This window comes from Miscanthus floridulus, chromosome 9, assembly GCF_019320115.1.
Source record: "Miscanthus floridulus cultivar M001 chromosome 9, ASM1932011v1, whole genome shotgun sequence".
Classification (NCBI taxonomy): Eukaryota; Viridiplantae; Streptophyta; class Magnoliopsida; order Poales; family Poaceae; genus Miscanthus; species Miscanthus floridulus.
In genome coordinates, this window is record NC_089588.1 from 138,451,634 (window position 1) to 138,523,420 (window position 71,787).

The window sequence follows — 71,787 nt, forward strand, 5'->3', positions numbered from 1 at the left end:
CACAAAATCTGGACAGATTTCGTGTCCTCCATTTTCTTTGCTCCACACGTTGAGGTGTGTGTTTGGCACTCTCTAATCTTTCTCATAGTAGCAGCAACTTTTCTCTAGCCGAGGATGGAGGCTATAGTCTTCCTGTCATGCTTCTTAGGTAACAATTTCTGCCGTTGATCTAGACACCAACTTGACGATGCACAAGCATTGGACTTGTGGGCTGTTTTCGCAGGGCACAAAACATTATTCCACATGTAGGGCATTTCTACATTGACAAGGAACCATTCCTATATATCCTTCGGCACTTCATCCAATAGAGTCCGGACACATGTGTAATTGGCACCTTGGGGCATAAAGATGCTGACTAAAATCAGGGACGTGCTTTCGCTAGCTCCTACCTAGCCGATACAACATCTTGTACTATATACGTGATTGTCCATGATGGAATTGACTTGATAGCACATTTGGAGAAGAAGTAGCACTTGCATTGCAGGGCTAGGTTTGCTGTTTCCTTGATCAACATTGTTCTGTGAGATCTGGCCTTCATAGTTACCAAATAGTCGTTACCTAACTGAAGACTAACTTTCCTACTGGTAACAAATCAGTTGTCCCTCAACACTAAAAATGTTCCAAATCTTCACTCTTGATAATAAAAATTGTGGTCGAAGCCTACAGATGGTCGCCATTGAAGTCAGCAGAAAGGGGTCACACCAAAGAAGGTCGGTTGATCACCTTGCACATAAAGGTCAAGACTTGGACAGGAAACTCATGAGCACTAGGTGACCTACTACAGCACATAATATCCTAGTCCATTTACCTTCCGACTGATAACTTGTTCAACCTTAAGTGTGGTGCACCTTTCTGATCCAATGAAAATGACATAAGTTGCTCACTAGATGATCGACGTCATTACAGGGACAGTCACGTCGAGTAGAGTCACTTGTCTACCCTCTTGCAATCTGTTTATGTTCCTGTTAGTGACCTGTTCTTCAAAGGTTAACCGTTGGACTACTCCAGAAGGAAGTCCTATTGCATCTAGTTCGACATATAGATCTCTTGACATGATAAGGAGAGATAACCAAGGAAGAGCTCAAGTGAGAATAACATATTGGTGTAGTTCTGTAATGGATCATGACTAGAAACCTCGATACCAGCGCGTGCCGAGTAGCACAACCTTGTGTGCGCGCCCACAGGAGGCTCTCGGTTTCGTCGCGGCACCATAGATCGCTAATCGTGGCACCATTACTGAACATATAACCTACAAGAAATCTCACATGGCACAAATTGGGTTGCATAGGAGCAAGCACTATGCGAAGGAGGGATAGCAAACAAAGGTAGTCACAAGGTTAGGAGTCAACAAGCAGGGGATCCGAAAATCAAAACACAACGCAAGAGAGCATAGCTTAATTGCCAAAGACAACTGAGCAGGGGACTTCTTGCCAAATTTCCATATACGTCTTGTGTCCACCAAGTGATTACCAAAACTTGGACGTGGTTCTAGGATAGCGCTCTTCAACACTCGTATGCTTACCGAGGACAAAAGGGGTGATAACTATGGCACTAATTAGATAACAAGCATACATACCCACCACTTGGCTAAACTAGAGGACATTATAGGTTAAGCATGTAACCACAATTATTTCTAGCAAGGCTAAGCACACACTTTTCTCAAGCACTTCCTATTCAAGCAACATGGAACAAGGCATTCTTGTTTAACTCCACACAAGGAAGATAGTGCAATACATCGATCACAAGTTACTTAGAACAAAGGAAGGAAAGCATATTTATGCACAAGCACAATCATGATGCATGCTCATCCTATTCGTCCTCACGAAATTGCCAGCCTAAGGTGGCAATCACGTTCTATGTCGGTAGCATAACACGTACTCTCTCGATATATAGCTAGTCGTCAGCTACATTCAATCTACGCATTCGTGGTTAGCGTACCTGCAGGCAAATTCATTTCAACCCATCCCCACAAGAGATAAATAAGCGCACAATGAAAACAGTAAACTAAGATACTCTCCATATATACATCCCCAGATGTATATACTTCGATATCCATAGCTACCCGGCAGATATACCCACAATTAAGTACCTTCATATATACATGTGTGTAACATGTAAATATTCCAGTAACCACAGCTAACTCTCCCCTAGACCGACAGTTGGACGGTCATACTCTCACAACTCACACTTACCTGGGCATAGAGGCAATTGATCCATACATTACCATTCAAACGAATGGCATCCATACAATAGCACGCCGTATGGACGACGAAAGTAAAATTTTCAATAAAGTACATCCCCCAAAGTTAGTACTTAGATAGCCACCTAATAGTCCTTAACTGGGCATAAAGGAAGATGTCGCTAGCATAGTTTTGCGAATAAGTTTTGACAAATTTGCTTGTAGCTGAAGTTTTAGTTAAAATAGACCTTTTAAAACCAAAACTTAGCTTTTAAAACTATGTACCTGACAGTATTTTGCTTAATCTCGCTCTGATACCAGTTGTGACAGAACCGCCCAATTTATACAAGATCAAGTACGGTTGTCCACGCTAACACGTTGACACACCCATACTTTCACTCATATAAACTCGGTAGTCCGCCGAGTGTCCCGAAAGACCTCAGTAAATCAACATCACAACCAAGATCGCGTGATTAAACAAATACACATCACATACATCGAGTTGCAGCGGAAATAATATTACAAAGGGGTTAACAAATAATAGTACAAGTTTGGGTTTCAAAACCGCTTAGTGAAAACAACATAGCTTTCAAATGATTACATTAATATAAGTTCCAAATATAGTGCTAGCATAAGTGACATCATCCGACAAAAGCATATAGATGAGAAGTAAGTATAGAATCACCGAGCCCACCGGTGGTTAGCCACCATCATCAACAGGTCGAGAACATCACCTGCAACAAGGTGGGATAAACCCTGAGTACTCGAATGTACTCAGCCAGACTTACCCGTCGTAAACCAGAAATAAAATGACACCAAGGGTTATGCAAGGCTTTCTTTAGTGGGCTAGCTGACTTGTTTGCGAAAAGCATAAGCTATCATGGAGAAACCATTTTAAGTACTTTGCATCATCTTTATTATGGCCTATCCATCTAGGTAAGCACCTGTACTATAGCAATCACTTGATTAACCAATAACATCCAGTTACCAATTTAGATTTAGCATATCCCATATCATCCAGATAACCATCATTGTTCCATAATAATTACTACGATGAAGTAACTCGAGTCAAGTGCTCACTATCCAGGAGCGATGGCGATTCGAATCGATTCCTAACCAGCTGGTGATTTATTCCTTACACAAACCTCACTCACCCGCTAAAGTGAGATATTGATCACCGAGTCAACTTTCTAGGAATCTCGAGTTTGCCAGGAACCACATGTACCCAGGGGCCGACCGACTGCACTTTGGTCTTATCATCTCGCCCCCGTGTCCTACCACACCTGCTCCGGCACAGTGCGCTGCGGGCAATCTACTCGGCCTGAAAAATCTCCCAGCTTCGCGGTCGGAAGGTACTTTATCCGGCCAGCTAAATGTAAGGCATGCGTTCAACATGACTCGAGGCCCAACAACGGTCGGTCCTTAATCGACACAGACGGAAACTAACAGCACCCCAGAACCCTGTCTGGTTGCCTCCAACTTTTCCGTCCGGTCTCCAATTATCCATCACACATGGTTAATTCCAGGATATCATTCTTTTCATGGCTAAATTCTTTCAGTAACCACCTATAAATGTAGGTGATCGGATATCACCGATCGCTACCGGTCTAAGCAAGGCTAAGCAGTTATTCGATCCTGACCTAATAGGGTAAAAAGGTAATAAGGTAGGCAAGGATAGTAATAAATGCATCAACGGTTTCAATCAACTCCTACAACTTAATGCAACAATATATAACTCATATATAGAAAGAATTGCTTTTATAAATTAGGAGACTTATAATGCTCCGGGGCTTGCCTGGGATTCGCCACAAGTCAGTTCAGTTAGCCTGCACCATCCTGGTAACATCTCCGGTTCTAGCATTCGCTTAGTCCTTCCATCTTCGGGACAGATCCATCAAACACCGTCTTCGGGTTTGGCTCCAACATCATGTCCTTCACGTGGTTCATCTAGCGTACCTAGATGAGATGCAATATGCAAGTGTATGAATATGAAGAATAGTACCATGAGATGCATCACAAAATAGCAAGCAAGGACAAGCATAGTTTACACTCACACTTAAGTACTTTGCGAGGCTTAACTTAACCATCACACAATCTATCATGCTAAGATGGCAAAGAAGACGACAACACCAAGCATGACACAAGTTTTCTCAAGATCTCAGGTGCTCTAACTCAGTCATCACTCAAGGCATAAGTCACACTTAACAATATACAAGCAAACACTATAATTGGACTCTGCCAATTTCTGGACATGCAAACAGTAGCTACAAGATTTAGCTATAACTGGAGTTACACAAATCCAAATGACTTGCAAGAAGACATTATGAAAATCTTATGAAATTGTCTACAATTCATATTTAAACCTATCAGCATGATTCCAAAGTTAACTAGGTTAAACAGGCACATTTATCAAAGCTGGTCCAGCAATTCCAGAAAGCTACAATTTTTGAAGACCAACTTAGAACAGTCATAACTCACAAACTACTTGGCCACGTGCCATGAAAATTTAACACAAGCTAGTTAGGTGAGTTATCTACAACTTTCTTATTATCATCTTAAGATGATTCTACAGTTAGAAGGGTCAATTAATCCAATAATTGCATCGCTATCCAAAACATAGACAGAAACTGACATGCCACTTTAAACAACTATAAATGGAGTTATATAGGTCCAATAAATGTGGTTCTAGACTTTTTAGAAAGCTTGTCAAATTCTAAACAACTTTGTTGTAAACACCTAAAGCAAATTCTACTATTAAGAAGGCCCCACAATACCAACAAGGTAACCCTGTCAGAGTTTGGGCAGAAACAGCCACTGATATTTAAGTAAGTATAACTCAAGATCTACTTAACCAAAAATCATGATATTTAGCTTTTTGAAAAGCTTAATAAAAGTACTACAACTCATGTCTTATCACAAAGTCATGATTCATAACCTAACTAGGCCAATTAATTTAATCTTGCAGGCCTATTCAGAATAAGGGTAAGGCAATACAGACAATTTGTTATTTTTATAGATCTTAAACTATCAAGCCTAAAATACTGAAATTTTTACCAGACATCACTAATCACATCAGTAAGACTCCATAAAAATTTCACATTTATTTGAGTAAAATAACTGCAGTTATAAAAAGAACAAGACATGACTAGCATTGAGAACCTAACTGCCTAAATCAATTTTTACAGCTAAACCTTTAAACTAAAGCATGTAATATTATTGATCTAGTACATAGAGAATTTCACAAGGATTCCAAAAAGTCCTCATTTTCTATTTTACGATTTTTGTACGAATTACTACGAATTATCAAAGTGGAGCATTCAAATCTGCAAAAATCAGAAAGAAAAGGAATCTAAATCTTGCATCGAGGACCCTGAAGTTTCCACAAATAAAACCCGAACGAACGGATCCTTTACTGCACTATTCATCAGAGTCACTGTCTATTCACTTAACCCCCTCCCTTTTACCCTATTGTCGCACGAGGTCCTTCTTCTTCCTCTAGAGCAGAGCACGTCGGGCTCCAGCCCGTGCCGACGGCGGTGGAGGACGTCTGCGGCAAGGGAGAGGCGCTGTGGAGGCGCGGTGGTAGGGCGCACCTGTAGAAGGTCTTACCGTGGCCGGTGACGGCCCATGGCCTCCTGGCCACGTGCGTGGGTGGCCTAGCGGTGGCCGCGCCGGCAGTAGCGACGAGCCAGCGGCGAACGGCGGTGGAGAAGGGTTGCGCAGTTGGGGAGTCGGTCGCGGAGCCGTAGGCATACTCGGTGGTGGCGCTGGAGGGCAGCAGGAGAAGGAGCAGCGGCGGCAGTGGAGTTCGTCCACGACGGCCATGGCTGCCGCGCGCTGGCACGCGCGCAGGCGCGCGGTTGGAGCGAGAGAGGCGATGGGGAGCCAGAGGGAGTGAGCGGGAGTGGAAGGGGGAGCCTCAGGCGCTCAGTTATGGCGGAACAGGGACGCAGGGGCGAGGATGCACGCGGCAGCAAAGCTCGGCAATGGTGGGGCGCGCTCTGGTGCATGGCCGCCACGAAGTCATTTCATCGAGTACGTGGCACGCGTTGCTGTGCCCGACTTGGAGTCCGTTTTTGGCATATTCGGTGCAGATTCAGACCTTGGCGCCTATAGAAAAGTTGCTGTCCTCAGAATGCTCTTCGACTTTGATTAAGGGTGCTCGGCCATTAGGCTGTTGGATTAGCATATAATTAGTACTAAACTTGATAGTGTCAGTGATTTGACAGTGACAAGCAAACATCCAAAATTGATGATCGAAATGAAATGCAACTGGTGCCATCTTCTTGTATGTTCTTCCCCATCATGTAAGCTCCAACTTTTACATTTGGATCAACTGAAGTTGCTTAGCAAAATTTGGAGAACGCGGAATGTCATCGTCGAGGCCCAAGATTTCAGACTTAGGTCTACAAACAGCGGTAGTTTCAATCTTGTAACCTCTGTTTGCATCATCTACAAACTGAACTAGGGCATACTCCAAAAACAAACTATGTTGTACTCAAAACAAAGAACAACTTTTATTAAAGGATCAAGGTCTGGATCAGCTCAGTTTGCAAGATATAAAGCTCCAAAGTAGGGTACCCGCAGTCCAACCTCAGTTAGGACTTAGCCAAATTCCTAGGCTCCAAAACAGCACTGTATTGAATCTTGTGAGTTCCATTTGACTAGGTTAGAGGCCAAAATAACTCTTGACCTTTAAACAAAGTTTGTTCTACATGATATGGACTACAACTTTCATTTAAGGTCCAACCTCAAAACTGGTATAGAACCTACTGTTCTACTTTGACCAAAGTAGGATCACGATGAAGCTTAAATTATCCTTTTTGATCCATTGGAGCGTTTTCGTGGCATTTGCCCAACATGAACCTTTCATGACTTTTGTTGTAGAGTTCATCTAGAGTCATTTGGGCATGGTTGCAAAATTTGGTTGATGATCGAGAATTCCCTTCACTTTATAAAATAATCCAAGCAACGACATAACTCGTCATTTCATGTGACTTCTTGATTCCAAACTTCACAAAACTTTTCCATGGATCAATATAGGTGGTTATTGATGTGAGACACATGAAGATATTCCAATAACACCACCCAAGCATATATCTTGAAAAGGGGTCTATAGGCGAGCAAAGGTGCAATCTCCAAGTTTAGGTTGGGGCTCGTTTCTATAGGTTTGACCTTGACATCTTCATCATCACTTAATATACCATGTTTTAGCTCAAACCCATTGCTTAACTGGTGGCAAACACCTGGGGTGTTACACAAGCTTTCTCATAGTCCTCGTTGGAGCCCCTCACAAGGAATCCCTCGCAAGGGCCAAGCTCTCGGTCGGATAACTTCGTGGATAGTCTCGGGCCTTCCCCACGCGCAAGTGGGTCTCCGACGTGCCTTTTGGCAAGCCTCTCCCGGATGCTTCCCGCCGTCTTCACTATCAAGCTTCCGACCGAAACGCCGCGGGCCTTGTTCCCTATGGTACACGGTGGCGGCCACACCACAAACGCGGTTGGTGTGATCTCATAAGACTATAAGCCCCTCCGATATACAACAATGGTGCACGCAAGCACTGGGTATTAAGAGGTATGCAAACCTCACTAAACACTAGGCCTAAACCTAGAGCAAGCGCATAAGCGATGGTCTAATCAACCTAAGCACTTTGTAAAAGCACCTATGCTAATCACCTAATGAAACACTAGGCACTATGCAAGTGGAGATCACTAAAATGATGTATCAACACCCTTGATATATTTTCTCAACTCCACACCTCTCAAATGGCTGGTTGGGGTTGTATTTATATGCCCCACTGAGAAAGTAGCCGTTGGGGACAAAGTCCTGCTTTTCTGCTACTGACCGGACGCTGATCATGTCCTGACCGGATGCGTCCGGTCGTCCCAACCGTTAGAGCTGCGATCAACTAATCGGACGCTGCCAGCATCCGATCACTTACCACCGGACGCGTCCGGTCATAATTTCACCGCTCTGGAACCTCTCTGTACTCGATCGGACGCTGCAGTCCTACGTCCGGTCGATTTGCCACCAGCATTCGGTCTAGCATCCGGTCGCTACTACTGATGCCTGTTGCCGAGCCTCTTGATCGGAGCATCCGGTTGCTTTCCGCCAACGTCCGGTCCAACGTCCGGTCAACTCTGTGAGCTCGTTTCTTCGCGATCTTGCGTATGGCTTGGTTTCTATCTTCGTGCTTGGACTTTGCTTGATATATTAGGTCTTCTCTTGTGCTCCTAGGGTCTTGCTTATGGTGTTGATCATCGGATCATCACGTCGCCTTCGTCCAAGTCACGTCTTGCACCCTATTGGACAACAAAACAATCACTTGTAAATTCATTAGTCCAATTTGGTTGTGTTGGTCATCAAACACCAAAATCCAAAGTAAATGGGCCTAGGGTCCATTTTCCTTATAGTTAGCACTCTTTTCACCATGCCACTCGATCCTAGCACGTATGCAAAGTTAGATCGCTCAAGTGGCACTAGATGACCAATATACAAACACGTTTGCCCCTCTTAATAGTACGACCATCTATCCTAAATCTGGTCATCAACTTCTCTACACGCCTATGATCGGTGAAATAAAATGCCATAGGTTATACATTTACCTTGCGCATTCCATTCCACTAAGGGGTGTTTAATTAATAGAAGAACAATGCATAGAAACCCATAAAACCCTTCCCACTTGATGAGACAATTATTACAAACATCGTAATGACCCCAACCCATCAACTAGATAACGATCACACTACACCACCGCCGCAAACAAAGGAAGTCGTGGACGTCGCAAGCCATGTCCTATGTCCAAGCCACCGTTTACCTCTCACACCAAATGGACGAATTCATTTCAGCCATCCTACATCACAACAAAGGCATATAGAAACATGTTTTAGTAGGCGTAGAAACCTTACAGCGGCAAAACAAGAATATAAACATATTTAGCAGGCACAGACGATAAAAGAAAGGCATAGAAAAATGTTTTAATAGGATAAAAAACCTTACAGGGTAAGAAAGGCATAGAAACATCTTTTAGCAGGCACAGAAACATACTTAAATTAATGTTTGCTACATTAATGCAAAAATCATGACAAAAAAACTAGAAAAAAATTATAGCTTGCTAGATGTGACCAACAGATCATACAATGAAAGTACACGAAAACAAACTGCAAGAGTCATTATTGATAATTGTATAGAAATATGTAACACCAAAGTATAGAAATGTCATCTAGTGATGTATAGAAGTCTTCCAAGAATACATGGATAATTATTAATACAATGTATAGAAATGTGCTCCGACATTAAATATAAATGTGCTTCGATAATGTATAAAATTGTGTTCCAACAATGTATAAAGTGTTCTCCATCATTGGATACAAATTCCAGATGATTTCTTGCTTACACTGTTGGCTTAAGAAGCATAGAAATAAAAAAAAATCAAAGTACATGAAAACAAACTGCGAGAATTATTATTTATCTAGTATTTTTAGAAACCTGCACTGACCATCATAAATAAATATTTTATTCAGTCAAATTGTCAAATCATAATTGCTATGCATAAAAACTTATGTATGCAAGCACATAAACAATTTGTCTCTAAATGGACACATCAATATTGCATATAAAACCATGCTTGCTTGCATTGCTAGCTCTTCATTTGCCGCAACCCCATGTTCCTTCAAAGCTGCGACCAAATCGATTTAAAATATGACATAGCAACTATGGCTTAAAAAGCAACTACTTCCTCTCAACTGCATAAATTCTTGTTCATGCAAAAAACAATGGTTGCTTGCTTACACGGTTGGTTCAAGATGCATAGAAATAAAAAATAAAATGCACATAAACCTTGCTGTGACCCAGGCGAGAGGCGAGGTTGGATCCGCAAGGGGAAGGGGCCATTTTCGCCATCGGTGAGGGAGAGGGGAGGGGCGCCGTGGCAAGCGGAGCCACGGGGTGGAAGGCAGGGGCCGTCGTGGTTACTGTAGATGACGCCGAGAGGGCAGTACATGGCCACCAGGAGATCTTCAGCAATTAGTGACGCCGTGTCACTTGCCGCCAACAATAATGTATAGAAATATGCTTCGATAATGTATAGAAATGTGCTCCAATAATGCATAGAAATTTGTTCCAACAATGTATAAAAAGAAGCATGAATAACTAACGATATGCAGTGAAAGATTGCAGCAAGACGATGGCCTTCTTGCCCTGGATGTGACGCCTTGCTGTGGCGGGCCAAAACTTTGCACCTTGGCTATGAATCCCACGTATTGCACTCAAATCTTAGCAACTAGCAGACGGGCTACGCATTTCAACAAACACCTTCATTCAAACTATCAAAATCAAGTGTCGAACACCCGCAGGGCATAAAAATCAATTTCTGGATACCTGCTAGTATCTCCATCCCATTGGTCGGAGTAGCCTGCTAGTCACTCGAGCTAGAGAAGCTCGACGGCAATGAGCACCTGCAGCTTCACCTTTGATGGCAACTATTGCTACCGCCTACCGACCAGATCTGAGGGGGCTCGGCCTCCTGCCTGCTGCCGATGGGATCTAAGGAGGGCCTACTGGGCGACGAGCATCGGAGTCAGAGGAGGGCCTACTGGGCGACCTGTACGTGTTGGGGTCAGTGGAGGGCCTACTGGGCAATGTGCGCCAGAAGCCCGGAACCGGAGGGCGAGTTACCGGACACCGAGCTTGCACTCCGACGCAGGCCGCATGGGCCAAGCTTCCTGCTGCGACGCCTCACACCTCCTCGCACCTCCTGCAGCAGAGCCGCACCGCCGCCGCTACCCAAGACCCGTCGTGGCACGTGTATCTGGCTGCGTCGATGCCGGGGGCCACGCATCTGGCGTCATGGTGGGGAGGCGCCGCCGTGAGCCGTGGTGGGGAGGGGCGCCGGGATGCAGCGCGGCCACGCGAGGTGCCCGGACCCCATCTACATGTAGATGCGGGAGACGAGGGGCGAGTCGAAGTGGACGACCTCCCGTATGGGATTTTCGTTGCGCCAGGCCTGCTTCAGCACCGGACCTCCCCTTCCTGAGCCACAGTTGGCCCTGAAGCAAGCGCCAAGGGGATTAGCCGGATCCTGTTGATATGTGGTCTGGCTACGGAATAAAATTATTTTGTAGCGGAATGTAGTAGTTATACTATGTAGTGTGCCCGTGCGATGCTACGGGACAACTAAACTTTTATACTAAAAACACACGGATCGCACGTTAAGATAACAATACTGTAAGACATTAAACTGACATTTAATCCAAAAAAGCAAAGTTTATGAAATTAACAGTCACTAAGAGCATGGCACCGTAGGCTTACAAACTCTAATATATAGACCTTTGCGTGATACAGCTAAAATAATATTTTATATCGGTAAGAAGTCTCCGATATTACAAATTAAATGAAGCAATCAAATATGTCAGACAAACATTACTCAATCCACATATTTTGAACCTGTTTGACCAATGAAAATGCACAAAATGACTATTATATTAAACTAAATTCATGTCCATCATCTATTCAAAGTGCATGTCACAAGCGTGTAAATAATTTCAATATTATTTAGTTCTCTAAATCTATGAGACGCGACACGGTGTCCTTAGCAAATTCTTGAACTCGACAACATCTAGCTTCATCAACAAGCAGACGATTGTGTAGGCCTATAAACAAATAAAAAACTTTTGGGTCAGTGTTGTAGTCAATAAATTAAATCAATGAATTACCCCAAAAGAATCTCACTTTGAAAATCATGCGCCTGATTACAAATAGGACTGAATACCAATTCGTTGAAATCGTCAGTAGTGGTCACTCCGCCTATCATGCACGAGCAAAAAAATGTAATAACTGATACTTTATTTAGTCAATACATATGAGGACATCGGTGATACAATAAGTGACGGCATATGTATGTATACTTGACGGTTATTATGATGCAGTGGTACCTACAAGTTACAAAATTGATTAGCATCAAACAATAAAAAATTGATAGCATGGAGCAATGATAAAATTTTCATTGTAAGTACCTTTCATTCATCAGCACCACATATCTGTACGGTCGCATCCGCACGTCATCCCTTCCTCGAATATTAGACGCATGCACAACTATACCAATGACATCTACAAACATAAACGATAGTTATTGATGGAATAGGAGCATGAACAGTTAACTATGTATTTTTAAATATAGGCGTATGAGGTATACCTGCAAAAAAGTACTCAGCTTGAGCGTATACATCATTGAATTCCATAAAGGTACGAGGACACTGACAAATCCATAGCTCTCTATCATCGTGCATTTAGAAGTTCGATTGACAATCCAATTTCCCAATTCTCACTGAGCAGTCCGGTTTATGTTGGCTGCTTTCAGTTCTCTATACACATGACTTGGAATCTTGTCATGCACCAGATACAACACAGGGTTCAATTATCAAAGATTGAGCAATCAGATAAGTCTGAAGATTGAGCTCACTCTTTACTCTGTCTATGAGGTCATGACATGACATGCATATGAGGTTATGGCGATGAAAATCATCTATGTTATTGTGCTTACGGCCCACTCAAAAGTGAAAAGTTAAACAATCTCAATACCAGTAGGGATGGAGCTTCATTGGACCAGAGTTGACCATAGCCCCTCCTGGATTTAAACAAGCACAAATAAAAGATGAGGCGAAGCTTTTGGCTGGCCATACGCAAATAACCAATTTCTCAATGTATCAGTCTAAGAAATAGAGTGTATTCTTATCTTTTACTCCTAACGAATCTATCATAAATAGGGCAGCAAGTTCACTATATCCACAACAATCATACCACGAACTTGCAGAACTATCAGCTGATCTCATACCACGAACTTGTTCGCACAACCAGCAACTTCACTGATGATAACTTGCTAGGGCAAAATAAATTTCAGTTGCATGGAGGTTTTTTCAGTATTTTAGACAGCTTTCTCTGCATATATATAGTTAAGCATCAAAAACACCTCAATAAAAATTGTACATGCAGGACCATTAATCCAAAGTATGTATTACTTCTTACAATGGAAAATATGCTGTCAAGCATTTATAGTTGCCAAGATAAGCTTATCCACTGCGAGGAACAAAATGCAGGCAGTATGTGCATGTGCAGATTGGGTGGGGGTGATGTCAGATTAGATGAGGCCTAAAGGAAGAATATGAAGATTTTAACTTAATTACCTTGTGTCTCAGGTTTGGTCACTCAACAGGCATCTAGGAGGGCACTCAACACTCAACAGGCACCTGGCAGAGATGCAACCTCATTAGTTTTTCTTCTAGAACGACTTATGGACACAAGAAGCATTTTTTGCAGACTCAGAGCAGCAATAACACTGCATTAGAGAAGTTAATAAGCTGATCACAATGGCAAATTTTTTTAAAAAAATGCTACCATTATAGATACCTATGTCTAATTAAACTTTTAACCTTACATCAAGACATACCGTCTAAGATTGGTAGGTTAGATGTTCACCAATAATCCAATATATTGTTATAATAAAGTCTAAGCTAGGCTTGCTGGGAAGCTTATCATGGGATATTATAGTTATCTTCATCCATATGCATTGTCGTGTACAATTTAAATTTATCTCCAAATTGCAATAATCTCTGCGGGAGATGAGAAGTGACCAGAGATTTACCATCCAGTTTATATTGTCAGATCGTGCAGTCCATATCAGTCTATATTAAACTTCTCTAAGAAAAATTAGTATGCAGGCAAGTCATAAAGGATACAATATCAATGAACTCCTTGTAATAAATAATGATGCAATAACAGGAAGAGTTAAACTGTAAAAGCCCATTGCAGATACTGTAAATATTCTTTTAAGTTGAGTTTTCTTTCTGCCATAAGAGGGACTTGGTATTCCAACTTTGGACGGTCTTGTTAATGGTAAAAATGGGTAAGCCAATATAAGGTGCTATGACTTTTTGGATATGATTTATGACTGTTAAGGAACCATATGCATTATGCCGTAATGTTTAAACCCAAAACATCATACAAAATTTTCAACGATGAGTAGCACATTCGTATTGGCATTAATACATTGTAATGGCTCCATCCCCACGCAAGTAGCATGGCCTGCCATGAAACAAAAAATGAAAAAAGTTAGATTCCATGTACATTGTCTAGCAATTATATCGTTCTCAAAATTTATCAATTCCAGCAGGCCAAACCAGCAGCTGATCATCTCGTGCAGCTCCGATATCTTAGTAAATAGGAGAAGGGAAAGGGCATCCCAGTTCCCAGAAGAGGGGGATTCACCTGGTCAAGATCTAATATGGAGAAGAGGTTGGTGGCGGTGCCTTCTAGCTTGTCGTGCGCACCGAAGAAAGCAGGACATGGCAAGCAAGTAGGACAAGGCAGTAACACTGAGATGTCACCCTTCAACTGATCCCAGCTAAGATCCCTAAAAGACAATAAGACAAAGAGTAGTACATGAGAAAACTTGCCCAAACTACAACCAAAGCCATTCTTAACATAGCACAGACCAATGATTATAGTCCGACCAATGATTCTAGTCAGACCATAGAATACTGAATTATTGGTAGTTAAGAAAATAGACAAAAGCATGTTACATAGAAAACTGAATTACTGAACACTGACAGCCAAATACCAGGCATGGTTATATAGTTTTTGTCATTATGAACCACACTCTTAACATCGTTTTTTTTGTAATGGTACAACATACATTCAAACTTTAATTATCATGGTTATATCTTTTTTTGTTCCCGTTGCAATGGACGGGCAAAGTACCAAACAGCTACACATGAACAAAATAGAAGTGATAATGAGACACTCAATAATTAGTGAAATGGATCCCAGTCATCTTTAGCTTCAGGTTAGTAGTTGCTAGCCTACAGGTTACTATGAGTTTCTTATATGTGACAATTGATGCATCTGAAGTTCTGAACAACTGGACACATCTTCTTTATGTCTGTTAGCTTCTGCAGGTTCAGTGTAACCGAGCACCCTTTTTTAAAAGAAAAATGATATCTGGGAACAATATGCTTACTCTGAAAAAAGAAGATATTCTACTTCAGTTGAGTAGTGCGGACTGTGGAGCAGACCAGCAACAGCAAGGGAAGGGGATGAGGTTGAGATGTCGAGGTAGATGCGTGGACCGTGTAGCTGAAGCTGGGACCGATCAGTGCTGCTTGCTCGCCTGGACCACTTGAGCTTGGAGGTTGGAGCGAGCCGACCGCCCGAGAAGGAGTAGCAGCCGCCGCCGCCGCTCGGATGTACACGTGCCGCCGCCCGAGCTGGATGGAGCAGAGCAGCAGCAGCCGCGGCCCCGATACGCACGCGACGCTGACGCCACCCTTGATGCGCGAGCCTCCACCGCTGCGCTGATGCACGTGCCACAGACGGACTTCACCAAGATGCGAGTCGCTGCCGCTGCTCCCGCCCAAATGCGGATAAGTGAAAACCTCCCTCCTGCAGCCGTCCGAGGATGCTAAAGCCGGCCGGCCGCGTGCCAGGAAGCGAGAGACGCGGAGGGGAGCTGGGGGCGGCGGGAGGTGAAGGGGGCGCACCGCACTGGTGTACCCGGTCGCTTCATCGACCTAAGCCACCCGCTTCGTCGGCGCGTCCCCGCCCGCCAGATCGTGCGGACGCGTAGGACGCGGAGGGAGGGGAAGCGGATGTGCGGCTGCCTGTGGGGGCCGAAGTGGAGGCGGGGAGTGGCGGCTGCAGGTATGGTGTCGAGGGTCACCTCCGCCTTCGGCGCGGGTGCGAGCCACGGTGCAGCAGTGGCCGCAGCCGTGGGCGTCGAGGTGGTGCGGGTGGCGGCGTGGACCTTCAGGATGGGCACCGACGGCGGTGGATCTAGTGCGGGACCCGCCCACGCGGGGATGAGGGAGGGGGGCCGCTCGCGCCGGCACGCCCGCCCGCGGGGGCGCCATCGCCTATGCCCGCCGTCGCCTCATCCACGGCGCTTCTTCCCTTCCTGGCCGACCTACTCCTCCTCAGCTACGCCGTCTCCGACCGAGCGCCGACCGGATCCGGCCTGGCTGCACCACGCCCCGGCGAGCGCCTGAGAAACTGGTGGTCCCCGACGACCTTCTCCGCCTCAGCCACGTCGTCCGCCGCGCCTGGTCCAGGCCATCCGCTCGCGCCGATGCGCACGGCGAGGGGCACGACCGCACGGTGGAGAGGGATCTCGTGAGGGGGAGAGAGCGATTGGAGGCGTGACTTATGCGAGCGATGAGGCAGAATTTTTTTCGCACGGGCAAAGCAGAGCGACAAAGCGAGCGAGGTATCGCACGGACGTGGGCAGAGGGACGAACCAAAACAAATGTCGCATCAAAAAATGTCCACGTTTTGTTCTTTTTAGTTGTAGGAGTTATATATATATATATAGAGAGAGAGAGAGATTTAAGAATTGGTAGCCCCAGTTTTTGTATCGATCTGCCAGGTAGTACTCCCTAACGGCAAGTCCTGTTCGGCTGATAAGTCGGTTGAAATTGATTTATTATGAGATAAAAATACTGTTTCATGGCTGATAAGCTAAGTCATGCGATTATATATGGGATTATTATTATTATAGTGTGGACTATGGAATATAATAATAGGAGTATTTGGATCCTTGGATTATTGTTGGTTAGAGTGCCAAATACCCATAATCTCCAAAAGGCAGGCCTATGATGGATTGTTGTAATATTGTTTTGATTATAATACCCATAGTCACAGTTACTCCATCCGTCCCAAAATAGTGGTCGTTATGAAATACGTGCATGTCAAACTTTCTCAACTTTGACTAGATTTGTAGAAAATGCGTGCAACATTTATATCTCTAAATAATTTATTATGAAAGTATATTCAACGATCTACGTAATGATACTAATTATATATTATAAGTATTAATATTTTTTATATATTTTTTTGTCAAAGTTAAAAGTATTTGACTTCTCGAAAAACGAGAATGACATCTATTTTGGGATAGAAGGAGTAGATTATTTGAACTAATTATTATAATCCCAATGCATCTAAACAATTTTTCGTATAATGAATTGTTTAGATCCACATAGCTAATTAATTTTTAATTAATCGGTAATGCTCTGAAAACGAAACTGGAGTTATAACTAACAGCAAATAGTGTTTTTCTTCTCATCGTATATCAATATTCTCTCTGTTTTTTACAATGTCATATTAATTAGCTTTGTCATAAGTCAAATATTACTATCTTTCACCGTCCATTCTAAAAAAATCCTTATAGTTTCACAATATATAAATTATTTGTTGTGAAAGTATTTCTCATAGTGAATCTAAAACATAAATATTATGCCATGAACTTATATGATTTTTTTAGAATTGATGGTTAAAGATATAAATGTTTGACTTAGAACAAAGTTAATACAACATGTAAATGAAAACGGAGAAAGTAAAGTCTGCTGATGACCGTTTTAAAAAAAATATATATAGCAAAGGAGGACATCTCACATTGGTCAACTAGAGCAAAAACTTGGCAACAAATGTTCCATATATTAATTAAGCAGTTCATGCATTTCAACTTAACAATCAATGTTGGGATTGGGACCTGACTAAGAAAATAAATACGAGCTAGTAGATTGTACTAGTAAGAGCCAAAAGGTCATAATATAATATAGGAGATTATATGACATTACGGCCCCACTCCTCACTTTTCTGAGTGTTATCAAACTCGGAGAAATGGTCATAATATAATATAGGAGATTACATGACACGCACAAATTGAGAAATGGTCTAAATTTTTTGAGATTTTACGCGCTGGTCCCTAGCTGTCTTACAGGAACGCCCCTGCCTGTGACCGTCTGGTCCTTGAATGCTTGTTTTTCCTTGCACGTATGCCCCTTAACGTTTCCCTTTAGGTCTGCATACATAGCTGCACGCCTCTAGTTTCTTTTTTCTTAATCAGGATGAGATTCTTTGAAATCTCTATTAATCACTAAGGAAAAAAAAGCAGGCTGACTAAATTTCTAGTGGTCTTCAACCGGTTCCAACAAACGTCCTGTTCGTTTGAGTTTATTAAGAACTACTTTTCAGCCATGGAACAACGTTTTCCTCTCACAACATTTCAGCATAAGCATCAACATAAGCCAAATTTCAGCATCAACGAACAGGGTGATCTCCATTAAAACATTAAACCCTGTGATTAGGACACAATTAACTCTTAGATTTCACTACACTACATGATTCTGGTTAGAGTTTTGTCAAAATTGACATTCTTTCCGAGATCCTTCTCGGAATTCTCTCAAAACTCAGTACTCTTTACATGGTTATGCTCAAAATCATGTTTTCAATTCACTCACCTTACGAGACTCATTAAAAATTAGGTTAGTTTTTTTTTTGGTTTACCAAGCCAAGGAGATTTCATTTATTGGCAAAGGTAAAAAAGCCACCAGATCCTATATAAACGTGAACAGATTCCCTTCAGTAAAAATACAGGACATCGTTGGCAAACTTTAAATATCAAGGTTCGCTTTTTATTCGATGGATGATAGCTAATTAGCTATCTCAAGTTTCACCACCATCCACCAAACAGCATTATCTCGTATAGTATACACAAGTCACCTATATGCATCCACATGTTCCGGTCAAAATTTTCACAATCTCGAGCGCCGTACACATTTCATTGAATTGAAGCTACCATGCCGAGGCGCAGCAGTATGGATGTGTCTCCCATTCATCGACGCGGAAGGCTTGAGGTCCCAGCCTTCTACATTCTTCGGGACGCATACATCATACAGCACCTTCCCCAGAACCCCATGCAGACTCAAGCTCTCCAGGCTTGGCATGTTAAACAGCTCCGGTTGCGGTCCTTCGCTGCTTTCATGGTACTCCATGGAACTCGGTAGTAAAAACTGGTCGGTTGGATCGATTGATGCTCGTCTCAGCCTACCAACAGAGTTTGCAGCAGTTCTGGGTAGATTGGAGGTGGATGGAGGAGTGTCACTGTGTTCACTTGTGCCCACATCATATCCATTAAGTTGTCTTCTGCTCATGTAGAGCACCGAGGCTTTTTTTAGTAGCTCTGTCACAGCAGCTCTGTATTCATCAGGATGAAATTTATAGTGACCTGAAGAAAGCGTACAAGTGTATACTCATTAGTTTCATATGGCTCAAGGTTATCTATCCCTATGAACAAATTTTATGTACACAACATCAGAAAAGTGTAATATGAGTCATGCCTTCTAAATTTTTAAGATCCCTCACGATAGGGGATCAGACATGCAATCCTCTGGAAAGGGGAGGAGCCTGACAAGGTTAGCGGTGGGCATTGCCTAATCAAATGGCCGCTGGCCGGTGACCTGCAAGCCCATGGGAAGAGGTGGTTTGGGCATCTTATATCTAGAATGTTTCGCAAAGGCTTTAAGATTAAGTTAGATGTGGCTCAGGTGGAAAAACAAAGAAAGAACTTGGTCTGGACTAGACATCCCTTGTGAGTTGTGACAAGACAGATAGGGACCTGTTTCATGCTTCAATTTTGGTCACGCCAGGGAAAGGGAATATGGCTCTGTTCTGGTTCTCAAGTTGGATTGAAGGAAGTGCCCCTAGAAACAATGCCCCTTTGCAATTCGAAAAAGGCAAGCACGAATAAAATCTTGGAGACAAATGCCTGAGAAAAACAACCATTGAGTCGGGCACAAGCTGCCAATTTCAACACCAGCAGACACAGGAATCTGTATTCCTCTGGGAAGCTATCGGAAGGACCCAAAGTGATTTAGAGGCTAAAGATCAAATAAGCTGGCGATGGACATCTGATGGAGTATACACGACCCACAGTGCATCTCATACAATTCATGGGGGATTCAAATAAACTCAAGATCAGTCCAATTTGGTGGACAAGAGGAGAACCAAAATGCTGTTTTTCCGCTGACGTTATTGCATCAGAAGATATTGACTGCTAAATCTGCAGAAAAGGTCTGCCAAATATTTGAATATTGCGTAACACTTTACCAGAGACTTCCATCCATTTGTGCAAAAATTGCCTATTTACACGACAGGTATGGGAAACCTTGCTACATTGGAGGAACCTATCCGGTGCAGAGATGCAGGTGGCAATGAGGCACAGATGTAGAGCAAAGATTGTTAAAGCTGTGAGGAGATATTTTGATGGCATGGTCATATTCTTCTGGTGGAACATCTGGAATGAGTGCAATCGTAGGACCTTTCAGCAGCTCACAAAGGAGCCTCTGGAAGTTGCTTTTTAATCAGGGAGTTGGTTTATCAATATAGTTTAGCTATGTCGAGTTTGCTCCACGATGTGTGATTTTTTTCTGTCTCTTTTGGTGGTTGATCTGTTGCTGTTTTTTTCTTGGGCCCCTGTTCAGGGCAGGGTGGGTTTATGTGTGTTGTAAGTGTTGCCTAGTTACTGTCGTTTTTGTTCTAACAAAATTAAGGAAAATCTCTTGCCATCCTTTCTAAATCTAAGAAAAATTAAGATTAACTTATTTGATGACAACACCAGTAATAACAAACTCTTGCAAGGAGCTCTTATATTACAACGTGGGTCATGAACTAGTTTAATGATCTAGATTCTGTGTTCTCATTGTGTTGGTGACTTGACGTCCTGTACAACCACACAAGACTAGATTTTCCAGATATTGATGGATTTAGGGAACAGCATGCACAAGATTCTTTACCATTTAGTCTTAAGAAACTTGTAAGAAAGTGCATCAATCATAGGGCTTCTTAATGTTGATTTCAGATGAGAGGAAATACATAAAGAAATGGATGCCAAGCTTTATATAATCAGCTCAAAATTCTGCACACAAGGTCCAATGTTTTTCCAAACCTTATCTTTCCATTTGGATTGATGAAAATGAGCTCCATACAAAAGCAAAATACATGATGGCTTTACCATGACCTTTTAGTAGCGCTGGGACAAGCCTTTCCTTATAACACCACTGAAAACTTTTTTTTTCCTTTTTTTGGAGAAGATTTTCCCATTAAAACTAGAAGCTACCTGCTTCGCAGGTGGCAATATAACCAATTCTGGCAATGTGTGCAGGCACTTGAAAACAATACATGTTTTACCTTTAAAAGATTGTGTTTAATCTAGAGAAAATTGTGAATGAGAACGGATATCTCAAATTGATTCAGATCATGCTAACAAATACTCAGCAATAAGAGAAATTTTCAGAACACCAGCATAAAAGAAATTATCTGGCTGGTTACTGACTCAAATCCTTCTATTAGATTATATGGCAACTTTCAATTAATTATATTGAATTCGATCAACTTTCAGATATTAATGGGAGTAGCACCCGTACACTAATACAATTGTGGTGAATGTTCCAGTTTTACTTTTCCAGTTGAGAGCTTTGGAACTCTACAGATACAATACCGCTTGAGAAGTCCAGCATTATGGGAACAAATTCCATTATGCCATCATTATGCATTCTCCGCCCCTCGCATTTTTAGGATGTTGTCAGTAACCAAACCAAATGAATAGTTATTGTCATTTTATTTTAGTGAACCAAGATAAGTAATCAATAACAAGTCCAATCTTTGCATTTATTGTGTAGAGGTATGTTGGCTGAGGTAAACAGGGAGCTAGTGTGGAATGCTGTTCTTTAAACTTGCCAACAACTTTAGCAACGAAGTCACAATGATCAAAATGGCTAGTACTGAAATGGAGTAAAGATCAAAACAATTCCTGGTTAAAACTGCTGTTAGGTAGACAGAAAACTGAGAACATACCTACATGAGGAGAACTATGCCATTTAATTAGGTTCACATCACCACCAAGTTCTAGCAGATGCTGGCCAAAATTTTGAACAACTGAATATGTAGCAAGTTGATCATCCTCTGAACAGAGTATTAGTATTGGACCAAAATGCTGCATGTACAATGGACTAAGGTTACAGGCATTCACAAGTACATTCATCAACATTCAGGCTTTTAGTCAATGTAGTCAATAGAGGGGCATACCACTGATGAGTATAGTGTTTCCCAATAATCTTTACGTTGTTCTTCAAATTTGTTTATGAAAAGAATGTCAAGACCTGAGGCAATGCCCTTAGTCATCCATGACAACACACGAGGAGGTTCAGACATCTTTAGGACACTTGGATCGAGGAGGAAGCGAGTGCCTAAGTCACTGACAAAATCCACAGGGCTTGAATCATACATTTGTCCACATAGACAATCTCGTACAAGCTGGTACTCATCCTGTAGGAAGCCAAAAGAAAAAAAAAAGGCTCTTCAAAATGAGTAAATTCAATCTCGGATACACAAATAAATGGATGTGACTTCTTCCATTTTCCAAACAAGATCCAACTAAAATTTCTGTGAGCAATGAGTTCATAGGAAGAGGGAAGGCAGGAAAAGAGAGTCATACCAGGCTTAGTTGCCCTTCACATCTTCTCTCGATTAGCTGTCAGTCAATAAATAAAGCTTTACATTGAGATCCACAGAGTCTAACCTTCAACAAGAGAGATTATTCTGCTAAAGGGTATTCACCTGAAGAACCTTGTATGTGCACCCTTTGGGCCCTCCTGAAAACGACGCAAACACCACAGGCACAGGTGTAATCTTCAGCACCTGGAATTCAAAGAGCAGTATGGCAACATGTGATGATTGCAACGGATAGACACGCCTAAACATTCATCCCAAATGGAACACGAACCAAGCAGGTTGAAATCACAATGCATTGAGGTAAACGCGTACCTTGACAAGCTCCCCAATCACCCTGTCTGCGAGCATGGCAGCCTTCTCAGGGAAAAACCTGCTTAAGTGTAACGCGCACGTGATTAAACAATAAACAATTGATTCAATTGTACAGAGTTATGGAGCCATGCTACCAAAAATAGAAGTTCCTGCAACAAAGTAACCCTAGAGTGTCATCACACTTTTCCAAGAATTACCCAACCTAGCTGTACGAAATTTCGCATATTTATAACTGAATGAATTGGATTGGAAACAGCTAATCAAACGCAATCATGAATCCATGCCAAGCCATCAGTTGCGTGGCCACAAATACCCCCAACAACTACTCCCTCCATCCCCAAAAGAATACAATTCTAGCAAAGTGTCACGTTTTAGTACCTTAAGTTTGATCAACTATAGATAAAAAAGTATCAATGTCTATTATACCAAATAAATACCATCAGATTAATTACAAAATCTATTTTCATAATAAATTAATTTAAAGACATAACTATAAATATTATTCACTAAAAACTTGGTCAAACCACTTTTCGTGGCACGCAATTCTTTACAGGACAGAGGTAGTAATTTGGAAGACAAGAAACTGAAGCCTCCCCTCCCATGCCCTGTTCGCTTGGCTGATAAGCCATGGCTGAAAGTAGCATTGGCTGATTTGTTGTTTGAGAAAACTACCATTCGTTGGCTGAAAAAGTACGGCTTATAAGCCAAGCGAACCGGGCGCTAATCCCAGATTCCAGCAAATCCAAGAACGTATACATGCCAGAGCGAACGAACTAAGAACCTCTTACTCCCTAATAGCATAATTTCACGGTTTTCGTCGCTGGCAAAGGATGGAAGAAGAGACGAGATAGACGGGACGGCCGTACAGGGTGAGGAAGTCGGAGTGGCAGACGAGGCACGCCCACCCGTGCGCCGCGTACAGCTCCACGTACGACCGCACGTGCCGGTCCTGGCTGGACAGCCACGCGAACATCACCACCACGCCGCCGGCGCCGGCTCCGTCCCCTCCGGGAGTCCAGCTTGGCCGCCGGCCGCCGCCCCAGTAGTGCCGCCCCCACATCCCGCGGCGTCGCAGCCCTTCCCGGGAGGTCGTAGGAGCTTCGGGGCCGCCTTGAACTGCGGGGAGAAGATGGCCGGGCGTGTTGGTGCGGCGGCGCGCCGGCGCGGGCGTGTGGTGCGTGCGTGCTGGGTATCTTTCTGGGGACGTGTGGCGAGCAGGCGAGGTGAAAGTGCCGTGGAGGCGCCGGTGCTAATAATGCTATAGAGCATCGACGAGTTCACACACTGGAGCGATGATAAGGATAGGTTGTGGATTTGGATTTTGCATTGGAGTCAACCCCGTGACAAATCCACAGGTTGTCTGTCCCTACAAAAGTTGATGGATAAAAGAGCCATTTTTTTTATCCTGTATAAAATGCTGTTCTCTGCTATGGATACTTGGATCTCCCCTTCAACAAGGCTCCTAACATGTCAAATAGGCACAATAAGCCATATTATAATCTTATCTTAATTAAGTTTTCATTAGCTATCCGTATTTGTTTGTTTCTGTTTTCCTACATATCCCATTTCTGTCGTTCCCAGCTTTATGTTCTCGTTTTCAATGATCAAATACACGTGCGGGGAATGGTTAAGGAGGTTTCCCACCTGTTTGTTGTCTTCATTTCCATCCCTTAGTTAGGTTGTACATGTGCATCCAACCTTTAGACTTGTTGGAAGATATCTGTATGTTGTTGTCTCCCATAATATATAGGAAAAAGTTCATTCGACCTTCCTCAACTATCACCAAAATCCGATTCAACCAGAAAAGCTATTTTTTCGACTTTGAGTGTTTTTTTAAACGGATCTCACTGATGTAGCGCCATGTCCACATGGCACCATGCATGTCGACCATGAGAGAGGTAAACCGGACTATGCTGACAGAGTCAATTAGATTTTTCCCAAAAATATAGAAATATAAACTTTTTTTGTAAAAATATGTATTTAAACTCTCTAAAATCTGATCAATTCTTAAAAAATTCATAAAAAATTGAGATGGACCTTGAAGCTCATGGCCACCGTACCAGTCGACAAGGCCTTACTTTGCAGCCCATGGGCTTAGGGCCTGTTTGCGTCGCAACACTATCTTTGCACTATTACCGAGTCGAAGCCCAAATGCTCCCTCCATCCTGAGACCCAAAGAAGCTCACAAATAAAGCACCTCCCTCGCTTAGTACTCGTTATTACTCATTAGACTTGCTGTTCGACATCGCCAGCGCCCCCACGTACTTTTTTACCAAAAAAATCGTGAATTCTCGGGGTCTCGCCTCGGACTTTGAGAAAATAAAGGAGATTTATGATACAATCTTTTCAATAAGACACGGTGACAGATTTTCGCCCTTTTCATGACAGACTTAGCGTCGGATGGTGCAAATTCACGCTAAAATGTTAATATGCGAATAAAAAAAATCCCAGACCGCACCATGCTTATTTGTACGCCACTTCCTTCCTATGGATCCAACACGTTCTTATCCTCTCCCCTGTTCTCGTTTCACAAACACAACATTATCCTCTCCCCTGCTGCTTCTCCTCCCATCGATGCCAGCGCCTGAGCCGATAAGATTGGCAGCGGACGTTACCTGTGGCGCGGAGGCAAAGGGACTCGCCTCGCGACTCGCACCCGTGATCAAGATGCGCAACCGTCGGAGAGTGCGGCAAAGGATCCGGCGTATGGTGGGTGGATCAATGACGGTGGGGCCTGTGCGCTCAATGGCATGTGCCATGGTGGCTTGGAGGATCCGCATGTCACAAGTGGTTCGACCAAAAGTGACTTTGCAGCACAGAGCAATGCGAGATGCAACATCAGAAGTTTTTGTTTGCGACAATGAGAAATATATGATAAGAATAACATCATTTGATCCCATGAGATTATAAGAAAAACGAATTCCTGCCGGAACAAACGGAGATGTTTCATGCTGCAACATCCGATCGGAATCCCTTTTTTCCTATACGAGGGAGACCTTGCAATTCAGCTATTGAAACATCCGATAACAACTCACGGAACAACAAAAAATATTAACGCAACAAAGAAATATTACTCGTTGTAGCATCAGAACAAGTCTACTGCCACTAGTAGAGAAACGACTTTTGATCCACTTTGAAATTTAGCTTTAGTCCCGGTATTTTTCGCGCTCGGGACTAGAGAAACCTTTAGTCCCGGTTGGTAGCTCCAACCGAGACTAAAGGTCCCTGCCCAACGGCTACTGTGGCAGGCTTTTACTACAGGGGACCTTTAGTCCCGATTGGAGCTACGAACCGGGACTAAAGGTTAACTTTTACTCCCGGTTGGTCCCTCTGACCGGGAGTAAAAGTCTACTCCCGGCTGGAGGCTCCGTCGGGACTAGAAAGGGACCTTTAGTCCCGGTTGCTGTCTCCAACCGGGACTAAAGGTCCCCTCCTATATACCCCTTCTTTCTCCCCGAGCCCGAGCCACTTCGAGCTCAGTGTTCTTGCTTCATTGCCGGCCTCTCTTCTTCCTCATCGCCGGTAATCACAAGATTTCTTCGATTCCTCCATCGATTCTTTGGTTTTAAAGGTTACCAACTTTATACTCTCAGGTTTCATCAGTAGCATATCTCATTTTGTGGACTAGATATATATGGTTTTTTATGGTGGATTTTTTTTATTTGTAAGCCATTTAAGCTCAAAATCACTTTAAAGTTTGTATATTTGGATGAAGGAAGGTTAAAGTAGTTATTCAAAACTAGTATTCAGCTTTCATTTCTAACATGCATAGCACACTTCATGGTTTAGAGATATAGAGAATTTTAGAGTTTTTTTAATTTTATTTGTTTATAAAATGAGAAATTTATATTATATTAAAAATGAGTATAGAGAGTAGATGGCAACTGCTTCCGGGTCCTCGGCCTCTCATTGGGTTCCAAAGCGACTGAGGCCGGACCTCCCTCTCATTGCATGCGGCAAGTGTGAGGAGAAGATTGTGATGGAGTACTGGGTGAGGAAGGAGTGTCCCAACAAGGGTCGTATCTTCTACAAGTGTCCGGATCGCAATGTGAGTTATTTTGTCGCATTTGATGATTATGGTTAATTTATTCTTATTTTCATGATGATTGTGATTAAAGTTCTAATTTTTTGTTTTAATTTCAGTGGGATGGCACTGGATGTTTAGGCTGGTACTGGAAGGAAGAGTATGTTGAACACGTGCAAAACTCTCTTGCACAGGCGGCTACGGCGGCTGATGAGGCAGTGATCCTGCGGAAGAAGCCCATAGATGTTGAACAAACGCATGATCTGTCTGTTTTAGTTGAGATTGGTCGCGAAATCCTTATGCTACTGAAGTGCATTTTAGCTTTAGTTTTTTTAGTGGTAGTTGGGATTGTCTATATTGTAGCGAGACTTTCATAAATTAATACCTTGTGTGATGGTATGCATGTCATATAATTAACTAATTATATTCTAGGTTTTAATATGGTATGTATGTCATGTAATGTAGATGAGCCGGCATTGGATGCACAATGCTGGTCGCCGCTCCCAAGAGTTCATTGAGGGCGGCATTCTTTCTTACGTGTGGCCGAGGCAAACAAACGTGATGGTTTCATGTGCTGCCCATGTGCCATATGTAAGAATTTGAAGGAATATGCTAGCTCAAGGAGTCTTCATTCACACTTATTGAAGTCGGGTTTCATGCCAAACTATATTTGTTGGACGAAGCACGGAGAAACCAGGGTTGTAATGGAAGAAGGTGAAGAAGAACAGTGGGACAATGATGACATTATTGCTGAATATGGTGCCTTCAATGATACTGCAATGGGGAAGCTGAAGAAGAGGTAGGGGCAGAAGATGAGCCAGCTGATAATCTTGGTCAGGCCATTCGTGACGCACAAAGAGAATGCGAAAGTGAAAAGGAGAAGACCAAGTTCGAGCGCATGCTAGAGGATCACAAGAAATTGCTATACCCAACTTGTGACGCGGGGCAGAAAAAGTTGGGTACCACACTAGAATTGCCGCAATAGAAGGCAAAGAATGGTGTATCTGACAAGGGATTTGGGGAGTTACTGAAAATCCAAAAGAAGATGCTTCCGAAGGATAACGAATTGCCCGCCACTACGTACGAAGCAAAATAGGTAGTATGCCCTTTGGGATTATAAATCCAGAAGATACATGCATGTCCTAATGACTGCATCCTCTACCGTGGCGAGGAGTACGAGAAGTTAGATGCATGCCCGGTATGTCATGCATCGCGGTATAAGATCAGACGAGATGACCCTGGTGATGTTGAGGGCGAACGTCCCACGAAGAAAATCCCTGCCAAGATTATGTGGTATGCTCCTATAATACCACGCTAGAAACGTCTATTCAGAAACAAAGACCATGCAAAGTTGTTGCGATGGCACAAAGAAGACCGTAAGGTAGACAATATGTTGAGACACCCTGCTGATGGGTCCCAGTGGAGAGCAATCGATAGAGAATTCCTAGAGTTTGCAAATGACGTAAGAAACTTAAGGTTTGCTTTAAGTACGGATGGTATGAATCCTTTCGGGGAGCAGAGCAGTAGTCATAGCACTTGGCCTGTTACTCTATGTATCTACAACCTTCCTCCCTGGTTATGCATAAAGCGTAAGTTTATTATGATACCAGCGCTCATCCAAGGCCCAAGGCAACCTGGCAACAACATCGATGTGTACCTGAGGCCACTAGTTGAAAAACTTCTACTTTTATGGAACAGACCAGGTGTACGTGTGTGGGATGAGCACAAACAGGAGCACTTTGACCTACGAGCATTGTTGTTCGTAATAATCAATGATTGGCCTGCTCTAAGTAATCTTTCAGGACAATCAAACAAGGGATATAATGCATGCATGCACTGTTTCGATGACATTAAAGGTATATTCTTGAAAAAATATCGAAAGGTCGTGTACCTTGGCCATCGTTGATTTATTCCTACGAATCACCCCCTAAGAAAGAAAGGCAAGCATTTTAAAGGTAAGGCAGACCACCAGACCAAGTCGGGCAACCGAACTGGTGAGGATGTACTCAATATGGTCAAGGATGTGAAAGTAGTAATTGGAAAGGCACATGGCAGCGAACCTGTTCTGAACGACGCCGATTTTCACGCACCCATGTGGAAGAAGAAGTCCATATTTTGGGAGCTACCCTATTGGCAAGTCCTAGAGGTCCATAGCGCGATCGACGTGATGCACCTGACGAAGAATCTTTGTGTGAACCTGCTAGGCTTCATGGGTGTGTATGGGAAGCCTAAAGACACACTTGAAGCACGACAGGACCTACGGTGTTTGAAAGAATGAGACAACCTGTATCCAGAGAAGACAGATGATGGATGCCATTACTTAAGTCCTGCCAGCTACACTCTTAGCAAAGAAGAGAAGGAAAGCATGTTTGAATGCCTAGCAAGCATCAAGGTACCATTTGGATTCTCCTCGAATATAAAGGGTATTATAAATGTGCCAAAGAAGAAATTCTGTAACTTAAAGTTCCATGACTGCCACGTGCTCATGACGTAATTGCTTCTAGTTGCATTAAGAGGAATTCTACCTCCAAATGTACGTCTAGCCACCGTGAAGCTATGTGCATTCCTCAATGCAATTTCTTAGAAGGCAATCGATCCAATGGATCTAGCTAAACTACAGAATGATGTGGTTCAATGTCTTGTCAGCTTTGAGTTGGTGTTCCCTCCTTCCTTCTTTAATATCATGACACACCTCCTAGTTCACCTAGTCAAGGAGATTAGCATTCTCGGTCCTGTGTTCCTGCACAACATGTTCCCCTTTGAGAGGTTCATGGGAGTCCTAAAGAAATATGTTCACAACCGTGCTCGCCCAGAAGGAAACATCGCCAAGGGCTATGGAACAGAGGAGGTCATTGAGTTTTGTGTTGACTTTATTCCTAACCTTGACTCGATTGGTATTCCTGAATCGCGACACGAGGGGAGACTAAGTGGAAAGGGGACACTAGGGAAGAAACCATATATTGGTATGCAGGACATTTATTTTAATAAAGCACACTACACAGTTCTGCAAAACTCCTTGGTGGATCCGTATATCGAGACACATAAAGAGTTGCTCTGATCCGAGTTTCCAGGGAAGTCTGAAGCTTGGATTACGTGTCAGTACATGGAAACTTTCAGCGACTAGTTGCGAAAAGAATGTCAGTGTGATGAGAGTATTGATGAGCAACTATATTTGTTGGCTAGGCAGCCATCGTGGCATATCCTCACATACAAAGGGTACAAGATAAATGAGAATACATTTTACACAGTAGCCCAAGATAAAAGGAGCACCAACCAAAACAGTGGTGTCCGCATAGATGCCACCGACCCTAATGGAAATAAGCAAACATATTATGGCCGCATAGAGGAGATATGGGAACTAAACTATGCACCTACTTTTAAGGTACCTTTGTTCAAGTGCCAATGGGTAAAGACGACTGGAGGCGGGGTAGCAGTCGACAACTAGTATGGAATGACAACCGTGGACCTCAACAATATTGGGTACAAAGACGAACCGTTCGTCCTTGCCAAGGATGTGAATCAAGTGTTATATGTCAAGGACATGTCTACAAAACCGAAGAGAGGAAAAAACAACAACGACCCAATCAATGAGCCAAAGCGCCACATAGTTCTTTCAGGGAAAAGAAACATCGTCGAAATTGAAGACAAGTCAGACATATTAGAAGATTATGAAAATGATGACCGAATTCCACCCTTCACAGTGAACAAACACCCAAGCATCCAGCTAAATAATGAGGCCACTCCATGGTTACGGCGCGATCATAACCAAGGGATATACGTTAAGAAGAAGTTTACTACTATGCCCGCTTGATATATATAGTGATGTTTAATAGTGTGTATTAGAGGTACTATGTAATAATTGTGAATTCAGAGATGTTTATTAGGTGTTTCCTTTTTTTCTATGTTCAGACTAAATTTGTGTTTGATGGCGGGATTTCCATGTCGGTTTTGGACAATGAGTGATGAAAAAAATGAAAAGATTTACGTTAAAATGATGTGAAAACAAATTTCCAATTGAAAACAAAAATTTTAATGATTTAAATTAAACACTACATTTTTGCATTAACGAATTAGTAATTATTAATGACATTATGTTTCAATATTTATAAAAAAACAAAAAACTTTAGGTCACACAATTTTCCTATGTGCAATAAAGCAAAAGTAAATCCATATTCTTTTAAAATAATTTTATGTCTTGTATTTAATTTACTGTGCAATTAACAGGACTTTAACATTTTATAGAAAGAAATATATAAAAAAACAAATGGAGCTTGAAACGGGCGGGAAGTGAAACTGTAGCCCAACTTTAGTCCCGGGTAGATCTACCACCCGGGACTAAAGGTGGGCTGCATTTTTTGTGGCCCGCCAAAATACACCTTTAGTCCTGGTTCGTATTACCAGCCGGGACTAAAGGTAACCTTTAGTCCTGGCTGATATTACCAGCCGGGACTAAAGGTCTTTTCGTCCCGGGCGTTTATAGGAGCCGGGACTAAAGGTCTCTCCCCTATATAAGGCGGCCGTTGATTCTTCATCCTCACTCTTCGTCTTCGTCGCCCATCGCCACTGCCGCCGCCGCCACCCTCGTCACTGTCACCCATGGCCACCTCATCGTCCTTGACCTCGCCGCCGCCGGACCCAGCGCCGATCTTCTCCTTCCCGACCTCCGACGGGCTCTTCGACTGTGCATGGTCCGAGTCCCACGACTCCCTCTGCACCACCGCCTCCGGGGATGGCTCCGTGCGCCTCTTCGACGCCGCGCGGCTCCCGCCGCCGCAGAACCCCATACGCCTCCTCCACGAGCACGCGCGGGAGGTGCACGGCCTCGACTGGAACCCCAACGCCGGCTGCCCCAATGTCGGCCTCCCCGTGCGCCACCAACGCCGCCGGCCCCAACGTACTGTGTATTGATATATATAAATTTGTTATATATATATATATATATATTAGAGAGTTATAAATTTGTATTGTTATATATATAAATTTGTTATATATATATACATATTAGAGAGTTATAAATTTGTATTTTTATATATATAAATTTGTTATACATCTATATTAGAGAGTTATAAATTTATATTGTTATATAGCTAAATTTGTTATACATATATATTAGAGTTATAAATTTATATTGTTATATATATAAATTTATTACACATACATATTAGAGAGTTATAAATTTGTATTGTTATATATATATATATATTTGTTATACATATTAGAGAGTTTTAAATTTATATTGTTATATATATAAATTTGTTATATATATCACTTGCCAATAAAAATTTCTACAAAATAAGATATCAAAGTTATGCTTTAGAGACTTGAATTTCGAGTGTAGTTATTTAATTAATTTTAAGCACATGACTCGATCAATTTTATAGATATATGGTTTTTATTTTTTATAGATATATCTAGTGGTTTAAAAGCTAGATGGCTGCCCCGAGAGACAACATGGATGAAGAAATGATGGATATTATCAACACCGGCACTCAATTTGCCGATGGTGACCAGCAGCATGTAGATGACGGGAGTCAATACCTGGCTCTTGAAAATAAGCAAGAAAATATTGTGCAAGAAAATACTAGCGAGGTATATATATTTATATATATATTTGAATATTATATATATATATATTTGAATATCTATCATCTATTATGTGTACGCATGATATTTATTTATTTTTTTTATACATAGCCCTCTGGATCGACGACCACAACGGCGAAAAGTAAAAATATTCGAGGCCCGAAAAAGCCATTGGAGGGGCGCTACATAATATCGGAATTCAACATCGAGATAGGCGAACCACTTGGTCCACATGCAAGAAAATTCGTGCAACACTGTGGGTACCTTGTAAGAGACAGACTTCCGATCAGTGCTCGCGAATGAAAGCAAAAAATCAACGAGCCTTATGTTAGTTTTGTCTCTAATCTTGATAAAAATTTAATTTGGGATGATATTCTTCAACATTTCACGTTGCAAGCGGATGATTATGATGATATCAATGATGATGAATTGAAGGAGCTAGTTCGAAAGTGGGCTATGAAGAAGATGGCCACACAATTCCAGACTTGGAAGAAATCCCTATACATGAAATACGTCAAGAAGAACCTAACGCCCAATTTCAATACTAGGGCCCCGCTCGTGAAGTTAAGGCCCTGCTGGAATGATTTTGTACAGTACAAGACATCGGAAGAGGGTGAGGAACAGGTAAGAAGGAACCAAGAGAATGTCCGACAGAAGGTATACCACCATGGCATAGGATCAGGTGGCTACACGATGCCATTCCCAAGTGGGAAAAAATGGAAGCGGACATTCTTGCCAAGGGTATCACACTAGAATCACTCAATTGGCCCAAACGCGCAAAGAATTGGTTTTTCGCTCATGGGGGAAGACTGAACCTAGAGACCGGGAAGCTGGTTCATGGCCCAAAACTCGAAAGAGCAACACAAAGATTTTCTTATGCTCTACAAGCTAAAGCTATTGGTGCGTTCAGGCCCAATAGAGAGAAGGATGAACTGACGTATGCCATTGGGACTACTGAACATAGTGGCCGAACGAGAGATTTAGGATAGAACATTTCTTGGGAGCATGGTTTCTCTAACGACAGAGATACCTACAGAAGCCGACAGAGAAGAAAGGATGAGGAAGCAGCGTGGATCAGCTAGTTGAAGGAATATGTTCGTGAGTCACGGGAGGTGTTGCTTCAAGCACAAGAGCGCGAAAAAGACATACAAGCTAGAATGCAGGAGGAAATCATAAAGCAAGTGCAAATAGTAATGAGTGCCCAAAGGCAGGCATCAGATCCAGGAATCAACATTAATATTAGCCCCCCTGATCAGTTGAAAGGCAGATGCGCTTCCACAGAGTTGCTAAATCAAGATGACGCAATGCTATGTTTCCCCGTGGATGACATCATTGTACCGTTAACATCATGTGAGCTACAGATTCCAAAAGGGAATGCCACAATCATGGTGGCTCTCGGTGTTTTTTCTCCTCCAGATCCTACCAAGACACTAAGAATCCATGGGGTAATAATACCACCTGGATATGTTAGCGTCTCAGTGGATAGAGTTAACAAAGGTTTTAGTGCTCTGGCTCTTGACATTCCAGGAGGTGATGGGAAGAAGACTCTAGGAGAAGCAGAGAAGACATTCATACTATGGCGCAAGCGCTACATCATTATTCCCGGGGTCTCTAGTCCACCACCGCTTCCTCAACTGCTAGACAATAGGTGCGGACAAAAGTGAATGAAACAATTTTTTCACTAATTTTCTATTGACATGCATGATTAATAATAACAATTTCTTATACCTAATTATTCTTTTTTGTACTCACACAGTAGGGCCTCCGCCAACCTAAGTCCAATTATTCAATCTCCAGATCATCATAGTGCTCCGGGCAATGATTATGCAACGCCATCACCGCCGCCACCTCCAAGGAGGTCTCCAATGCCTCCAAAGAGGTCTCCAACGGCTGCCCCGCCTCCCTTGATGACCAAGAAGCAACCAGCTCCTAAGAGGTCCGCCCCGCAAACGAAGCCGTTGGCCCACCAGCCGGCAAAGAAGAAAGCCTCCTGTAATCCAGTTATTCCCCAAAAACCGTTTTACGAGAAAAGTGAAAAGGAATTAAATGCTGAGTACAAAAAGATGTGAACAATTTCTTCGAAAAAGTAAGAAAGCAACGAGAAGCGAGGGAGAACCCGGAGAAACCGTACTTCTACCGACCTCCAGATCTTCTAAGAAAGAAGGTGGACCAGAAAAAGCGGGAATCTCAAAAGACCCTGCCAAAATCGGACTACGACCGCTCTCTCACCAAGTCATTTGAGGCGGCGCAGAAAAAGACTAGAGCAGGGAAAGGTGTTGCACAACTCGGACAACAATCGCAACAATTAGTCCCCCCTCTTGTCATTCGTAATAAATATGGTTCAAACTTAGACTTACTGGACGTCGATTTTGAGGACCTGGTTCGGTGTTACGAGGATACTGGTTTGGACCTTGCCCAAGTGCTCGCTGAAGGACCATCTGCTCCGAAAGTGGATCCTTGGAAGAAATTTGAACATGGAAAGAGTCTATACAACCATGAGGCCTTAGGTGAACTGGGTACGCGAATGTACCTGCTAAACAAGTGGTACATGGCGGCGTGTGAACGGGGAGAGACCTTTGTTTCTATCAGAGTTAGAAACCAACATTACTTCCGTGGCGATGACGTTATATATGTCGAGTTTTTAGAATTACACCAACTATGCCACCTGGACTTTCTCGACAAAAGTCTCATTAGCTGCTATTGTCTGTAAGTGTGATTATTTTCTACTATTAAAGTGTATATATATAAAGCTACATGTATATATATAAATTATATATCCTCACACTATATTTTTATATATGCAGATATGAGATGACAGAACTCAGAAAGAGAAAGGATAATGATGTTGGTTTCGTTGATCCAAATGTCTTATTCAAACACCCTAATCCCCCGCTTGAATGGAAAGCTGAACTCGAGAAAAATCTCATGAGGTTCTTAGTAAACTAACAAAACAAGGACATACTCTTCCCCTACAACTTCAAGTGAGTGTTAAATAATTAATGTCGATCATATGGACATTTGTTCAATTATTTGCTTAGTAGCTAAGCTATCTCCCATATATATATATATATATATATATATGTTGACTCTAGTTAATGTCGATCATATTTGTGTATAAAAACATATGCAACAATCACTGGATATTGATGGTCATCGATATGGCCAATAGTCGGTTGAGCATCTTAGACTCGTTAAGAAAAGAGCAAACAGAGTACCAAGACATGATAGATATTATCCAAGGGTAATTTGGTCTCTCTAGCAACTATATATACCCCGATCTCTTAACTGCAACAATTATTAAAGGCCAAATTAATTTTTTATTTTATTGGGCGCAGTGTTTGGAAAAGTTTCATTGAGGAACACCACATGAAACATTGCAAAACGCCACTGGATGTAATCGCACACAAAGTAAGTACTAGCTACATTTATATATATAATTCAATTAACACCATGCATGCTTTCAATTCACCGGATCTTTTTTCTCGTAAAAGTGGGTTCTGAGGCAAGAACAGGGGACCAACTACTGCGGATACTATGTTTGCGAGTTCATCATGGCGTACTCAAAAAGAACTCCTGAAGAGATCCTCAAAGTACGTTATATAAATATATTCATATATTGACAATTTCTTTTATTGCTCATATATATAAGTAATCACGTGACCACACTGTTCGCCTAAACGGCCATTTAGCCTGTTTACACTCCGTTAAAACGCTACATGGTGGTACACCGTTTCCATTTAATCGGTTGTTTTGACCGTTTAAACGACTGTTTTTCCCGTTTAAACACCCGTTTTGCCCTAATAATTGGCTAAACGGTAGGTGACTAACTGTTTACCGTTTATCGTTTAGGATAACACTGCGTGACCAACACACACACACACACACACACATATATATATATATATATATATATATATATATATATATATATATATATATATATATATATATATATATATATATATATATATATATATTAATACTTTTTCTTTAACTTTTATTGAAGACTCTATGGTTGAAGAAAAAAGTCATACGACGTGACCAACTGAAAGCAATTCAAGAGACCATAGCATGATTTCTTAATGACCAGGTCTTAAACCCCGCCGGCGAGTTCTACAAAGACATGAACGAAACATGGAAGCCAAACCAGATGGAGTGAATTTGTTATCCCAAGGATATGATAGAATATACAATGCAAGCTTTATTTGTAATATATATATATACATATTATATGTACATAAAATAACGTACAATATATGTATATGCATGTAATATATACGTTAGTTTCATATTTTAGTTTGTATAAAATGTTCAAACATTATAAGCGTGTAGAATACGTATATTATTAGCAGCGTAGAATGCGTATTCGAAAACCAAAACGAATCATCAATTGAAAATAGAAACAAAAAAAACCTTTAGTCCCGGTTGGTACCCACGTGGCCAGGCCGGGAGGCCTCTTTAGCCCCGGTTGGTATTACCAACCGGGACTCGGGCGAGAAACCGGGACTAAAGGAGGGACCTTTTAGTCCCGGATTCATGCTCCCGGTTGGGAAACCGGGACTGAAGGGGTTTCCCAACCGGGAGTACAGCTTGTTTCTGTACTAGTGTGCAACATCAAATTCATTCAGCAGCAATATGAAAGTGTTGCCTTCACGAAGTTAGCCCGTGAGGAAGAAGGATACCCCCATGTTAATAACATCTCAAATCAACCATCCCAACATGCAAAATCAAACATTGAAATTAAACATCACAAATCCTATAGAGACGGCAAGCAAAAAAAAAAGAATAGAAATCCCACAAAAGTGAACAAAAACCGCAACAAGAGAAACAAACAATTGAAACAAATGAAATAAATACACGAAACATGTGGACTTTACCGTTGTCGCATCCATCTTGAACGGAAGAGTCAGGTCGCCCATGATGGCAGCGATGGGTGAGGGGCCTAGGCGGCGGTGGCGGCGAAGCAGTAGAGGCAGAGCGGTGGTAGGCGGGCGTGCAAGGGGGGGGGGGGGGCGTGAGGTGGCTAAGTAGGGGCATGGGCGACGCGGAGCAGGGAGGACCACGTCACCAATGCGGCGAGCTCACTCGGAGGAGGGACGGCCGTAGGTGACGACGAGGCTGCGCGGCGTGCGGGAGACGGCTGCGAGCGCCACCGCGGATGGTGACGAGGCAACGCGGCGTGGGGAGGGAGCTGCGAGGGGCAAGCACCACCGCCAATGAGGCATCTGTGAGGGCCACCGTGGAGAAAGAGAGAAAGAGCCACATCAGAGAAAGAGGGAGGAGGTGAACGGGATGAGTGGCGTGGGGGAGGAAGAGGATAGACTCGTGGGTGGCAGGGAATGTGGGACGCATGGGCGTGGGTGGTGGGCCTGCGGGAGCGTCCGACGATTTGCGCCTGGATCGAACGTAAGACACGTAGCATCACCGTTCTAATGATCGTTAATCCATCCATTCATTCAGTTTAAACCTTTTTCTTCCGGATGCTTGCTTTTAGAAAAGTCCCTTGAGATTTAGTAGTCCACATAGGAAGAAGCACACCGAAAGAATGCACAATCAAAGCAAGACGTTTTAGCTTTCAAGAAAGGCTTGTATATATCATCACGTCGTCCATCCATGGACCATGGCCAACTACATACGGAATGCATGCATTTGTGTTTTGTACGTTTCACCGTCCACGTCCACGCAAAAGTGGCCTTCACAGGCAAAAACCGACCTTGTTTGTGAGTTTGTCCTTAAAGGCTTCAAAAAGATCAATCATGCATATCCACCGCTTGTTTTCTTTACTGCTGTACGTATATTCCATCTCGGATCTCTGCTTCTCTTGATCCTGACATGGTGGCCCCCCCATGCATCTATCACTCTCTCACACACATACACAGTCCCCACATTGCTGTGACTGACTGAATGTGCAGAGAGAGAAGGTATATCTGTACGGAGTATGTACGTACCTTAGTGCTGCATCATCCTCTCACGCGCACATCCACTCTGCTATTTCTTGGGGAGTTCCAATTCCAATGGATGAAAAGAAGCAAAAGGGAGGTCATGCCTGTGCTGTGTATGCACACGCACTGGTGGAGCCAAGGCCCGGCCACCCTGGGCTGATGGTCGGGCCCCTCTGCTGGCTGCTACTGATGACACCTTATTAGCCCCAAATGCTCAAAAGTCTTAGTGACAGCTAGCTACGTACACATATTAGGCAGGGAGCAGGCTTCTCCGATTCTATAACTTAGTGATTATGTCAATTTAGAATTAAAACTATTGTGGCTGTCTAATTTTGCTTCTACATTATATATATATATATATATATATATATATATATATATATATATATATATATATATATATATATATATATATATATATATATATATATATATATATATATATAACTATTTTGCCTAACCTTGCTATTATTAGGCCCCCGTTTGTTTTGGTTCTGAGAGGCTCTGGCTCCTGCATGCGTTCACTATTTTGCACTGTGAAACATTGTATAATAAAAGGTGCTCCTCCTCCAGAATACGACGTAAACACACAAGGAGCCGCCGAAGCTAGCGTGTTGGGGGCTCCGCTACAATGGCGCTACAATAACACAACAGTGCCAGAGCCGGAGCTCCTCCACATACTTTCTTAGTATGGCGTTGTGTCTCGCCTAGGTTTCACAAAATTTCTGGCTCTGTCACTGCTGTTTTTCTATTAAGTACGTACAGAGTCACCAGCATGTTCAAATACCCTCTCCCTTTGTGTGCCATCTCTTCATTATCATTATATATATAACCTATATATAGATGCTTTTTATGCGATGGAAACGGAAAAGGGTAGAGATGAGCCAAAAAAGCAACGGAGAAAGAAATAAGCAAAAAGTTGGGCAGGATATATGGGCTCTGGATGGGGGGATTTTGTTTCTTCCTTGACGTACCATATTCTCTGCATAAGACCAGTTATTACTGTACCATATTATTCCTTGATGTAATTTTAGGCACATATACACAGTTGCATTTAGTAATATAAGTGAATATTACCTGCATCAGGAATCTGATTAGAATTCATTCTCTCCACAAGAGACTTTGTACCAGGCCATTACCTGGTATATATATACGTACCTGCCCTAGGTCCCCGCGAATATACCATCACTGGATGCTCCCCTCTCCCTACCCCTACCAAACAAGCAGGCAATCAAGCAAGCAGCTGATGAGCCTCAGATCCGATCCAAAGCACCAACCAGCACTAGACCAATCACTAGCCTCAAACCTGCAGGAGGGTCTAGTGGTTAATTGTTAAAAAAGGACAGCTTTAAGCTCTTGTTCATCTGGTTGTTTGTACTACTCAAATGAGCTACTGCTATTGAGCAGGGGAGAAGGGACACCACTAGTGCACCAAATGATTAAGCACCCTGAAAAGTGCAAAGGAAGGGCATGCACCAAGATTCCATCTCCTTTGTATTTTCTTGCCTTTGGAGCGTGGGGGAGGTTGGGGTGGGGGTGGAGAGTTCATCTTTGGTTGCTGCTGCAATTATGCCCCAACAAACCAGTTGATGTGTGCCTTTTGACTTGTTTACATGACTGTGTAAGTCATAGCAGATGGATCAGATAGCATTTACCCCGATTGATACCGCGACATACGTTAGAAGCAAAGATTAATTAGTACAGCAACATTTGGCTATATGTTGCATGTGTTTAATCCATTACTATTGCCTTTGTAACATCTGTTGTACCCATATATGTCATGGTGTGCAAAGAAAGGGGTGAAAACGACTGCTGGCTAGCTGTGTTAGTCTGCACTTTTCAGTTTTCAAAAGGAAAGGAGGGGAAATAAAAGTAAAAGGAAATATCATTAGCTCATAGCAGCTAGAGATTAGATACTAGAAAGAGAGACTCCATCGGCATGGAAATGGACAGGAGTGAGGACTGGCATGGCAAATGTACTTTTTAGGTCATATAAATGAACTTTGAACCCTTTATTTTCCATGAGGGAAGAAAATAGTAGCTAGCTAGCTAGCATCACCCACAGATGAAAGCCTAGCTAGCTGCTAGGAATTAATCCATCCTAAAATCAGCATCAGGTTGAAGAAGAGTTGAATTCCTTGCAAAATTAAGAAATATAACAAGACGACCAAACAATCGTGAGAGTTAACAATACATGGAGCGATGATACAATCAACATTTGTGAAAAGTAAAGGCAGAGATAAATAAGATAAAAGGGCTATTTTTTACACCGGGAAAAAAACGACAGGTCATATGCATGTTACTTGCATGCGCATCATGTCGTCATGTGCATGCATGGACGTATGTCGTTCGCGTGTAGCATGTCGTCGTGCGGATCAGGGCGAAGTAACCCCCGGAAGATCATGGTGGACAGTGGGAAGTAACTGATCAGTGTGCATGGCCGGGGAGCTCAGAAGCTTCCTCCAATGGATCACCTTAATTATTATCCTATACACATACATACTACCATGTGGTTGTCAGAGACAGTACATGCGGTGATAAACCGATGAACTACTCAAACTCAACCAGTAGTGCCTACTACACCTATGATATAAAATAAAAGGGTAGTAAATAATGGATAAAAGTGAGATTCTTGTGTAAATTAACGTACGAGTACGACATCACATCAGGGAGAATAACCAGCAGGAGAGAATCATCATCTACTCAGCAAGCACTAACTCCAGTCATCTGCAGCTTCGTTCCCAGGGCAGTAGGAGCGTTTCTTACAGTTAGGTTTCCGTCGCGACCTCACGTTCTCAGCGGCGCCCACTCGAAGCGCCCCTCCAACGGGAGGTCGAGGGCAACGTCGTAATTGTACCTGCAGAGGGAGGGGGCCGTGCCGTGCGGAGCTCGAGTCAGCCAACGACTTTGTACAAGCTAGATTGTACACGGCAACCCAACCGTGTGGGGGAATCAAACGCCGTGGTGCTTACGCCTCTGCAAATCGCCGGCGCTCGGCGAGCTCCGCCGCCGCGAAGAAGGCCTCTATCTCGGCTTCCGTCGGCGGTGGCTGGCCGGCGACGATGCCCTTGCGGCGGCTCTCGTTCTCGTGTTTTGCCTTCGCCTTCGCCGCGGCCGCGTCGCAGTCGTCGGTCATCAGGGGCGGCGTCTTTGGTCTCCTGCTAGCCAAACACGATTTGAAAGAACTAAAAACAGCTGGTTAGTTAATCATTGTCCTGATGAACTATTTGTGAAACTATGGTAGGTAGTATATATTGTTTCGTAAATTTGCTCGAAATTAGAAATTGACTTGCTTTCTGAATTGTGATCCGTCCGAAGAATGAAAGCCAGCAGGGAATAAATAAAACTGCACTCACTCGAAGCTGTCTCCGCGGCCGCCGTCGCCGCCGCGGGCAACGGTGGCGGTACCGGTATCTGCCGACCGCGACAGCGGCACCTCCTCCTCCGGCCGTCCGTCGTCGTAGAGCTCCTTGGGGCTCCCCGCGTCGGCCGCGCCCCTGCGCCGGGGGCTGCCGTGCTTGTTCGCGGTCGCGGCCTCGGCGCCGCACCACCGCCGGAGGGCTGACCCACGGTGGCGCCGCGGCCTGCCGCTCGTCCTCGGGCTGCATGCCGACGACGCGGCCAGTACGCGGCGGCCGCTGCGCAGCGTGAGGCACGACGCGGCCGCGGCGGGCGGCGGCGTGCTGCTGCCGCGGATCCTGACGCACTTGCCCATCGATCGGCCGGTTTAGTGGGTTGCCTCGGCTGCGCTGGTGTGCAGCGCACTCTCGCTGTGCCTGTGCGTGTGCGGTGGCAGCCGCGGACAGTGGCTACCTGCCGGCGGCTTTTGTACTGGCGGCTGGCGCTACGCTACACCGTGAAAGTGAGGTCAGCGGTGAGCCTACCTACCTACCTTGTGGGCACACATATGAAGGCTCGTCTATTTGCGTAACGTAACGGAACGGAACCGGACGGTGCGTGTTCAGCCGTTTGCTGACGTCCATGGCGTGGGTGAACACAGTTGCCGAGGTGCAGAGGGTTGGGGACTCTGGTATTATCGGTTTATTTGTAGCCTATATATAGCTTATATAAAAAAATGTTTACCTTTCTTCCAAATTATAGGTAATGTGTGTATAGCAAAAGGAATTTTGTAGGAAAAGTGAAGGAAACGAAAATAAAAAGGAAGGAAGATGAGGAGAACGTTTGGAACAGAGGAGAACACCAACAGCTTTCCTCCGGAATACTATGTTCACCATCTTCACAGTTTGACAAGAGAACAGATATTTATCCGAAGCTCTGGTTTTCTTTTCATATGGAGAAACATGAGGCGTTAACTCGTCGGATACAGAGGATTAGCCGTCATTGGTTGACATGTAGAAACGCAAGTGTGTACACTATTTAATCCAAACGGGCCATCATTGGTTACCTTTTAGAGACATCTAATTGTGCATCTAGTCCATGACTCACTTTTTTAGATAATACGACTAGAAAAACAACACGTATATTTATCATAACCTACAGGTGATACAGCCATGGATGGATGTCTATCGGCATGGAACTAGTGAAGCTAAAGACACCTGCCTCCTCCATGCGCCATGCCCAACCTCGACTTGCTCCAATGGGGTGGGAGTGGAGGGCACTGGCCGGGATTGGGTGTTGTCGCGCCACAACCATGATGGTTTGGGGCAGGGGAGGTGGCGGCTGATGGATTGGTGTAGAGGAGGGAGGCAGGCGGAGTGGGTGTGTTGGGTTTTTTTTGACTCCTTATATATATGCAAGCGGGTATTGGGCCCTGGGCTCGATATCCACAACTCTAGATCCTGTATTGTTAGTGACAGTGCACTCTTAGTGACATTCTTTCAATCTGTCATAGATTAAGAGGTTTGTTGTAGTGCTCTCTCCTCCATCCTCCGTGTGTTCACCAACCTCTCCCTTTCTCCCTTTCCCCTTCTGTCTCCCTCCTTGCAAAATTGGCTATCTTTCTCTCTCCCTCACCACGATTCTTAGCGGCATCCCCCCCCCCCCCTCGGCCTCCTATGCCACTGCTCGAAATCTTCGATCGGGAATGACGGTCGCCCTAGGCCTTTGACGCGGTGGCATCTTGGCACAGAGGTGGCCCTCGCGCAGTAGTGGCCTCATTGCACGTTAGCGTGGCTTACCCGACATCGACAACTATTTTTTCTGTTTTTTAAATAGATTTTTCACGGTCAGGTGGTTACTAAAGCCGGCGGGGATGTTAACTTATCAACGTTGCATGTGGTTCCTCAATGAGACGGCCGTGATATAAACTTATCGTTGCAAACCGACGTTCGTAATCTCAGTTGTCACCAATGAGAATGAAAACCGACGATAATGGGACCTCCATGCATGCCCTGTACTCTTTGATTGTAGTGGACACCAGTTGATAGCAAAGATGTCCCGTCAAGAAGTCAGATAGATTGTCCTGCAGTCAGTGTGCAACGTACACCTACAGGGCGCTGTTTGTTCCCCATTTGTTTTGCTTTGTAGCAGTACTCCTACGATTCAGGCTTGGCAACAGTAGTAGGAGAGCCACAAATGCGAGCAGCAGCCGAGCACCCACATGCACACAAACGGTCTGTTCGCTGAGCTGGTTTGTTGTGAGAGAAAAACACTGTTGACTGGCTGATAAGCTTTGATTGAAACTACCAAGCGAACAGGCTGGAAGACTTGGAACTCGGGTCACAAAGTCCTGAGGAACGGATTCTGATGAGCTGGTGCAACAGCATATAGCAGCAGAGGCCCCGGTTTTGTCTCTGCCCCCATCCTGCAGGTCTTCCTACTCCTACTTGATCCCAACTCCACAATGCATGGGGCCGTTTGGTCGGGTCGCCACTCACCAGCGATCACATCCTACATGTACTGAATACAACTGTCATGTTATAAAGGCCTTGTTTAGATTGTAAGTTTTTTCACTCTCTCTCCATCACATCAAATCTTTGGACACATGTATGTAGTATTAAATGTAGATAAAAAAAATAACTAATTATACAGTTTGATTGTAAATTACGAGACGAATCTTTTGAGCCTAGTTAGGCTATGATTGGACAATAATTGTCAAATACAAACGAAAGTGCTACAGTGTCGAATACTGATTCCTAACCTCGATCTAAACGAGGCCAAAACATCCAAAAGAACAATGGCGACATGGTGTCCCTGCCCTGCCCACCCCACGGTAACCGGTAAGAATAAAATCTTTACCGAGGCACGCGAAAACATGCAAACAGAAACGCTGTCATGACGATGTTCAGCCTGTTCGGTTGGCTGGTTCGTATCGTTGCTGGTTCGTGAAGAAGTACTGCTGGCTGGTTTGTGTGAGAGAAAAATACTGTTCCGGCTAGAAATTTACGATCGTTTACGACAAGCCACAGCCAAACGAACAGGCTGGTTCTTCACGGTTCACCAAACGGACATCTCTGATGTATGCTGCTGCAGCTAAGCTCTAGCATCTTCTTCGTCGACACCGCCTGCATGCATTTGAGCAATTCTCTTTTACATGGGATGCGTACGTGGGACCAGGCTCCCTCCAGCAGGCGTGAGTAGTGAGAATCTGTAGAAAGTAAGAGCACGGCAATCATGGCTGCTAGGTGTTAGCAGCATCGTCTGCATGCATCAAAGTGTAGAGCTCGCTCTTAGTACTGATCAGCATCAGCAGGTTAAGGTGCACTGACTGTGACTGACATGCATGCAGGTGCAGCATACAGCATAGCGGCGGCAGTGAAAGTGAACTAATCAAAGCATGCGCGGTTTACCGTGGCCCGTGGGTAACTCGTATCTTGTCAACTATGGTCTTATTAATCTGTTGCTGTTCCTGTCCTTGCTGACAAGCTTCCTTCTGAATGAATGATTGGGGGTCACCAACAGGAAACAAATAAATCTGCACAAGTACAGTACAGAACCCTTGGAAAAATAGGTTTTGGATTTACCATAAGACTGGAAGCAGCAAGAGATGACGAGTCCTAAGCAGTAGAAAGAATCTAGATTGATAGAATCATTCTGACGGGCGAGTAAACAGGCTGTGGCTGCAGTACCAGAGGTCCAGGCTTTTGTCCCTCAGACCCTCAGTCCCAACTCCAACAGCATCGTCTCCGATCCAATGGGGTCGGCCATCTGATCTGATCGCTGTGATGACAACTACTATACTGGTATATTTGAAGATCTAGAAACAGTAATGCTGCACTGGTTTGGAGTCCCCAGAAGGGATCTTTATCGAGACCCGAGAAAGCACCCGCCAGTTCGTCGCTGTCGTCTTCGTCGTCATTCACCAAGCAAATCTGATCTCCCCCTCCCGTGCTCTTCAGATTAAAGCTGCCATACGTGGTGGCTTTCTTTATCCATCTTGGCTGTATACATGGGACCAACAACAGGCACAGGCAGGCAGGCAGCTAGTACGAGAATTCACAGAAAGAGAGGAGTAAAACCTGCGGGAAGTGAACAAGTGCTGCGTGCTTGCACCAAATGCGTGCGGCTGGTGTGATTCATTCAGTGCATCAGAGCTTTAGCTGCACTGAAAAGCACGCAGATGAAGAGGAAAGCTACAGAAAACCAAAGCATGCGTGGACTGGCTATTAAGGCGCCAAAGACGCCGTTACCCCCACCCTGAGGTGCCAAAGATGCTTTTGCACTGAGGCTCTATCACCATAAGCAGCTGCTACGGGCCTGGGAAGAATATTCAAAAGGATGCTATATGATTGGGGAATGGAATCAATTGGCACCAAAGCCTGAACCGCAAAACAGCAAAAGTACATTTTGCCTCCTATGACCTATAGACACTAGCAGAGCTGAATAGCTGATGCACCAAAGCCGGAACGCAAAACGGCAAAAAGAATATTCAAAAGGATGGTACATGCATTCACTACTGCAGATCCGCCTATTACTGCCAGTTGCAAACCGGTCATCACTACTGGTGCTTAATTAGTTTGAACCGGCTGTGAGTTGTGGCAGCTCTTTCTCTTAGGAACCGAAAAAGGACCACTAAATCAGCGGGTCAGGTTTAGATAGAAAGAAGGGCCACTCGACTGAAAACTCTTTAGCGACTGAATGAACACTCTGAAGCTCGAACAGTTAAGCTCCCATGATGGATCAGAGACTGCGGCCGCAGGCTTTTCCGGACGACTTGCACACGCTGTAACACATGTCCTCGATCTCTCCTCCCTGCTGAAACAGTTAGAGATCTCTGAGCTGACGGATGGATCGACGATGGATGTGACTTGGGGTGGGGAGTCTGCGAACCTCATGACGCGCGCTGAAGAACGAGCTCACTTTCCTATGGCGTGGCATGTGGGGATCGGAACGCCTGCTAGAGATCGGATGGAGAGGTCATGGAGCACTGGGAATGGAGATGGTATGGGTGCCCAGAATAATCTGGGAGAGGCCCAAGGTCACCTGTCATCCAGCGAGCTCCAGCTCCAGCTGGATCAGAATCAGATCCTGTGACCTCCATCTGACCAGTGCAGCATCTTCGGCCCAAACGCACTTGCAAAACTTTTTCAGGGACCTTTCACAGTGCCAAAAAAATAGGGTTTCAATAACATGTCTGAAGTTTTATTATTTATTTTTCTGAAAAACATCTCCTATGAAATTTAATTTTAATTTATTATTAATTTTTCTGAAAACATCTCCTATGAACTTTAATTTTAAATTCTCAACTCCTGTTTTGTTGAAGTGGTGCGTACGAAAGTGTTATTTTAATTTTTAATTAATAAATATTAACACGATTCAGTTCATCATAGATATGGATCAAAATTTTGGCAAAATCAACATTTTTTTTTGCATTGTTCAAGTGGGGGAAAACCTAAACAATTTGAGAGCACCGGTGCTATGAAGTTGAAACATCATCGGAAATGTTGGAAGTTGTGAATTTAAATAGAGTTCTAAAAGAATAGGCTGGAAAACAAAGACGGCATGCATTGTATGTGTCACTGTATGTGTTTCATTGCGCACCGCATTGAACCATCTCTATATTGCTGTTATGCTGCATTTCTGTAGGGTGCAGGTGCACCTTGAACCCACCTTAACCTTGTGACCTTTTCGCATAGCCCAGCCCATATACTGGCATAAAGTTCATGCAGGAGTTAGTGGCCCATGATCCGTTTTTTTTTTGAGAATCACCTATGATCCGTTTTGGGAGACTACAGTGTGGAATTTTGTCCCATTTCATACGGCCCATGGAGTGATGAAGTGCAGGAGTTAGTCGTCCATTTCAGTCAAGCACGATTTTCTCCATTATGGATCATTTGTGGCATTAGCAGAGCCAAGATGAGCACCTCGCGGGGGGGGGGGGGGGGGGGGGGGGGGGGCTAATCAATAGAGATTTAGAACAAATGTCGAAGATTAACGGGAAAATCACGTTTTTTTCTACAGTAAATACAAAGAAAAATCACTCTCACATGGGGGCTGCTGCCCCCCTAGCCCCTCGTGGATCCGCCACTGATTTGTGGTCAAGGATGGATCACAAGTGAGGTTCTTGGAGGGCAAATGCCTTGGAAACACCACTTTACAAGAACATTATCCAAGCCTTTACAATGGCCCCGTTCGGCTTACCCCATATTCGACTTCTTTTTTCAGCCGAAACAGTGTTTTTCTCTCACAATAATTCAGCCAGAACAGTGTTTTTCAGCCAGTTTCAACCAAAATTCTGCCAGCCGAACGGGGCCAATATAGTCAGGCCTACACATGTAACTATAGGTGAAGTGCTTTGCGTTTCTCCACCAAATCTTTCTTGGCGCAGGGATCTTACAGGTCCTAGTTAGTAGCTTGGAACAATCAGTTACCACGCATTACTAACATACAATTGTCCCAATAGCCAGATGTTTTTCACTGGAACTACACCCAAATGGACAATAATTCTCAGTGAAATCACACTACCAATGTTGATGTCCCCAATTTTAATAAAAGATTATGGAAACTGAAAGCCCCATTAAAAATCAAAATCTTTTTGTGGTACTTACAAAGAGGAGTTGTATTGACCCAGGATAATCTTGCTAGGCGCAACTGGCGTGGTAGTAAAATGTGTTGCTTTTATCATAAAGATGAGACAATTAATTAGGCACCTATTTTTTGAATGCCACTTCGCGTGTTCTATTTGGTCGATTATTCAGGTGACTACTGGACTAACTAAACCTTACCATGTTTCTCACTTGTTTGGTGGATGGTTAGAAGGTTTCAGTAAATTAAACCTCTACTTATGCTTGGAGCGGGTGCTACTTGGTCACTTTGGCTAAGGAGAAAAATATTGTATTTGGAAAGAAAAAAACATAAAAGGTGGCTTCTCAAGACTTGGTTGTGGTGGTCTCGCAACAGTTGGCGCATGTAGCCAAGGATATTTTCTCCTGGACACATGTGTGGCGATCTAATCTACGAATTGATAGTCACTAGAATGTGCCAATCTCCTTTTATTTTTGTGGTTGCGTGCCTCTTTATTAGGCAAATGTCAGAAGTACATTTTCAAGGCTTTGTATCATCTTGATGTAACGCTTTGAGAATTTAATAAAAGCTTGTTTATAAAAAAGGCAGGACTTAGTCACGAGTTAAGTTTTTTTTTTGAGAAAACTGGGATTGTATTTCACATGTATAAGATATGGTTTACATTGCAACCCTTACAAAGGCACCCTTGAAGAAAAGAAAAATTACACTTTGGTCCATACAAGGGTCTCCCGGTCGTCTTCGTCGCCGAAGAATGGAGGAGCCCCTCGACGAGCACCCATCGCACCGGAAGTTGGAGCGGAGACACGCCGAGTATGCAACTTGAAGCCAAAGCCCTTCTCGACGAAGAAACAAAAAAGTTTTCCATTGCCACGATCAGTAGTGAAAGGATCGAGGATGCCGCCTAGAGGGAGGTGAATAGGCGTTTCTAAAATTTAACCCTTCAAAATACGAAAACAATTAGTGTTGGTTGGAAACTCTAAATCTGAGAAATAAACCCCTCATGAGTTAGCCAATAGAGAATACAAGGTATAGAGAATAAATCTAGGAGCTATAACCCTGCAACAAACAAGTTAGTGCAACAAGTGAATGAATTCCTACACTTTCCTGGTGAAATGGTTGGAGAGGTTCCCAAAGTACCAGTACCGCGATTTCTACATTGCCGGCGAGAGCTATGGAGGTCAGTACGTAGTATTTTTGTTAGTGCAGTACGAGCCTGTTTGGACGAAGGAGATTTGTTTGTTTGTTTCGGAATTTCTAGGCAGTGTTATTATGCATTAATTCGTCAAATATTTTGATCTGCAGGTCACTATGTTCCTCAGCTCTCCCAGCTCGTGTACAGGAACAACATTGGCGTAGAGAAGCCTTCCATTAACTTCAAAGGTTTCATGGTACAGATATGCGGCGCATGCTTAAAATCGAATCCACACATGCGTTTCATATATCGGAATTTGAACCGAATGGACAAACACACCTGCACAGCACGTATAAAATAAACAAAAAAAATGCACATCTTAGTATCTTACTATCAGTAGTTGAAGGCTCTCAACGGAGCCTTGACTAATGGATTTATTCTGTTTTAGAAACTAAGGCATTATCAAACGAATCCATATGCCTTCAGTGGAGACTTCACGTTAATCCTCAAATTAAACGATGCGTTGAAAAAAAGATATATCCTAAATCATAAAAAAATCAGAAAGATTGAATCACAATTAGTAGACTCCAGTCACAGTTATAGTGATGATAATAACAATTGAATTTATTCTGTCTTTAAAAAATAAGTGGTCCCTTTCCATTATGAAAAAATATGTATAAGATAAGCCACTGATTAACTATATATCTAAATTATATATCCATGATTCCACGTATGCTGCTATATTTACATGCTTATAAATCATATAAATTAGATCTAAATTACCACTTGTGCTGTTATTAAATTTGAACTAAAATATCTTCTTAAGATTTGATGTAAATTTCCAATAGATGCTATTATGAAAAATGTTTAAGTAACTATAAATTATGCCTATATATTCTAATTAATAAATTACCCACTTCTATTACTATTAATCCTATATAAATAATCAACATAAAACAAACATAATAATATTGTACCATCATGCATACAGGTCATGTATAAATGAATACATCATGAGAGGAATATATACATCATCAGGAAAAGGTTCCCTTAACGACTCATAACCTAGCTATACTAATGTCTAAAAGGTATTTAAAATTATTTTAACATCCAGTAAAATAATTTAAAAATATTGTTACCTTAGATATAAATAATTATAAATTAAATATTATGACATATCTATTCATAATATAATTGTAACCACGTTATTTTTTAGTTATTAAAAAATACTACTAAACAAGTAACTGATAAGGCAAGTGTTAGTGGCATGACACAGTAACCGACTATCACATCAGTTGTTGTGTTGGCAACTGTGACAATAGGTTTCATCCGGATGAAAGTGTCTCCATCTCACTTCATAATTAACATGTCAGGTCATTAAATTTGCTGATGTGTCACAGTATTAAATATAGATGAAGCCCGAGATTGGCCTAAGGCTAGTCTCAGTGGGGGTTCATCTTCCAGTTTCCAACACACCCATATTTTGGAAACAGTGCAGAAGAGTTTCATCCCCATGAAACTCTCTCTACTCCCATGAAACTTTTATCTTCTCTCTTTTCATCAAGACAGTGCCATGTCAACATATTTGATGCCCATGAAACTCTATGAAATCCCCATTGAGACTGGCCTAAGAAAAACTGATATATATTTACCAGTGGATCCAGGAGGTTACTGTAATAATTAGATAATAATTAATTATTCCAGGTGGGAAACGGTCTGACCAACGACCGCACTGGCATGATCGGCATGTTCGAGTTCTGGTGGCACCACGGCCTCATCTCCGACGAGACCCTCAGCGGCCTCAAGGTTTGCCCGGGGAGTTCCTTCATCCACATGGAGCCGGAGTGCCAGAAGATCTGGGACAAGGCCGTCGCCGTCGAGGAGCAAGGCAACATCGACGGCTACAGCATCTACACGCCGCCGTGCGACAAGCACTTCCTTCTGAGTCCTATTTGTTTGACCCATGCATGCATCAGTTCGTTCCGCTTCAGTTTTCTTCCACACTTGTTTGTGTATGTACTGAACTCATTCATTGTCACGAGCGAAAGCCATAATGTTATTTGTCTTGCAGCGATCCCTTATATTACAACTGGACAGACACACCCGCTTCCATGCTACCCATCTACAAGGAGCTCATTGGAGCTGTGGCCTCAAGGTCTGGGTCTTCATCAGGTAATTAATCGATGTAAGCTGCCTGCATATACTACCTAGCCAGTGTCGCTTTGATTTCTTCGAAGACATGAGTTCTTGCTGCTCTGATTTTTGTATACAAGAAATCAGAGTATATGATGTTTTTTCATTTGCAGTGGTGACACAGACACTGCAGTGCCACTGAGTGGGACCAGGCGCTCTCTTGCTTCCCTCGGACTTCCTGTAAAAACAAGCTGGTACCCCTGGCACATGGTCTCAACCGAGGTCAGTACTGACTACAGAGAACAGGAGAAAACACACACCAAGCTCCATATCTTTGAATCCTTTTTTCTTTTCTTTTTCGAAGTTCTCAATCCTTTGTTTCTTGCCGCGATACAGTTTTCTTTTCCTCCATGACCAATATACATGCATGCTTGTGATATGAAATATAGGTTGGCGGCTGGAGCATGGAGTATGAAGGTCTGACCTACGTCACCGTCCGCGGTGCTGGGCCTGAGGTTCCCCTGCACCGTCCGGAGCAGGCGTTCTTCTTGTTCAAGCAATTCCTGCAGGGCGAACCCATGCCGGCCGAGGCAAGTTTTAATTACTTTCGCCACACATTGATCCGAAACATAACTTGCTCATGGAATCTGTAAACTAACAACTGATGCCATCAACTCCACATATATGTGCATTAATTGGTCTCTGAAGAAGGATAGGATGTTCATTTTGCAGGCAAAAGATGCCAGCGTCATACTCCTTCCTTCTGAGAAATAAGAATGCCTCCGACTGAGCAGGGAGCAGCACAGGATGGGGAGGCTCGCGCTGTCATGCTTGATGACAACGATTGATTCCACTACGATCGCTGAATAATGCTGCATTATGTCTGTGCTGTTGATATGTACATGTACACGGAGAATAAATAGAGCTGGAGCCCGAAAAGCTATGAATAATGTACAAACCATTGGCTTGGCGGTGGCCGATGGATGGCCACTACTTAAAAAAGCATCTCTAGATCGAAATGTATCTGTATGGACGACTGGTATTTTACGGACAACTCAATCTAAAACCGCATCTAAAAACGGTTCTCAAAACGAGTCTCTAGAAATGTATTTGTAGCTGTTATTTTGAGCCGCCTCTACAAATGACCATATTTATAGGAGCAGCTCTAGATCCAACCGCCACTACAACAAATCAATTTCTAGATACAGTTGGATCTAGAACCGCCTCTATAAATGGGCGCTGAAGAGTAAAATTACGTATTGAAATTCAATTTTTTCAAATGACCTCAAATGGAGAAACGAACAAAATGAAAGTTGTAGATCTCAAGAAGTTAAACAACTTTGTAGTTGACACATTTTTTATTTGTAATAATCTATCCAAGGAAAAATACGTTTGAATTTATCATATTTGAAATTTAAAATTTTCAAACGACCACGGATAGAGAAACGGACAAAACAAAAGTTGTAGATCTAAGTACCTGCATCAGATGTTCCCTTTCGAAAGATTGATGAAAGTTTTCAGGAGGTATGTTAGGAACAGATTCAGGCCAGAACGGGGCATGGTTGAAGGATCATCAATGAAGGAGGCCATTGAGTTCTGCACATATTATCTGGACATCAAAAGGGTCAGAGTTCCAGAATCTCATCACGAGGGAAGACTATGTGGCAAAGGAACGATCGGGGAGAAATCTGTTACAGTAGACGACCTTGTTTCTTTCAGACAGGCACAATTCGCTGTTCTCCAGCAAGCCGAGGGTGTGATGCCATATATTGACGAGCACAGACAATCGCTGCAAACTCTGTATCCAAGTAGGTCACATGCTTGGCTGGATAAAAAAAATAAGGAGGAATTTGTCAACTGGTTGCGAAGCCGCTTGCTTGGAATAAAGTTAGGTAATCATCTAGATGCCTTAGCCAAGAGACCTTCGAGTACATATCTTAAGTACCAAGGGTATGAGATCAATGGATTCACATTTTACACGAAAAGCAAGATGGAAAGAGCACATACCAAAATCATGGTGTTCGTTTTGATGCTCACGACAAAAACGACAACATGCAGGCGACATACTATGGTTTCATAGAGGAGATATAGGAGCTAGCCTACGGTCCGTTGAAGGCAGCTCTTTTTCGCTGCCAGTGGGTTCGGCTCGAGGAAATCAACACTGACAGCGAAGGGTTCACTACCGTTGATCTCACTAAGACAGCATATAGAGACGATGGTGGACAGTTTAGCAAGCAGAAGGACTTTTGGCAGGATTTCAAGGAATACAGGTTATCCGAGGAGTACTTAGAACTGAGCAGGAAGAATAAGGAGAACTCATAGAAAGCGACGAATCCTCACCATCTTGGCTCTCGTGACTACGTCAAAAAGATGCCAGAATTTGTAGCAGAACTTGAAAAGATGGATCGCCTTGCTGAGGAATGCATTCAGGTTGAGACCGCCCATTGGGAGCCAAGATCAGTATTATACTGTATGGGGAGGAATGTATGCCACGTCGAGGACGGGAGTTTTAGCTCCACAAATCCACCCATGAGCGAACTCGTCCAGAGGATCTCCTAGGTAACTGAGAAGGTGAGGCAAGGGACTCGTACTTCTAATAAAGGAAAGACGTGCTCACCTAAGCACTCAGAACCAAGGAGCACCCTGGTCTCATTAGAGGAACCGGTGTTGTTCCTTGGAAACTAGCATTCCCTGAAGAATCTCACACTTACCGGAGCCGCTCGAGGGGTAGAGCGGATCAGGAGGCAGAGTGTTTGAGGTAACTAAAAGAGATGGAAGACAAAATGAACGCATGGATTGAGGCGACTGTTGAAGCACGAGTCCAGCAAATTTTGTTGTCCATGGGGTCAGGAGTACCACAAAACCCTACTCCTACTACCTTTGGCCCACAGTTTAGGGGTCGCAGCAGCTGCGGATCAAGCCCACTCGACGAAGAAGATGCGAATGTGCCTCATCCGATGGACGGCATCACTGAACTCATCAATGTCAAGTTATACATCCATCAGGAATGGACAAAGACAAGGTGGCGCTCGGCTAGGCTTGGCCTATGGGAGACGGGACCATTAATGGTCGTCTAATTCCAAAGGGGTATGCTCGCGTCACCATTGATAGAATACTTGATAAGAAGTATAACAAGATACACATTGAGTACCCTGTAGCGGAAGACAGGCCGAAACTTGGTCATAACAAGGGCTCTCAAGTGGCCTGGCGCAAGCGCTTCATTAAGCTTGACCACCAATTGTCCTCTGATGATGAGGACGACTGCGAGTCTTCGCCCACCCGCGATGATCACTCACCATCTCCTAATAGAGATCACTCCCCTCCTCATCCCTTGCCATTACCTTCGAGAAGATAGAGGTCTCCTTCTATTTCTCCTCGTCCGACTCCATCTTCATCAGCCCCGAGAAAAGAGAAGACTCATCCTCCTCCTCCTCCATCTTCATCAGCCATAGGAAAATAGAAATCTCATCGTCATCCTCCTCCTCCTCCTCAGCCCAAAACAAGATCAAAGGCATCCTCGCAGACACAGAAAAGGTCCTTGGATTCGGTCGCTAATGCTTCCAAAGTGGACCAACAAAAAGAAAAATGCCGTTTAGTGGACACGTTACAAACTTGATTGAAGAAAAATTTACATCACACATCTCGAGGGAAGATTGTGTTAGTTTTCTCAATCTCTGCGCCTCACTGCCTCCGTGTTTGTTGAAGTCTGAATTCGAAAGGCAAACACAGAATCAGTCTGGTACAATAAGAGCCGATGAAATACACAATGAAGATTTAAGAAAGATACAGAAGTACATCGAAGACAACCCTGAATTAACCATGGAAGATGCCGCTAACATATATTATGATGTACAAGGGATGGGAACACTGGCAATGAAGTATGAAAGGGGCAATCTTTTGGTTCCCGATGATGAGTATAAAAATTTGACAACATATATGCGTCAGTTATATGAATATTATATGGCTCAAGCAACAGAGACGGAGGACTTTGGTTTTGAGGTTATTATTCGTTCGCCACATGTTTTTCATTATTCTGAAGAAGAGAAGTTCGATGTCAAGTGGGAGTGCTTGTTTCAGCTATACCAGAAATGCTCTCTCGATTCACAAATATTGACGATGTGGACTATGTAAGTACCCTATATGCACGATATTATCATTAACTACTCTCTCGAGACACAAATTGTTATCTTTTGAGCAATTCCCATGATTTTATATAGGTGTATAGTAAAATTTTATATTTTAAAAAGCAAATGGGATAACATAGGCTTCTTGGACCCCTTGCGAGTCAATGAGAAGACATGTTTAGGCCTCCATGGATGTGACGTGGAAGACCTAAAAGAGAGATTGATTGCTGTTTTCGATGAATTCAAGATGAAGAACAAAACCTACATACTTCTAGCCTACAACTGCGAGTATGTGTTCTCGGCTTTTAATTTTATGCTTCTTTTTTTATTAAGATTATTCGATAATTAGAATTCTGTGATTACAGCAATAATTTCGTCTTTATTTGTGTCAATCTTGCTAAAAATTTGAACGAGGTGTGGGACTCAAACAAAAAAACCATTTCATCATCTGGATGCACTGGTGGCAGTGCTGAATTAGTAAGCGATCCTAATAATATATTATTTTCTAGTCACACATACTGCTTTCTAATGTTTCTCCTTTTAATGTTGCACAGTGTCCGAAGAAGACATATCGGTGGGACGCATGTCCCATTCAAGGTTGTCGAAATGAAGAGAAAGTACCTAAAACAGCCGACGGAAAACCATGAATGCGGATTTTATGTAATGTGGGCAATGCTTCGCTACATCGGCGGAAAATCGGAAGAAGCAGTTAAGTTGGTGTGTATAATCCCCATTTCATTTATGTCTATTAATAATTCAACAAAATGATTTACTGATTCTTCTTTGAATATCATCTTTTTTGAACGACAGCGCAAGAAATATAACCACGAAAGACTGTTAGACATGGAGATCATCGCACTGCATTCGGAGCTAGAAAAATTCATCTTAGCCGAGGTATTAGAAAAAGATGAAGTATTTTCCATTGCACAATCCGTGAAGTTCAAGGACCAGTATGGCCCAGAGCGGCTCGCTAAATTATTGTAAGAAGTCCGAAAAGCATGCTTCATCTTATCGAATAATTTCTTTTTTATTTTGAGGGATCGAGATCTTGATAAGAACATTTGAACTGTAACCATAACATTTATAATGTTTAATATTGATGGACCTGTCATCTACGTAGTGTATATAAAGCAAAACCCGATTCCACAAAAAATATAAATTAAAATAAATTATAAAATAATAAAATACGAATAGACCATCACTGCCGGTTAGCAATAAATCGGCAGTGTTGTCGTAACCATCACTGCCGGTTAGCAACAAACTGGCAGTGTTGTTGTAACCATCACTGCCGGTTAGCAACAAATCGGCAGTGATGGCCAAGATGGCACTGCCGGCTTGAGCCACAAACCGGCAGCGTTAGTTTAGCCATCACTGCCGGTTCTTATCACAAACCAGCAGTGCTGGTTACGACAACACTACCGGTTAAACACACAAACCGACAATGTTGGTAGAACTGAACTCTGCCAGGTGGTCTCATGAACCGGCAGTGTTGGTGGAACTGAACTCTGCCAGTTGTGTAAAGAACCGGCAGTGAAGTTGAAGAACACTGCCGGTTTGTTGGAACCGACAATGATAGCTGACCCTCATCACTGCTGGTATGGTTGTGCCGGTTCAAAATTCGACAGTGATGGAGTGTTTTGAACCGGCAGTAAAGTGCTATTCTGACGTAGTGTGAAATCGCTGACAGTAAATAGATTATCTATGTCAATTACAATTAATAAATAACTCAATTCAGTTCATATCCAATATGGCAAGAAAACACTATTATAATTTAATCTAGCTATCAATGAAGGCAATGTACGTGGATGCAATTGAAGCCTGCACGCTAATTGAATGATACACAAGGAACAAATTCTGACGAAACTAGCTCAGGCGGTTGAGAATGAAGAAAAAGCTTACCAGAGCTAGTGAAGTATTTTTTTTGAGACTTGATGTGCTCCTGGATTATATGTCATGAAACTGCCAACTATCAAGTGGCGGCGATAATGGTTGGCTAGCGTCGTCCACAAGGAACAAAATTTCAGTCGCATCTTTAGGCAATATTCCATTTCAAGCTTATCTAGGTTCGTTACATTGGATAATGACATCCAGTATCTCAGACACTCGCGGGGCTAATGATATCGATGAGAACAAGATTCTGACCAGCATCAATTCAAGGATGAACACATGCGTGAGAAGTTGGTCATAAGCTAAAACAAACGTAGTCACATAGTAGCTAATAGTAGTGCAGCACCATGGCATGGATAGCTGGCTGAAATCACCAGCTTTAGTAATGGCTCCATAACTTTTTTGAAGGCTTGAAATGACGAGGCTGGCCAGTAGTGTCAACACTCCGTCAGACATGAAAAATATTGTGAAAAAACGATACTGCAGGGCAAAAAAGGGAAGCATAGATCCATAATACATGGTGCAAGATGATCTAGAATATAAATTTATATATATACTAGGTAAATGCCCGTGCGTTGCAACGAAAACACATAATACCACGATAACATATTTATCAGCGTGTGTTATACTGTTATCTAAAATAGATACCGCAATCGTAATGTTCCAATCAATATTACATAAGTCTTCACGAAAGATAGATAGTTAAAATATAACTCTAAATTTGAATGCAAAACTAAAACATCAACTTCAATTGTCGCATAACTTCATGCCTACGATACGCGAAAGATAAGCTTACACTTCTTTAGGAATCAAGTGCTATGGAAAGATAATCATAACAAGTTTATGGTTCAGAATACATGTTTTAGAATCTATTCTATAATTAAGAATCTAATCTCTCAATAGTTCGACTAAGAGAACGTGCTTTGCACGAATACCAAGCTGCAATTGGTCACCAATCAATGATGATCCAGAAGATTTTCTAGTCCAAGATGCGGCGTCTGACTTCTTGCAGCTGAAGCATGCAGATGGCTGAAATTGTAGTTAGAAGTATCCTGCATATAGGTTGTTTGTTAAATTTTAAAGTTAAAGCACCATTTGATATCCTAAAAAAATATGTATCGACTTGTGATGTATTACCTCTTTTATGGAGTTAGAACCTCTTTGTATACGATATTCTTTGTGAATATATCCTTTGTCGCTTTCTTCTTCCCTTTCCCTTTCCCTTTCCCTTTCCCTTTCCCTTTCCCCTTGTTCATGTCCTTCTCAGCAGCCGGCACGGCTAGGATCCTAATGTTTGATCTTGCCGTAGCTCTTGATAGCGCCACATACAATTGGCCGTACGAGAATACTGGTTCCGACAAGTATACCCCGATGTTAGGGATAGTCTGCCTCTGTGGCATGTTAACGGTTATCGTGAAGCTAAGCCGGATAGGGAACTGCTTTCATTTAAATTGGAAAGGGAACATCTCATCATCCGGTGGGCATAAGGGTATACGAGGCAGAAAAACCCGCTTTCCAGCGTGCTGTCCCAACACAATTTCCGCGTCTATGGTATGTTTTTGAAATCCCCGTATGATAAGCCTGGTACCATTACAAAGTTCGTTTGCAGGGTCAATGTTCCTAATCAATATGACCGGACAACCAATCTTCAGCTTCAACACAAGTGGAGGTAGACCATTGGGTGTCAAAGTGTTAAGGAATTCCTCAGGGTAGTAGTTGTGCGGATCATCCACTGCATAGTCAAAACTATGGTACATCATCTCTTTCCCGTGGAAACGACCTATCATCTTCATATTAATCATATCAATCCAGTCGTTCCACGTAGATAAGATCGCTCGAGAGGTAATATAATCTTTGCTTGACATATTCGCATTGAGGTTAGGGAATATGCAGTCAATTAGAGTATGAAGGTCACTATCTTCCCTAGTGTGCGATATGCATATATCATGAGGAAGACGGATTTCATCATCAACAGTCACCTCCTCAGATCCTGCACCGACGCGCAACAAGTATTCTGCAAACCACGGGTCGCTCTTTGCGCTCATGTTGCACACTAAATCTAAAGCATTGCCATATTGCAGAGATAGAAAAAAAAGAAAAGTAGCACATTTAGCTTCTAGTTGAGTAGTTGACCATGGTGTAATGAAAAATGTAATTATAAACATTATTGTCTCGATAACTGATCATGCAAAGGGAGACTATTCTAGTTTCATAAACATCCTTAGAAAATTATCAACAACTAACAGGATGTTTATTAGAATGTAGACATAAAAAACAAAACACTGATAGGTCCATGAACCATGGATCGGCGGTGTGGTGTGTGAGAGGTCCACCATGGACCGAGTCCATACTGAAGGGTATGGGTCCTTGTATTTCCAATATATTTCCTCTTTTATTCTTCTGAAGGAAAACGGCAAGAAAGTGTGGACATGTCATCCTGATGTCATCAAGCTAACAAGCTAGGAACGTTCATGCAAAGCAGAGCACGGAACAAAGCACGACCGGTGCTCGATGGCCATTTCCCAGCAACGCGAGCTTGCGGTTGCGCAGTGTGCCTTACGATCGCGCATGCGTGGAAGCTCACCTACGGCTTACCAAGGGTGGAGGAGCAAGGCCAGGACTGGCTGTTCCTTGGAGCGAGCTCACGCCTGGCAATGGCGGTGCGGCGTAGGAGTTCACGGGCGTGATGCTTGTGCTGCCCAGCTGGTAGTGGTGGGCTGGTGGTTCACGCTAAGGAGCTCGGCCGCTCGCCATGATCACCGATTTATTGCAGGCTCCGTGGACTGCAGGTAGCGAGATCTTCGATCTGTTACAACGGACATCGGAGCGGCTTCCTGATTCCGCATGCCTGGCGTGTGTCAGCGGCGGTGGAGACCTGAGGCCGCGGCGGCGCAAAGCAGCAGCGTCAGTGGTGAGGGCGCGGAGCCACGGAGACTTGAGCGGGGCGATTCGGCGACGGCTCCGCTGGTTGTCGTCGTCCATGTGCTTTTGCTAGGATTAGCCGTGGTCGTCTTCGTCCACGTGCTGTTGTTAGGATTTAGATTTGGGTGTTCTGTTTCGCATAGCTGGAAGGGAAGACAGATGGGGATATAGGGTCCTGGTGACGTACCTGGTGGATGCTCGTCGCTAGCTCGGCGTTGTGACAGGGTACGCTAGCGTCAGCGGGCATGGCGGCGAGGTGACGGGCGCTCCAGCAGCGTCGAGGCGACGGGGACAAGATGAGGCATCAGACGGGGCCTGTATGGGTCAGGACGTGGACAGGGCGCGATTGAACGATGGCGTTGATCGGTGGATGGCGTGTGCGATGGCGAAGGTGGCACGAGGGCCAGGCACGAGGAGGTGAGGACGAGGTGCTGTGAGACTACAGAGTGCTAGGGAGGTCGCGGTGCAGGTGATGGCGCGGTCTCGCGTGATTGGTGGCGTGGGGTGATCGCGGAATTGATCACGATTGTTACGAGAATTGATTTTTGCCTTCCTGATTTGTTGTGGCTGTTGTGGGGATTGAGCTTATCGCATGAAGCAAGTGCGCGTTGCTTTCCTGATCTGATCGTATGGAGCGGCTTTGGTGTCGCACCTATGGACGTAATAGTTATGAATGTTTTAGTTGCAGAGACAGAGACAGAGAAGACCCAGTGATCTAGATAATTTACGACAGACTTGGAAAGTGGCTTTCCGATCAATGGAGCTTACCAAGACTAGAGCAAAGGTTACCTTGATTTGGCCTCACCTGAAATTGTGCAGTCGTGAGATAGGAAAGACAACAATAGCTCTAAACAATTCGTGCCCATGTACAAAGAAAAGACTTACAATAAAGAATCAAAACTATTTGCAAAAAAAAGAAACCTAAATACTGTAATAAAAACTAGCTACCCATGCTATTTGTGTGGGCCAACTCGCTACTACAGTACAGTTCATTGCATCTTGCCGCTAACTCTGAGCCCAGCGTCACTGCATGTGTGTAGCATGTGTGTCTTGTGTCGTACTGTCATGTGCACTGTATTGGACAGTCTTGAATCTTGATGGATCTGCAGGGAGGGCCACTGGGCCGGGGGAACGAGCCAAATACGCCTTGGTAGAAGGCCTGTCCGTCTCCTGAATCACTGGGTTTTTTGGTCGGAACAGAGGCGCACGGAGGCCATGGTTCAACAACAATCGCGGTCCCATAAACACGTTCTGAGATTCCTCCCCCTCCCTCTCTCTCTCTCAAATCTCAAGGCAGTCAGACATACTGAGCGCCTGTTTCGTAGAGCTTTTGCCCCAGCTTTACACATCTGTTTTTCAGCTTCTACTAAACACGTCTAGATTGAACAGCTTCTTCTTAGAAGCTGAAAATATTATCTTCTCCTAGCTTTCTCTCCGTTGTCTTCTCTAAAAGCTGTTTTACCAAACATTTTTTGAAAACAACTTTAGCTTTCCTGGTGAAGCTGCTTGATGGAACTAAAGCCACAAAAAAAAACTGCTTCACTCATAAAGCTAACCTGTACCAAACAGACAATGAATACATTATTCGGTTTCCAAATTCCAAATACAAGTAGAATCAAAAGCAAAGCTGTTTTTATTAAGATAGAGTAATGTTCAGAGATGGTTCGTTCCTTTGCTCTGCTCAGCCAGTCGGGAACGAACGAAGCTAATTAAGAGAGCAGCAGAAGAGCTTAGACAACAACATGCAAAACGCCACGATGCGACGCTGGCGAGGCTAGTAGGAGTTGAAGTTCCTGTTGCGTAGCTTGCGCTCGTCGGAGAGCTTCCTGGCAAAGCGTTCAAGAGCCTCCTCGTTGGTGCCCTCGCCATGCACGGTCTCGTACACTCCCGTGTCGATGTTCACCCTCGCCACTTCCTTCTTCAGAAGGTGCCTGCCGATCCCGATCAAAGTCTCCATGTTCTCCTTCGTTGCCACATCCACCGACGAAGCCTGCCCCTCTAGCGAATCACACTGCAATTTGAACAACACATATAGTACAATGATTATAACTAGCAGGAAGTGCGCTTATGCTCTTTGATAAACTAACTCGATGGTGCCTGCAGATTGTATGTACTCCCTCCGTTCATGAAAGAATGCAATTCTCATATATCGAGGACTTAAACGATTTAAACTTTGACTAAAATTATATGAAAAAGTACTAACACTCGTGAAACAAAATAAATACGCTAATATTATTTATTATAAACTTGATCAAATTTGAGCTAGTTTGACCGGCACGGTTCCCTTTGATTTTTTTTTTTTTTTTTGTGAACGGAGGTAGTACCTGGACGCGGAGGTAGTCGTTGTCGCATCCAAGAATCTCCAGGAGCACCTCCGCGTGGATGTCGACCATATCGGCGCTGGCGTGGGTGAAGATGTCGATGAGCGGGTTGAAGCCGCCGTCGTAGAGCCACCGGAACAGGCCCCACTTGGCGCACTTGGGAGCGGTGTACAGCTTCGCCTGCTTGGGCGACCCGGTGCCGACGGAGACGATGAGGTAGTTCCGGTACTCGTTGCACCTGAAGTCCGGGTTGTGGCGGAGCACCTCCTTGGCGAGCATGGACATGGCGACCATGGTGGGGTTGTTGGCCGCCACACCGCCGTCCACCAGGTGGAACTCCCGCGGTGACCCCACGTCGCCGGGGCTCTCCGTCGTGAAGTAGTGCGCCGGGAAGAAGGTGGGCGCCGCCGCCGTGCTGATGCAGATGTCGGACAGGTGCGCGTTCTTCAGCTGCTCGTGCCGTGCCTCGTACGTCGAGAAGATCACCGGCTGCAGCGTCCGGACGTCGAACGCCGGCACCACGATGTTGGTGACCGTGTCCGCGATCCGCACGTCGCGCGTCAGGCTCTTGATCTTGTCGTGCAGGTACGACCCGTCGTACTTGGGCCCCATCAGCTGGCTCACCACGTTCGCCACCGGCTTCAGGAACTCCATGATCATCCTGTATGTACCAGTAGCACACGCATGCAGCGGCATCAAGGAAGTGTAGTGTAGTGGGTAGACGTAGACCAATGAAGAGTGAGCTGCTAGCAGCGTATGTACATACTTTCTCTGTGGAAAGATCTTGGGGCCGTTCTCGAGGTAGAACTTGCTGATGTCCTTGGCGGCGAAGAGCGGCCGCCTGTTCTCGTCAGGCGCCGCCAGCATCGACGTGATCAGCGCGCCGGTGCTCGTCCCGGCGATCACGTCGAAGTAGTCCGCGATCCGCGCGTCCGGCCCGTCAAGGTCCTGCAGCGGCCAAACGGAAAACCACCGGCGTTGAAGCAAGCGACAAATTAATATAATGCATCACCCAGCACGGTAACTAAGTAGTCTAGCGAGATTCGTGGGTTTATTCACGCGTGCCTGCAGCTTTTTCTCGAGGCAGGCGATGATGGTGGCCGGGATGAGGCCGCGGATGCCGCCGCCGTCGATGCTCAGCACAGTGACGAGCCTCCCCTCTGACGGTGGTGGCGGCCGGGCCCTCAGCGCGGACGTCTTGACGGCCGTTGCAGTGCCGTTGCTACCCATGGCTAGTTGGCTGCGGGGTCGATGCTCACACAGCTCACCCGGACGGCCCTTGGAGTCAGCTGAGCCAGCACTCCAGATATATATAACACTTGGCTACTTATATCCCTTGTGTATGATGCCATGCCATAAACGTCATAGGATGACGCATTTCCTATAGTAAAATGCACCAACGGTCCCTAAACTTAGCAAAGGGTGTCATATAGATCCCAAACTCCTAAAGCGCACCTCCAGGTTCTTGAACTTGGCATATAGTACATCATAGGTCCAATCACATCCTAGACCCGTTTGCTGACATGGCAGTCCACGATGCGACCAGCGATACCAAACCAACCCATAAACTTGGCCAAGCGAGTCAGATCCCTAAACTTTCAAAATAATTTTCACTAGTATTAATTTTTAGATTTCTACTTGCAGTTTGTGAAACTATCGGTGTGAAAGGTCAGAAATGGTGACATTACATTGATGTCTAGTATAACTAGTGTCACTTTTTCTATTTACGTTGGTAGTTGGCTTAATGCTGCCGCCAATGTATTATTTTATCAACGTGAGAAGCCCGCCAATTTACATGTCACACAACATTTACGCATGCGTACAATAGGGAATTGAACCTAAGTCCACTGGCCCCACGTGTTGTTTCCTTACCACTACGTCTCAAAGTCATTTGTCACCAGGTGGCTGATACAATTATTTTTATTCACTTTAGCAAATATGTTAATGAATATTTGAGACCTAAAAAAATTCAAATGAACAAGTAGTAAACTACAAAGTGTAGATCTTTTTGGTTTCTTGATCCAAGGTTATTTGAAAAAAAAACAAAAAATTGAATTTCAAATTCTAAAAACTTTAAATAATTTTTAAAGTCTTAAATGATTTCAATTGAAAACATCATCAACAAACAAAGTTGTAAACCTCTTCAAGTACTACAACTTCATATAAGGTTTGTCTTTATCCACCTTGATTTAAAAAAGTTATGAATTATTTATACTGGCGGCAGGTTAAGAAAACGGCTGGTGTAAACATGTCTATATTATAGCAATTTTCTTAAAGCCATTGCCAATATAAATCTAAGATTTACACTTGTAGTCTCTTAAGCCTACCATAAATATAGATTCAGTTCAGACTGACAGTTGTTTCCGGTGCACCGTTAGTGTAAATCTAGGATTTATACTAGTGTCGGTGTTTTCGGACCACCGACGAGTAAATTTATATTTGCGCGTCTGGCTTGGATGGTGTGCTCGGAGGACACAAGGGTTTATACTGGTTTGGGTGGAACGTCCCTACGTCCAATTCACTGCTGCTCGTGTTACCGGCACTTGGTTTGCAGTAGGGGTTACAAACAGGCGAGAGAGGGAGAGGATCCCAAGCCTTTGGTGGAAGGAGTGAACGGATGCTGAGAGCTCGATTGCCGCTCAGCCGTGTGCTCGTGTCGTGCTCTTGTGCTAAGATCTCTCCCATGTCAAGATCTCCCTCTCCTTCATGGGGCGCCCTGCTTCCCCTTTTATAGGAGAAGAGAAAGCGTGGGTTACAGAGGAGGAAAAGAAGAAGAACGAGAGAGAAGGCTTCTAGGGTCGCTGGGTCCTTCTTCTTCTTCATGCGGGTCCCATCGATCCTATAGATGTCAACAGGGATGGCTTCATGTCGTGGCCCTGTTCGTCACTGGCGCCATGCGCATGCATCATCTGCCGGTCATGGCGTTCCACTCCATCCCAGCGGACGTCGTGGTGAACTGACACGCCTGTCAGCGTCTGTACGAGGGTTAGGCAGAATAGCACCGGCACGTCCGACACTGTTCTTAATGTGAATCCTCAGGTATGGCTCGTCATGGCCACGAGTTACATCGAGGCTTGCCAGCCTCTTCCCTGGCGTCACAGTTTTGACCCATGCCCATACGTTTGGACCTAGAGTGGTTGGCGGCGGTATGGGTCCCCGTCAGATGAGACGGAGCCCGCGTCCTCGAGGTCGGGCAAGACAAAAACAACGTCCTAGGGGTCGGGCGAAGTAGAGCTCTCACCCAAGGGGTTGAGTCGTGCCATGTTTTTCCTCGATGGACAAAACATGGTGCATGGTGAGCTGTTAATGGGCTAGTCCGAGTGGGGCCCTGGCTTCCCATTCACGGGGGTCTGGCATGTGTTAGATGGTGACCGACTCTAGATTCTCAGTGGCCAATCCATATAGTTCTCGGGTTCGTTCGACCGGTCCCAAGGGCTCGTTGCCTTTCTTTGAGGAAAAACCATGGACTGGGAACCGACCAAGACTCAAACATGGGCCGAGATGTCCACGGCGCTCATGCGCCAGGGTACTAGCCGCTAGTGGGCCCATCCCTTTCCACCCCTCACTCTAAGGACACCCCAGAGCGGCTGTGAATCCGTCGGAGGGCTAGCCTTCGAACTCCTGGGACTGAATGGGCCATAGGAGTGTTTTCAACTCCGTATCCCACCTTACCTGTGATGGTTCTCGCGCCTGTCTACACCGACGCTGACTTGGACAACATCAAGAAGGAGGTGGCCCCTCTAGCACAGGACTTACCTGCGATGGTTCTCGTGCCTGTCTACATCGATGCCGAGTTGGACAACATCGACAAGGAGGTGGCCCCTCTGGCACAGGACTTAGCTGCAATGATTCTCGCACCTGTCTACATCGACGCCGAGCTGGACGACATCGAGAGAGTGGTGGCCCATCTGGCACAGGACTTACCTACGATGGGACTCACGCCTGTCTACACCGACGCCGAGCGGGACGACATCAAGAGGGAGGTGGCCCCTCTGGCATAGGACTTACCTATGATGGTTCTCATGCATGTCTACACTAACGTCGAGCTGGACGACATCGAGAGGGAGGTGGCCCCTCTGGCACAAGACTTACCTACCGAGATAGAGGATGAGATCATCCCCCCCAAAAAATTAGTTAGGTAGATAAGCTAGGCGGTGAAATTGTAATAAGTGGACAAGCTCCTAAATTTCGTTATGCTCAAACAGATTTTTAACTCTTCTCCCCTTTTTGTATAAAAAGGTTAATGCGTTCCAACCCTTTTCGCCATTAAGGTTGTAAAGTTCGGGGTGCGGGTGAAAAAACTCTGATCACGCTGGTGAGCAAAAACGCCGTAGCCGCTGGGGCGTAGGTTTCTTATATTCTGACCAGTTTTACTCAACGTTCGTTTCCGCAACCCTTGCTTCGAGATCTTAATGTGAGAAAGGGTTGGGCACAGCGAATGTTTATTGGATAGATATACTCTTTAATGCGTTCCGACTCTTTCCGTAGTTAAGGCTAAAAAGCTCGAGGTGCGGGCAAAAAACTTTGATCACACTGGTGAGCAAAAATGCCGTAGCCGCTGGGGTGTAGGTTACTTGTAGTCTGACCAGTTTTACTCAGCGTTCGTTTCCACAACCCTTGCTTCTAGATCTTAACGTGAGAAAGGGTTAGGCATAGGGAATGTTTACCGGATAGATATACTCTTTATTGCGTTCCAACTCTTTCTGTAGTTAAGGCTAAAAAGCTCAGGGTGCGGGCAAAAAACTCTGATCACGCTGGTGAGCAAAAATGCCATAGCCACTGGGGCATAGGTTTCTTGTAGTCCGACCAGTTTTACTCAATGTTTGTTTCCGCAACTCTTGCTTCTAGATCTTAATGTAAAAAGGGGCGGGCATAGAGAATGTCTACCGGATAGATATGCTCTTATAAGCCCCCGAGTGAGGCCCAACCCCTTGCCATTGCAGGGATTGGGTGTCACTAAAGATCAATGAGTCGACAGCGAAACTAATAAGAGAAAGCGTGCGTAAATTAAGGGTAAAAGCGACGTAGCTGTTCGATGTTCTAAGCGTTGACGAAGACTTCGCCGTCGATGATCTTGAGCTTATAGGTGCCTGGTTGGAGCACCTCTACGACGATGTATGGTCCCTCCCATGGTGAAGAGAGCTTGTGGCGATTCTTGTTGCTCTGGACAAGGTGGAGCACCAGGTCCCCGACGTTGATGGCCCGACCCCACACTCGATGGCTGTGGTACCGGCGCAATGCTTGCATGTACTTGGCCGAGTGGAGGAGGGCAACGCCGCGCGCTTCATCTAGCTGGTCCATGACATCCTCAAGGGATGCCTTGGCTCCCTGTTCGTCGTACGCCTTGACCCTCGACGCTCCATAATCGAGGTCGGTTGGGAGGATAGCCTCGGAACCATAGACCATGAAGAATGCCGTGTAGCCGGTGGCCCGGCTGGGGTCGTCCTCAGGCTCTAGAGCACTGCGGGAAGCTCTGCGACCCATCATCTGCCAAACCTATTCAACTGGTTGAAGATCCTAGTCTTGAGGCCTTATAGGACCATGCCATTCGCGTGCTCGACCTGCCCGTTCATGCGGGGGTGCGCCATGGCCGCCCAATCGACGCGGATGTGGTATTCATCGTAGAATTGGACGAACTTTGTCCTGGTGAACTACGTGACATTGTCTGTGATAATGGAGTTTGGGACTCCAAAGTGGTTGATGATGTCAAGAAAGAATAGCACGGCTTGCTCAGACATGATCGCAGAGATCGGTCTAGCCTATCCACTTTGTAAACTTGTCTACAGCGACAAGCAAGTGCGTATCGCCCCCGAGCGCCCTCTTGAGAGGTTCGACCAGATCAAGCCCCTAGACCACGAACGGCCATGTGATGGGGATCGTTTGGAGTGCTTGGGCTGGTAGGTGGGTCTGCCGAGCGTAGTATTGACACCCTTCACAGGTGTGCACAATCTATTCAGCGTCGGCTACTACGGTCAGCTAGTAGAAGCCTTGTCGAAACATGTTTCTGACCAGGGTCCTAGGTGTAGTATGGTGCCCGCAGACCCCACCGTGAATATCACTCAGCAACTGCTTCCCTTTTCTATTGGGATGCAGTGCTGCAGGATCCCGGTATGGCTTCGCCTATAGAGGTCGCCCTCATAATGACAAAGGACTTGGTGCAACGCGTGAGCCACCGAGCCTTCGTTTTGTCCATTGGCAGCGCCTCACAGATGAGGTAGTCGAGGTAAGTCGTCCTCTAGTCGGCCAGAGGGTCAGGCTCTGTTGCAAGATTATTATCAAGCTTCATGACTTTGGGGTCATATGGAGCCGCCGGCTAGTTAGCCCGCGAGCCCAGGGTAGGTGGCCCGTCACTGGTCTATTCTGGCTCCTTGTAGCGGACCAGGGGCTTGTACTAATCGCTGGCGAAGATGCCTGTAAGCATCGGCTCTTGGCCGAATGCCATTTTTGCCAGCATGTCGACCGCCTCATTGAGACGCCTCAGGATGTGATTGAGCTCGAGACCGTCGAACTTGTCCTCTAGCTGGCAGACTTCTTGGCAATACGCAACTATCTTGGCATTGTGGCAGCTTGATTCCTTCATGACTTGGTTGATGACCAGCTGGGAGTCGCCCCGGACATCAAGCCATCGGATACCCTACTCGATGGCAATGCATAGTCCATTGAGAGTGCCTCATACTCGGCCACATTGTTGGAGGAGAGGAAATGGATGCGAACCATATACCTCATGCATACCCCGAGGGGCAAAACAAAGACCAGCCCCGCACCAACGCCCTTCTTCATCAGCGATCCATCGAAGTACATCGTCTAGTACTCTTGGTCGACGACTGTCGATAGCATTTGGATCTCGGTCCACTCTGCAACAAAATCAGCCAGCACTTGAGACTTGATGGCCGTCCGAGGGGCATATGAAATGCCCTAACCCATCAGCTCGAGTGCCCACTTCACGATTCTTCCTGTGGCATCCTAGTTTCGGATGACCTCGCCAAGAGGGAAGGACGTCACAACCGTCACTGGATGTGACTCGAAGTAGTGACGCAACATCCTCTTAGTGATAAGTATGACATACAAGAGATTTTGGATTTGGGGGTAGCGGGTCTTGGAATCAGATAAGACCTCGCTAATGAAGTACACATGATGCTGCACTTTGAGGGTGTGTCCCTCCCCTTCTCGCTCTATCACCAGGACAGCGCTGACCACTTGCGTGGTGGTCGCAATGTAGAGCAGGAGCGGTTCCCCGTCGGTCGGAAGGACCAGGATCGGGGCCTTCGTTAGGAGCTACTTGACCTTGTCAAGTGCCTCCTGGGCCTCGAGCGTCCATTCAAAATGGTCGGCCTTCTTCAGAAGCTGATTGAGGGGGAGACCTAGTTCGCCGAGGCGCGAGATAAAATGGTTGAGCGCGACGAGGCACCCTATAACTCATTGTACCCCCTTTATGTTCTGAATCGGGCCCATCCTCATGATGGCCGAGATCTTCTCTGGGTTGGCTTCAATGCCGCGCTCGAAGATGATAAAACCCAGCAGCATACCCCTCGGACCCCAAAAACACATTTCTCAGGGTTGAGTTTGATGCCGTTTGATCGAAGTTTTGTGAAGGTCTGTCCTAGGTCGGCTACGACCTGGTCATCCCATTTGGACTTGACCACGATGTCGTCCACGTAGGCCTCAACGGTTCGCCCGATGAGGTCCCTGAAACACTTGAGCATACAACGCTGATACGTAGCCCCTGCATTTTTAGACCGAATGGCATTGTGACATAGCAGAACGATTTGAATGGGGTGATGAAAGATGTCATGAGCTGGTCGGACTCTTTCATCATGATTTGATGGTACCCGGAGTACGCATCAAGGAAGCAAAGGGTTTCGCACCCTGAGGTCGAGTCGACTACTTGGTCTATGCGTGGCAAAGGAAACGGATCCTTTAGACACGCTTTGTTGAGACCCATGTAGTCAACACACATTCTCCATTTCCCACTCTTTTTCGTATAAGAACGGGATTGGCTAACCACTCGGGGTGGTATACTTCCTTAATGAACCTGGCCACCAAAAGCTTTGCAATCTCCTCGCCGATGGCCCTGCATTTCTCCTCGTCGAAGCGACGCATGCACTGCTTCACCAGCTTGGATCCTGTCCTAATCTTCAAGGCATGCTCGGTGACTTCTCTCGGAATGCTTGGCATGTCCGAGGGTCTCCACGCAAAGATGTCTCTATTAGTGTGGAGGAAGTCGATGAGCGCGCTTTCCTATTTGGAGGAAAGCGTGGTGCCGATGCGCACCATTCTGCCCTCGGAGCCACTGGGGTCTATGAGGACCTCCTTGGCGCCCTCTATATACTTGAAAGACCTAGCCAACCACTTGGGGTTGGGCGCTTCTTTGATGACCTCCTCCCTGATGGCCACAAGCTCTTTGGAGGCGACAATTGCCACGACGTGTTCGTAGCACTCGACCTCACACTCGTAGACGCGCTGGAAGGAGGTGCCATGGTGATGACCCCATATGGACCTGGCATCTTCAACTTTAGATAGGTGTAGTTGGGGACGGCCATGAACTTCACGTAGCATGGATGTCCTAGGATGGCGTGGTAGGTCCTAGGGAACCTGACCACCTCGAAGATAAGGGTCTCCGTCCTATAATTGGTCAAATTCCCGAATGTGTTGGGCAGATCGATCTACCCAAGTGGCACAGCCTGCTTTCCTAGCACGATGCCATGGAAAGGCGCCCTGGTTGGCCAGATGCGCGATCGGTCGATGCCCATGGCATCGAGCGTTTCAGCGTACATGATGTTAAGGCTGCTGCCTCCATCCATCAGCACCTTGGTGAGCCGCTTCGTGCTAATGATTGGGTAAACCATGAGCAGATATCTACCCGGCTACGGAACGCTTTCCGAGTGGTCAGTCCGATTAAAGGTTATGGTAGACTCTGATCATCGGAGGAAGGAAGGCGCGGCTAGCTCGGCCGTATAGACCTCACGG

At 44.4% G+C, this 71,787-nt stretch overlaps 3 protein-coding genes, 1 long non-coding RNA gene and 1 pseudogene across 7 annotated transcripts; 1 reads left to right on the top strand and 4 right to left on the bottom strand.

Annotated features, from left to right (window-relative positions):
• Positions 1–8,621: 8,621 nt before the first annotated feature.
• Positions 8,622–11,204, bottom strand: LOC136483078 (uncharacterized). The gene is made up of 3 exons (XR_010765300.1): positions 10,336–11,204; positions 10,019–10,195; positions 8,622–9,032 (listed from the first exon to the last, which is right to left on the bottom strand). It is a non-coding gene; the product is annotated as an uncharacterized lncRNA (long non-coding RNA).
• A 7,410-nt stretch (positions 11,205–18,614) lies between these two features.
• On the bottom strand, positions 18,615–24,071 carry LOC136484338 (uncharacterized). Of its 2 annotated transcripts, none has more exons than XM_066481589.1 (7): positions 23,695–24,070; positions 22,829–22,886; positions 22,622–22,702; positions 22,500–22,535; positions 22,091–22,330; positions 21,860–21,998; positions 18,615–19,232 (listed from the first exon to the last, which is right to left on the bottom strand). In XM_066481589.1, exons 1-7 carry the CDS (start codon positions 23,886–23,888, stop codon positions 18,760–18,762), a joined length of 1,221 nt encoding a protein of 406 aa, XP_066337686.1. In that variant the 5' UTR covers positions 23,889–24,070; the 3' UTR covers positions 18,615–18,759. The 2 variants fall into 2 exon arrangements, with proteins under 2 accessions (XP_066337686.1, XP_066337687.1); XM_066481590.1 differs by having other exon boundaries at positions 19,055–19,232; positions 21,864–21,998; positions 23,695–24,071.
• Positions 24,072–40,810: 16,739 nt separating this feature from the next.
• On the bottom strand, positions 40,811–42,193 carry LOC136483079 (cyclin-dependent kinase inhibitor 3-like). Of its 2 annotated transcripts, none has more exons than XM_066480188.1 (3): positions 41,734–42,193; positions 41,350–41,535; positions 40,811–41,234 (listed from the first exon to the last, which is right to left on the bottom strand). In XM_066480188.1, the coding sequence occupies exons 1-3, from the start codon at positions 42,090–42,092 to the stop codon at positions 41,165–41,167; spliced, it is 615 nt and encodes a 204-aa protein (XP_066336285.1). In that variant the 5' UTR covers positions 42,093–42,193; the 3' UTR covers positions 40,811–41,164. The 2 variants fall into 2 exon arrangements, with proteins under 2 accessions (XP_066336285.1, XP_066336284.1); XM_066480187.1 differs by having other exon boundaries at positions 41,350–41,562; positions 41,734–42,192.
• Positions 42,194–49,387: 7,194 nt separating this feature from the next.
• Positions 49,388–52,340, top strand: LOC136481074 (P-(S)-hydroxymandelonitrile lyase-like; annotated as a pseudogene).
• Positions 52,341–61,986: 9,646 nt separating this feature from the next.
• LOC136483080 (patatin-like protein 2) lies at positions 61,987–64,096 on the bottom strand. Of its 2 annotated transcripts, XM_066480191.1 has the most exons (4): positions 63,886–64,096; positions 63,587–63,768; positions 62,824–63,481; positions 61,992–62,510 (listed from the first exon to the last, which is right to left on the bottom strand). In XM_066480191.1, the coding sequence occupies exons 1-4, from the start codon at positions 64,048–64,050 to the stop codon at positions 62,274–62,276; spliced, it is 1,242 nt and encodes a 413-aa protein (XP_066336288.1). In that variant the 5' UTR covers positions 64,051–64,096; the 3' UTR covers positions 61,992–62,273. The 2 variants fall into 2 exon arrangements, with proteins under 2 accessions (XP_066336287.1, XP_066336288.1); XM_066480190.1 differs by having other exon boundaries at positions 61,987–62,510; positions 62,824–63,768.
• Between the last annotated feature and the right edge of the window lie 7,691 nt (positions 64,097–71,787).

What these genes read in the sequence shown, in the direction of transcription:
- LOC136483079 (XM_066480187.1), bottom strand. Translation starts at nt 42,092, where the DNA reads ATGGGCAAGTGCGTCAGGATCCGCGGCAGCAGCACGCCGCCGCCCGCC. An exon ending in GGCCGCGGAGACAGCTTCGA is followed by an intron (nt 41,563 to 41,733) that starts GTGAGTGCAGTT and finishes AGCTGTTTTTAG; the next exon opens with TTCTTTCAAATCGTGTTTGG. An exon ending in CGCCGGCGATTTGCAGAGGC is followed by an intron (nt 41,235 to 41,349) that starts GTAAGCACCACG and finishes CTCCCTCTGCAG; the next exon opens with GTACAATTACGACGTTGCCC.
- LOC136483080 (XM_066480190.1), bottom strand. Translation starts at nt 64,050, where the DNA reads ATGGGTAGCAACGGCACTGCAACGGCCGTCAAGACGTCCGCGCTGAGG. An exon ending in GCCTCGAGAAAAAGCTGCAG is followed by an intron (nt 63,769 to 63,885) that starts GCACGCGTGAAT and finishes TGGCCGCTGCAG; the next exon opens with GACCTTGACGGGCCGGACGC. An exon ending in ACGACTACCTCCGCGTCCAG is followed by an intron (nt 62,511 to 62,823) that starts GTACTACCTCCG and finishes TTCAAATTGCAG; the next exon opens with TGTGATTCGCTAGAGGGGCA.
- LOC136484338 (XM_066481589.1), bottom strand. Translation starts at nt 23,888, where the DNA reads ATGTGGGGGCGGCACTACTGGGGCGGCGGCCGGCGGCCAAGCTGGACT. An exon ending in GCACATACAAGGTTCTTCAG is followed by an intron (nt 22,536 to 22,621) that starts GTGAATACCCTT and finishes ATTGACTGACAG; the next exon opens with CTAATCGAGAGAAGATGTGA. An exon ending in AAACACTATACTCATCAGTG is followed by an intron (nt 21,999 to 22,090) that starts GTATGCCCCTCT and finishes TTGTACATGCAG; the next exon opens with CATTTTGGTCCAATACTAAT.